The 72,089-nt window shown below is 39.4% G+C and overlaps 2 protein-coding genes across 2 annotated transcripts in view; both read left to right on the top strand.

Moving 5' to 3' along the window:
• The window catches only part of LOC140756841 (uncharacterized), a 501-nt gene extending 167 nt beyond the window's left edge, over nucleotides 1-334 (top strand). The window contains exon 1 of the mRNA XM_073092370.1: nucleotides 1-334. This exon is cut by the window's left edge and continues 167 nt beyond it. Within this exon, the coding sequence (XP_072948471.1) occupies nucleotides 1-334 (334 nt within the window).
• A 14,788-nt stretch (nucleotides 335-15,122) lies between these two features.
• Nucleotides 15,123-69,361, top strand: LOC140756878 (GTPase-activating protein CdGAPr). The gene is made up of 26 exons (XM_073092412.1): nucleotides 15,123-15,821; nucleotides 37,754-37,851; nucleotides 39,037-39,113; nucleotides 40,148-40,248; nucleotides 41,087-41,219; nucleotides 41,609-41,771; nucleotides 42,435-42,604; nucleotides 44,795-44,886; nucleotides 46,900-46,957; nucleotides 47,481-47,607; nucleotides 48,475-48,653; nucleotides 49,249-49,444; nucleotides 50,260-50,388; nucleotides 50,910-51,060; nucleotides 53,311-53,400; nucleotides 54,227-54,315; nucleotides 54,831-54,963; nucleotides 56,464-56,524; nucleotides 57,145-57,260; nucleotides 58,014-58,135; nucleotides 58,637-58,772; nucleotides 59,663-59,772; nucleotides 60,466-60,609; nucleotides 63,612-63,686; nucleotides 65,478-67,439; nucleotides 68,954-69,361. The coding sequence occupies exons 1-26, from the start codon at nucleotides 15,813-15,815 to the stop codon at nucleotides 69,039-69,041; spliced, it is 4,809 nt and encodes a 1,602-aa protein (XP_072948513.1). The 5' UTR covers nucleotides 15,123-15,812; the 3' UTR covers nucleotides 69,042-69,361.
• Nucleotides 69,362-72,089: the final 2,728 nt, after the last annotated feature.

Here is a 72,089-nt window from a genome sequence, read left to right as displayed (position 1 = left end):
CCGCATAGCCGGAAGGGAGCCAACCACCCAGTGCCACCATTGTAGCTGCGACGTGGACACGGCGCAGCATACACTGGAGGAGTGTCCTGCATGGGACAGCCAGCGCCGTGTACTCGTCGCTGCAGTGGGGCCAGACCTCTCGCTCCCTGCCGTGGTAAAAGCTATGGTCGGGAGCGACAGGTCTTGGAAAGGAGTAAAATCCTTCTGTGAGGAAGTCATCTCGCAGAAGGAGGCTGCGGAGAGGGAGAGAGAGAAATCCTCAGACCTCCCTATCCGCAGCCGGAAAACCGGGCGTAGGAGGAGGGCTCCCCACGCCCATCTCCTACCCCCATAACGGAGGCATTGGCGTAGGACACGGGGGTGTCCTACGTCAAATACATCATTAGCCTCGAGGTGGCGCGCGCGGTGTTCCCGCGCGCTCCTCAAAGACGAGGGGATGGAGTAGCTCCAGCTCCATCCCACACAGAGACGGGCCCTGTGGTGGGCAGACGCCGTCAGGACCGCGGACGAATGCATAGCGTACCCGCAGTCCCGACAAAGGGCGTACAGAGGAACACCGTGGGGTTTTAGCCGGTAGGAGTCCGGCATATCCTCTCCGCTGCCCCCGCGGCTGAGAGGAACCCATGAAGGGTTTCCCCACGAAAAAAAAAAAAAAAAAAAAAAAAAAGGTTAGGGTTGTCCCTGTAGTTCCGGGACTAGAATAGGGCTACGGTATCCCCTGCTTGTCGTAAGAGGCGACTAAAAGGGGGCTTGCGGGGTTGCCGGCGGCAAGAGTGGGAGCTCGAACCGTCCGGAGATCAACCCCGGGAAGGACGGCGGCATGTGTGGTCGCATGCCGTCGTAAACACCAGGTGTGCGGGAGGAGCGTAAAGTGCTCCCAGGGCAGAGCCCGACCGGGGCATCGCGCTCGGAGGACTCTGGTTGTGTTCCATTGGAGATCCCCGAGTTCTCCACCAAGCGCTGAGGACGGCCACCGGGGGGGTTTTAGTGCGGCAAAAATCCCACATAACCCGGCGTCGCTCCCACGTCGTCGGGTACCTTTTGAAGGTTTCCCCCTCAAAAACAAAAAAAAAGGTTAGGTTAGGTTAGCCCTTCTGTAAGAACTACTTCACAATAGAAATAGGATTTTGTTTGAATTTACGTATTTTTGAAGTCTTGATTATATATTTTTTTGTTTCAGGTAATTAACGCACGGTATATATGGGACGAAACAAATAAGTACGAATCTTATTTGAAAATGGGAGGACCCTCTGTGGTTATATCTGTTATAACAGCAGTTTTAAGTTCTGGTGTGTTCTGGTTTGAAGTGTGGTAAGGGAGACATCACAGACCTGCTAGTTTCAGGTCTCTGGGAGACATACATCTTCGAGGAATTCTAACTTGGTCTTCAGGGCAAGCATGACCGATATGACCGACCTCAAGTAGGGCACATATTTCTTTACATCTAATTTTTAGTATTTGTTGTTATAGCGGCATAGCAATACCCTCTGTAAAAAAATCAAGGGTCTGTCTATTCCGGTTCGGGGCATAGAGCCCTGTGAGAGACGTACAGCGTACAGACAGCAGAGTCGTAGTAATGTAGTAATAGGGTTCCGTTTTTACCCAAAAAGCAGTGATACAGTGGTTAAGATACGCGACATCTCGATCGAGGGTGCCGAGGTTCAAAGACCATGCACCGCGGATTTTTCAATTTGATGTGTGAATTAAAAAATAATTATCACTTGCTTAAACGGTGAAGGAAAACATCGTGAGGAACGTTGCACACCTGAAGGATTTAAAAAAAAATCTTAAAGTTATGTGAAGTCTACCAAAACGCACTTGGCCAGCGCGGTGGACTATGGCCTAACCCTTCTCATTCTGAGAGGAGACCCGTGCCCAGCAGTGTGACAGTAATGTGTTGATGATGATGTTTTTACCCTTTGGATGCGGAACCCTAAAACGAGTTTGGTTTTCGAAAACCACACCACGATAACTAATAGAAATGCTATATCTATTGGTACACTATTGGGGAAAGTGAACGAGACCGATTGAGATTGTATCGTGAGTGGAAGACGATAAAACTGACAAGGTCGGCCATAGAGTTAGGTGTGGTAGACCTTCCACATCGACGGTGCTTTTATTTTTAACCGACTTCCCAAAGAAGAAGAGGTTATCTACTCGTCGCGTATAAGGAGAGTCTTAAGGAGAATATTCGACTGGAATGCGAAGTGTTGTCAGCGGAAATCTTAAGGAAAGTCATGGAGACTGTGATAAAACGGGCACAAATGTGTGTCAACGCTAATGGAAGACACTTGACAGATATCATATTTTCTAATTAACAAAAAAAGTTACAGATCCTGGTAATGATTTTTTTTTATAATATAGGAGTAGCAGACGAGCATGCAGTCCACCTTATGGTAAGTGGCTACTGCCGCCCATGGACATCTGTAATCAACCCCGGATAAGATTAGATATTCCTACCTGAGGTCGGCCATAGATGCGCCGCTACCCCTGAGGACTAAGCTGGAACGCCTCAGAAAAGTCTGTCTCCCTTACCACACCCTTCAAACCGGAACACAGCAGCGCCTAACACTGCTGTTATTAGGTAGAAATAGGTGTGGCGGTGGTGCCGCCGGAGTCGAACCACAAAGGGTTCTACCACCTTCAAAAAAAATTAAAAATTAAGTAAAGATTTCTATTACTCAAAATCACTTTTTTTATTCTGTACAAAAGTTATTTAAAAACAAAATTGGATGATTAATTTGGCGCCAACCTGTACCAAGCGACGGTAATTCTATAGGCGTGTTGCTCTATGGTCGATCGGTAGCTAACTCTCTCCTTTTAGCAGTTAAATAATAAATTAACTAAGTTATGGTAAACGTGTCTATCAGTTGCATATGTATTCGAGTTTAATAACTTTTCTTTATGATTTTGGAATAGTAGAAGGTGTACTGCATGCATTGATGGTAAGTCACTGCCGTATGGACATCTGTAATCAATCCCAGATAGAAATGGAGTCTGAACTAAAGTCGGTCACAATGTAACTACCCCTGAAGACTAAATTGGAATGTGTTATGTAAATCATTCCTTAACCACACCCTTCAAAGTACCCTATAGTGATTTTATAATATTTTTACTAACTCTAAAGTAGAACCATCCGTGGTTCGACTCCGGCGGCACCATTGCCACACTTATATCTGTTATAACAGCAGTGTAGCGCTGCTGTGTTCTGGTTTGATATGAGTTATCTGAGGTTCTAACTAAGTACTCAGGGGTTGCAGTGAATCTGTAGCAGAACTCAAGTAGGAATATAATCTTATCTGAGGTTGATTATAAGCAGTGATAGCCTAGTGGTTAAGAAACTCGGCCTCTTGATCGAGGGGTCCGAGGTTCAAATCCCAGGCACGCACCTCTGATTTTTCAAAAGTTATGTGCGTATTAGAAATTAATTATCACTTGCTAAACGGTGAAGGAAAACATCGTGAGGGAACCTGCATACCTGAGAGATTTATAAAAAAAATCTCAAAGGTATGTAAAGTCTACCAATACGCACTTGTCCACTGTGGACTATGGCCTAATCCTTCTTCTCATTATGAGAGAAGACCCGTGCCCAGCAGTGGGACAGTAATGGGTTGTTGATGATGAGGTTGATTATAGAAGTCCATGGGCGCCCGCAGCCATATACCGTCAGATGGATGCTCGTTTGCTTCTATTAATGTTGCAGTTGTATTATAAATAGTGTGACAATGGTACCTAAGTAGTGCTACGAAGTAGTTTCCAAACACTTGAAGTTTTTACTGTTAGCCAATGACGATACTACTTAGTAGTTGAGTTAAACTACAGTTATTGCACTAACTACCGTAAGTGATGATAGTTACCGTTGGTTTTTTATTTTACTTTGAACTGTTGTTATGTTAACTACATTTAGGGTTGGTTACACCGTAAGCTCGTTTATAGTTAGCCTTAAAGTTAAGTATGTCGGAGAAGGACGGCTCTCATCGACATCATTGATAGAATCTATGGGTTTTGTGGGCGTTGTCATAAGGTAGATGCAGGCTCAAATACAGTAATCACAGTATTTATTGTTCTTAACATTATAACTTCGGATTTACAAAATAACTATACTATACTACTACTATTACTTTACAAACAAAGGATTTGAGCAGCAGGTTCAAGGTAGTGACTACACGCTCCAAAGCGCCACGAAATAATGATCCACCTCGAACACTTACATCAGTTCTTATCAAAGTTTCCCCACCGCGCCGCCACATACCTCGACTCCACTAGAGACCCCTTAAAGTCTCTGCTCTGATTCTAATACAAAAGCTATACAATGACTGTTGATTATAATTTAATGCAATTAACCCTTCGATTGATCAAGTACCAATAACATTACTAAAATACTAAAGTAACAGTATAGCTAAAGCTATATTAAATAGCTCTGACTCTTCCTCCAACAAGTATAATAATTATTTTGACGATGGCGATGGTTCTTTTTTTATAATATGGGAGTAGCAGACAAGCACGCTGTCCATCTCATGGTAAATGGCTACTGCCGCCCACGAACATCTGTAATCAACCCCAGATAGGATTAGATGTTCCTGCCTGAGGTCGGCCACAGATGTGTCGCTACCCCTGAGGACTAAGCTGGAACGCCTCAGAAAAGTATGTCTCTTACCACACTTCAAACCAGAACACAGCAGCGCTGAACACTGCTGTTATAACAGAAATAGGTGGGTGGTTAGTGCCGTCGGGAGTCGAACCACAAAGGGTTTTTCAAACCCGGTTGTATTTATTTACAATTTAAAATCCCTTTACCCTTTGTCTTAAGAACAACAGCTGATTTATTAAGACAATAATTGAAGTAACAATGGTTGACGTAATGTCTTCAGAGATTTACGTATACATGTAACAATGGGCACAATACGTAGTCTATATTGTTATTGTCTGGAGTCTAGACGTATCGTAGCTCTGTGGTGTAAGGAAATTGTGTTATAGAAAATATGGTTCGGACAGGGATGTTCATATTTAGTTCTCAAATTGATTTTTACGATATCTTTGCATGTTTTTCTGACTGTTAAAAGTTTGTTTTAAAATTTGCCAAAACTGAAAGAATTTTGATATTTAATACTTAGGTTTTTGGTTAGAAATAATCATAATCATAGTCTTTATTTGCTAAATAAGGTACAATAGGTGTTTAGACAAGAATACAATCCTCTTATTTTGCCTTTAAGGCGTGCAAATATAGTATATAGTCAGGTATGACAAAATTATTTTATAGGATCAAGTAACAAATTAGTATACACAGAATTAAACTATTACCTTTCTATTCACACATAAATGTCAAACATAATTTTATGTCAATATATGTTCCAAATTACATTTACAAGATTCTCAAGTCAGGTCAATTACATAATTTATACATGTCATTTAATAATTATTTTAATAAATTCATATTCAAAAACAAAATCATTACAATGTCAATCATTACAGTCTCAATTAAATAATTCACTTGATATTACTATCAACTTAAATCAAACCCTTATATCACCATTTTTGGAAAATTAAGGGGGTAAAATAGGGGCTTAAAGTTTGTTATGTAAGTTAAGACAGTTATTATGATTTATGCGTATAAAGTCGCTGGAAAAGCTGCTATTTTGTATAGTATACGCCTAGTACTGCTAAAAAAGTAAAAAATGAATATTCTACGAAATTTTTCGGTGTTTGGTATATCAGTAATATCGCGATAAAAAAAATCGATATCGATAAGTCCACATACATCCCTATATAGATCATAAGATACGTCACTAAGCGGTATCACACTAATTAATATGCCCAAATGAGTGATGACGCAAGATTGACTCATGTTGTATTAGACGAGGTTATTAACTGTTTGACTACTCATATTCTCACTTGAGTGATACTCAAAAAAACCGCTTAAAAAGCAACATACAAACCAAGACAAACAGTATCCACACGTTCGAATATGTGACGGTTTAGCAAGTTTGATGTTTGACAAGTGTGTGGGCGGGGCAGAAGATTCAAAGCTGTGCAATATGCATACGATTTTTATATATTTAAATATAAAAAATCTAAGGGTAAAACCGTATTACCTTTAGTAGAGTAGAGTATTTGGACTCCGGCGGCACCACCGTCACATCTATTTCTGCCTCATAACAGCATGTTAAACGCTGCTATGTTCTGGTTTGAAGGGTGAGGGAGATATAAATATTTCGAGGCACAACAACTTAGTCCTCAGGTGTAGCAATTCATTTGTGACCAACTTCAGGTAGGAATCTTATCCTATCTGCGGTTGATTACAGATGCCCATCGGTGGCAGTAGCCACTTACCATCAGATGGGTTGCAAGCAAATGTCTTTCTATGACGGCTTAAGAGACAGAGCCCTGTGACATACGGACAGAGAGCGGAGGCTTAGTACCATTTTTTTACGGTACGGAACCCTAAAAATGTATATTCAATTGTACATAATACATTTTATTATTAATCTAAAAACTTACGCAACTTTAAAAAAATATTATCATAAGTAAACACTTAGGCAAAGTAAAAAATAATAACGACTATTTTTTAGTTTTTCCACTAGTTTCTTTTTGTCTCTACCACCGATATTCAAAGGGCACTTAAAACTCCCCTCGTGTAGTGACTATGCGTCACTTCCTACCCTACGGTTAGGGCAACCACACATCCGGTACTTGTAGGATCGTCCGATTTTAAAACACTTCAAAAAATTTCGCTGACAAGTCATAATTTTATATCATCTTTCGATGCAGAACCAGACAGATATCTGAATGAATCTGGGTGTTTGTTATTGGGTCTGGGTTTGTGTATTTGTCTAAGTGTGTGTCCATAAAACCCACGACACAGGGAATCCTAGTGTGGGTCTGTGAGTGTAGAAAGCCTTTTTTCATTTTAAATTGTAATAACTTTTTGTAGGAGATCTATTTGAATAAAATAAAGATTAAATGTTAAGTTATTATACAGACTATGGATATATTATTAATATGTCCATAGTCTATGGATATATTATTAATATGTCATAGTGACTATGGATATATTATTAATATGTCATAGTGACTATGGATATATGGATATGGATTAAATATAGTTATTTTAGTTTGATCCAGCTTCAAAAAAAATACAAATGGAATAACAAAAATTCTAAAAATGGTTAAAAATTGCCATTATTTATTGTCAGTTCTTCTAATTACATTTTTTTGCAAATATATTAAATGTAAAGACATGTGAAGCTTACATTCTTATAATGCCGTAATAATAAAAAATAAAGTTAAATAATAATAAAAAATAAAACAGTAAAAAATAAAATAAAAGTAACTAAATTAAAAATTACGTCGATATATATTCGCCTACGTCTATAACTTATATAAATATAACTACGTCTAGCTTCTCTCTGTCGTCATCAAATAAACCATAAAGAAATAGAAAATATTAATAATCTCGCTATAAAATAAAAATAATGGTCACATTAGTAATTATATAGTTTTGGAGTGGGTTTTCAATGTTTTCCTATCGATCGTGGATTTCCCGAACCACGAACATAATTATGTGACTACCACGCTATGAAATTATTACGTATGTAAAGTTTGGTTAAATAAATTTTGTGTACTAAAGTCATAGATTAGTAAAGATTACTCACTCCTAACAAGAAAATGTACCCAGTTTTGAGAATTGAATAGTTGCGTAAAAAAGTTTTGCCACGTCTCCGTGCTAAAATATCCCTAAAATATTTTAAATTATTAGTTATTTATCCGTAAATTTTCTCTAAAAATGTTTTTATTTGTGAAGAATTCAAATAAAGAACCTACTAATAAGCCGTTTGTGGCTTTATTCAATTTCAAGGCAGCGAAGTTTATTTACTAATCTATGACTAAAGTTTAAAGAATAATTGGCCAAGTGCAAGTCGAACTCCCAAACTGAGGGTTCCGACCAACATTTTTGTATTTTTTTTAGTATTTGTTATTATAGCAGCCACTGAAGTAAAACATTGTGAAAATTGTATCTATCTACCTACTCGTATTACGGTTCAATAAATAAAGCGAAAAACTTCGAGGAAAGCGGTTTCTTGTATGGTCGCCATATTTATTTTCAACTTTTTTATTTTTAGTATTTGTTGTTATAGCGGCCAACTTTATACATACTCTGTAAAAAATTCGAATGTCTATTACGGTTCCGTTTTTACCCTTTGAAGACGGAACTCTAAAAAACGAACACGCTTTTATAGTTATAACTAAAAAATAAAACTAAAAAATAAAAAACTAAAAAATAAATTATATAACTAAAAAATAAAAATGATTCTTAATACAAAAATAAAATGTTGTTAATTAAAGAATTAATGTTGGTAACAATTGCTTAGATTAGCAAAATATCAATTGTTGTGATTTTTTATTAATGTTATTCCTAAATGCAGTTTAAACATAATGTTCAAAGCACTCCACGCATGTACAACTTATTTACTTCAATTTGAAATAAAATAACCACAATACGACGTAATTAGTAATTATAATAGTCAATAATAATAAACCTTGTATTGACTTGCAAGGTAAATAAATATACTTCCGGTATATTGACATTCGTCAGTGTTGCCAGCTTTTATTAATAGCTATATTCGATACCCTACTTTAATATATTACCTAATACCGGGAAAATATTATCCGTTACAGATTTAGTTATTTTTGTATTTGGCTCATGAAATCCGGTGTATTTGCGTTCTTAAAATATAAAGAAAATATTGATAATATAATGAATGAAATGTTTTAATGGAATGAACAAGATTGATAATTTCCTGCACATGTTTGGCATAAAAGAGATTTAATCGTATTTAAAACATGACATGTCAACATGTTATTTTTATCCGCATTAAAAGGAGAGTAATGTTTTTCGAAAGATTGCATATGTTTTTTTTCTTATAATATAGGAGTAGCAGACAAGCATGCAGTCCACCTGATGGTAAGTGGCTACTGCCGCCCATGGTCATCTGTAATCAACCCCAAATAGGATTAGATATTACTACCTGAGGTCGGCCACAGATGCACCGCTACCCCTGAGGACTAAGCCCTTCAAAACGGAACACAGCAGCGCCTAACACTGCTGTTATTAGGCAGAAATAGGTGTGGCTGTGGTGTCGCTGGAGTCGAACCACAAAGGGTTTTTCCACCTTCATAAATACTGTTTCATTTTATGGAACCCTTTACATGCGAAACGACTTACGGATCTTAACACATGAGGTGTCATTGGATTCGTCATAATTGTGGTAGTGACTTAGGCTATATGCTCGTAGTTAAGATTTATAAGCCGTAGTAAAAAATAAGTATCTTTCTACTACTGAATTCCTGGTTTAATATTAATTTCATTATATAAACAGTTTTTCATTTGTCTTTGTACGATTCGTGTATTGCATTGTATGAAGTAATATTACACTTATACTAATTTTAGGTAGTAAAACCTTAGTTCGGCTCTGGCGGTACCACCGTCACACCTATATATGCCTAATAACAGCAGTGATAAGCGATGCTGTGTTATGGTTTAAAGTGTAGTAAGAGTGACATACTTTTCCGAGGCATTCCAGTTCAGTCAACTGTTCAAGTCTAATCTTATCTGAGGTGGATTACAAATGTCCATGGGCGGCAGTGTCACTTACCATTAGTACTGCATGCTCGTCTTCTACTCCTATATTATAAACTTTTCATTAATGGACAGACAAATTCACAACACTACCATGTCTAATCGCCTTTTCCCGTAGATAATATAATAGTCTTTCCTGTATTGATAAAATAAATATTTACATCCAGCAATTTTCGCATGAATAATTCCCCACATTGCAGTGTTTCCCACGTTACTCGAGCGGTACACCTGGACGATGTAACCCAAGAACGTGCTCGAGAACTGGCCAAGCGTTGCGTTGTGCGAAACATATAGGTTTTTCTGTTAAGTTCATATGTAACTCGTCTTTTAAAGAGTATGAAGCAGGAGAATAATCATACGTTTAGCTTGGTGATTTCCGTAGAACCCTTAATTTGACTTTCGGACACTTCGGCAGTACAACCGCTAAATTTATTTCTACCCTACGACTGCATTGTAGTATAGTACTCGTATGTTGGTGATGTGAAGGTTAGTAACGAAAAAAACTCTTACACAAGCCATTACTCCTTAGGGATAGGATCTGTGTTTGACCTTGGGCTAGATTCTAATCCTGTATAGGATTGATTGCAGATGCCCATGGGCGACAGTAGCCATCAGAAATACTACATTCTCGTTCGCTTTTCTGTATTCTTAAAAATGCTAAGAAACAGTTAATCATTTATTCTCTCGCACATGTGGCCATGGCCGCCTACACTTGGTCTCTGTGCATCTTCAGCAAAATAAATATATTTATTGTTAGAGTTAGGTATTTAATGAAATAAATCTTTCTTTATTTTTATGTCTTCCTCTTTTTTTCTGACTCTGATATTTTTTTTTTAAGTGAAATGAAATATATTTTTTTTGTATAGGCCAACGACGGCACTTACAAATTCAGTCAGTTACAATATTTTTCTTAAACTACTACCGGATTTGTAATATGACATAAACCATATAGATAGACATGCAGTGTATTTAAACGTGTGGATTTCGGTTATCATGACTTAATCGTCTTTTATAAGAATACATCGACGTATAAAAACTGTCATATTGTAAAATTAATGAGAATTCCAGCCACAGTCAAACAATCCACAAATTGCTGCTAAATCACATAACCAGTTTGAACTAGTAATAACCAGTAATAAGCAGTTGTGTGTACATTAGCATCGTAATCTTGACCCCGTCAGTGTCGTATATATTTGCATGCCGACCTCTGGAACACGCCGCGTCCCACGTCCCGGCGTGACGTCACGCTGCGGGACGGGGCTTGGTGATTGGTTCTGTTGACTTATTGGCTTTGATTCTATTTTACTACATGTTTCGTGGGGTCTTACTATTGTCTCGGGCCAAGTAAGATATTTGTAACACAATTGTCATTAAAATAAAAACATGTTATCTACAACCAATTCTATCTCTATTTCTAACCCTTAACTAAACGGAAGATTTGCCTGAAGTCTTCCGAAGTTCCTGAATTTTCTGAAGTTTTCAGCGTGACGTCCCGGCGTGACGTCACGCTGCGGGACGGGGCTTGGTAATTGGTTCTGTTGACTTATCTGCTTTGTTTATTTTAAAATTTCCTTCCGCAGGAATTGCTTTTGGATTTTTAGTGGCATCTAATTATTTTTGGAGGAAATGTTTGTTATTTCTTATGGTATTTATTATGAATCTGTATTTAAATTTGCTCCCTTTACAAATTGTATAGAAATTATGACTATAAATTCTGCAGTTACTGATCCAATAAAATGGTTATTTTATTATATGGTGCATCATGAACTCATTTTTATCCTAGCACTGGGCAGGGATCTGTTCTTTCAATGACTAGATAACTTTTACATACGGCATAGGTTTCGTCATATCATATTTTTTTCAAGCATATGATAATTACTTTCTAATAAAACACACAATTTCAAAAAAGCTGCCTCGGATTTGAACCCCATACCCCAAAGTGAGGTTGAAATGCATACCGTTCATAAGTAATCATAAGTATTATTATTTCATCTTGTGCATATAATTTACATAATGAATGTTATTTTAAGCTTTTAGGTAGGAATTAGCTATTGAGAAAATAGTCGGCTGCTGAATTCGATTTATCTCTACAGATAAACTTCGCATTTTAAAACCCACAGCATTTCTGTGTTCAGTGGGTGCCATGAAAACACAAACAAAACGCTACCTACTTAATAAAACATTAAGATACTCGCGAATAATTTGTCGAGCAATGTAAACGCATCACACGAAAAAAGATGCATAATCTGTTGATTCATAAAAACCTACAACGGTGGTGAGTACCGAGTATGTTATTTACATAATTTACAGAAACATATTTGTGTATATTCGTCTGTACTCGGCGAATATTTCTACCTAATAACAGCAGGGTTAAGCGTTACTGTGTTCTGGTTTGAAGGATGTATATGACATACTTTGTAACATACTTTTCCGAGGCGTTCCAGCTTTGTCCTCAGGGATAGCGGCGGATCTGTAGCCGACCTAAAGTAGGAATATCTAATCCTATCTGGGGTTGACTACAGATGTTCATGGGCATCAGTAGCCACTTACCATCAGGTGGACCGCATGCTCGTCTGCTACTCCATATTATAAAAAAGGGCCTATTCGTGGATATTCGTCAGTACTCGACCATGTTACGTGATAGTAGATCTGTTGTACTTTAGAAGGAAGTGTTAGAGCGAACATATCGACGAGCATTCTGGCATAATGACCATTATACCGGTCTAATGGTTCCGGTTTCTCCGACGAAGCAGTTATATAAATAATGAATTTTAATATCTGTTTCGAGACTGTGTGTTTGTATACCTACTTGTTACTGTATCCATGGTATTTATAACTTGGAAAGTTAGTTTAGAGCTGTAAACATAGAATTATTTTCTATGAGTACAGACGAATATGACTGATAAACCACAGATTTTCTTGATGCATTGATTCAGTGATTTTCATTTCCATAAGTTTGAAGCAGCAAACGAGTAGGTATGCAGTCCACCTGATGTTCAGCCACTGCTGATTAGCGACATCTGCAACCAACTCTATGTAGAAAAAGGGTTCTTACCTAAAGCCGATCACAGATGCGTCACAATCGCCACTCTTGAGGACTAAAATCGTCGCCTCATATGTCATTGTAAGTCAATCAGTATCCTCACTCTTTGCCTGAAACGCAAGAACTGTCTGACGAAATAGGTGTGACGTTGGCACCTTCTCGGTCGAACTATACTGGTTCTACCCTTCAAATAACAATGGTAACAACATCTAAAAATAAAGTAATAATAATAATAATAAAAAATATATATAAAATTTAAAAATGGAACCACAGATTTAATTAATGCAATTGCATTCATTCAAACAATATAACAGCGGCCATTTTGAAAAATTACGGCCCATTTTAATCCCGCTTTGCGGAGGTTAAACGGAGCGTGACCTACTGCGCTTCTTTGCGAATTTTATCTATTATCGACAAAATGTTGAAATTTATCTTTTATCATCTAACTACAAAGCTTATAAGCTTTGAAGCGTGTGAAAAATGCAGTTTTTGTCAGCGTTTTGAAAATGATCAAGGAAAAAATTGATACAAATTATAAGTCTATCGTCGTTGCCGTCAACCCATTTCTCTCCCATTGCTGGGGACCACTCTTATCAGAGTGAGAGGGATTTTAAGTCATAGTTTACTGCGCTGCCCATGGTTTTGAAGGTGGTAGAACCCTTTGTGGTTCGACTCCGGCGGCGCCACCGCCGCACCTATTTTTCCTAATAACAGCCGTGATAAGCGCTGCTGTATACTGGTTTGAAGAGTGTGGTAAGCGAGACATACTTTTCCAAGGCGTTCCTGCTTAGTCGTGAGGGGTAGCGACTAGTAGCGTATCTGTGGCTGACTTCAGATAGGACTTCAGTTCTATCTGGGATTGATTACAGGTGTCCATGGGCGGCAGTGGCCACGTACCATCAGATGGACTGCGTGCTCGTCTTCTACCCTATATTATAAAAGTGCTGACTGTTAGACCGCACACACCGTTGAAATCTCTTTTTAAAGAACTCACAGAAGTGTAGGTTTTCTGACGCCGTTTTCCTTCATTGTTTTTTATTTTATTTTTTTAATAGGACAGTATGACAGGACAGTATGAAGTATAGATTTATTTACGAGCAAGACATAGAATTTAAACAAACTTTGCTCAAGAGGTTCATCAAGAAACTCTTATGCAAATTCCAATGCTTAAAGTCAGATAGAGTAAGCAGATAGTATATTGATGAATGCAAATAAAATACAGTCACAGAACCTTCAATGCAAAACCCTCAGTCGGACCCTTGACGTTTCGATCAAAGGAAACCAAACTGGTTTTATAATCGGCTCGCTTCCTGTCTGCTTCCCGTTCGTAACGAGACCAATAAGTTGTCGGCCATTTTGTTTTTGAAATGCCTACCTGTCGCTTTATTTGGATGACTTTTGTTTTTATTCTTGTCGCTGTGCAGTGAACTTTTTGTGTGCTCGGTAATTAAAGAGGGAATCTTTGTGATTAAAAATATTGTACCTTTTTTAAGGTTAGCAGCAAAAAACAGCTAACTGTAACCAACTCTTTTTACAGGAACAGGAGGTTTTAAGTGACGCCGATCACAGATGCATTGTCACTCCTGAAGACTAAGGTTGTCGCTTCATACAGAAGCCAGTCGTCAGATATATTATATTCGAAATATAAGAAAATAGATGGAACCTCGTGCTAAGCAGAGTTTTAGGTAGATACAAAGAATCGAAGAAATAGTGTAATGAATAATGACAGAAACTATGTTTTGAATTGGGAGTCAATGGTTAACGTTAATTTCAAACTGTCCGTGCACATTAATGTGCACCATTTTTTTCTTTTTTAAACAAAAACAATAAATAATTTACTGACATACTCTATTTTGCGTGCAAATATTCATTATTTATTATAGCTGACATTACAGGATGTCGTAATTCATAAATAGTGTATTTACAGTTATATTACTACTTACAATAATTAAAATGATAATAATGGCTCTGTTGTTCCCAAGATATCCGTACGGATAAACAAGGAAACAGAAAAATGAAACAGGTTTATACATTTATGTGTCTTTATGAATAAGAGCGTGAGAAAGAACGCGAAAATAAAATTTACGTATACAAATTATTATCAAAGCGTTTATTTTTATAGTTGGTTTATAAAATGTAGGTGTTATAAACTGTAGCTTAAAAATCATTTATACAAAAAAAACCTGTCATAATCTATTTCGTTTCGAACACTACATTAAAATAAGATCTAATATCAACATGTCGGTAAGCTGAAAATAATGAAACTTTATCGAAGAAGTCTAAAAATAAATGTTAACAATATATTACACTTTCTTTCAAACAAAGGTCATCTATTCCATAAAACTTTCAGCGGCAAATAAATTTCCCACACACCGTGGGTAAAATAGCGAAGCTAGCAACACTGAAATCGACCGATAGCGGGGCAGTGCGGGAGTCGGGAGGGGCGGGGTGCGCCTGTCAAATCGAATTACTCTCCTCGAGTTACGATTCGCATTAATTTCGATCCAAACGCTTTTTTCCTGTTGATTTACTCGTCGTCCACTAAAGCATTCCCTCAAATTGCACGAAAGCACGACACGAAACACGCGAAACACAAAATGGTCGGTCCCTACGCCAGTGACTGCCAGCTATTTTTGTTTAGCCCAGTTCCTCAGTAAATATTGTTTTGGATGTCGAAACTAAATACGAATGCGGTGTCTTTTTTCTTCGCTGGACGTTTTTGTTTTGTTTTTGTGAGCTTTCGACATCTGTGCGATTGTTAGTGATAGCAAAAAGTAATATTACCTCACACAGTGCCAATGTAGTCGTAAGATATCACGTATTTTTTAAATGAAAAAGTTCATAGTGAGCGTAAGTCTTAAGATTGGACGTTAAGTGCAGTGTTCCTTCGCCTTGAAACGACAACGAGAAGAAAAAAAATAAAATATTTAGAGCGCGAAAAATGCGTTCTATTTTCGAATCGTAACTTTCGCGTGTGTGTCGTGTTGGTGTTCGTTTTGCTAAATGGCATTTTCGATGGTGAAATTGTTGTATTTTAGTGTTTTTGGAAAATGAGGAGGGTTTTTGGTGTGTGCTCCGACGGCTGGGTTCTCTGCGGTCACAATGTGAGCGGCTCAGCATAGCTGTCACTATATGTTGTCTGTATGTTGTTTGTTTCTTTTATTTTGTTTTTGTTTTTTAATTTTCACTGTGAGTATTACTGACTTGCTGTGCCAGATGCCAGATTGTTACTCCTTTTATTGGTATATTACTTAAATTCCTACAGTGGTATGATTGGAGATGGTTTGTAAAAGCACTCATGTTAGAGATGATATAAATGGATAGTTATAATTTTATTAGCAGTATTCCTTACTAGTATCATTAATTATGTATTTCAATCTGTACTTTATGAGCATCGTAGGATATGTATCTGTTCATTAAAGATGGTGAAAATCTTCTGTGCACTCCCTGGGCACTACTGCTACACCTATATGCCCCTCACAACAGCAGTGTAACAGTGTCATATTTTACTTAAAAGAATGTCATAAGAGTAACTTATAAGACCTATCAGCTTAACTTAGTCGTCTGAGATAGCAACACTTCTGGCTAACCGCAGATAGGACTCTACTTCTATCCTTGGCCATTTGGATGCTTATATGTAACTACTATATTGTAAAGAAGGATAATGTCCAAAATAGGTTGAATTATTCAATAAACAATATCAGTTCGCAATAAATTCACAGTTACTAGTAATCCCTTAAGGAAAATCCTTAAAGTTAAATGTTGACCACAGAGATCATGTATTTACATTACCACAAATTTCTATTCATAGCACTGAAACTCATCAATTGTTACCAAACAAATGAGTGAAAATCAGTTGACATAAAAAACTAGAATTTATTATCTATACTTCTATACTAATATTATAAAGAGGAAAACTTTGTTTGTTTGTTTGGTTGTATTGAATAGGCTCAAAAACGACTGGACCGATTTTAAAAATTCTTTCACCATTCGAAAGCTACATTATCCACGAATAACATAGGCTATATTTTATATGAAATATATTTGATAAATAGATTTTGAGGCGGTACAAAGTTTGCCGGGTCAGCTAGTAAAATTTAAAAGTCAATGCTTAAAAATGGTATCTTATGTCACTCCCACAGTTTAGACGAATGAAACACCACCTCATATGTTAAAAATCTGTTGTTTGGGCTGTAGGCAGTCGTAGACTAAGGTCCTCGGAGCCCTGGAAAGTTGAATGAAGGCCTCAGTGATTGGTTGGATTGATTAGTGACCTTTTTTCCTGCTGACTGATACACATTTCATAGATTGCTTGGTTTTTACAACCCTTTTTTTTTAGCAACTGTGTTTGGAGACCCCCAGCATCGAGGTCCCGAGCGGGCCCCCCCGTCCGTCCTCCCCTTAAGCCGCTAGAGGCTGTAGGACATACCAGAATAGAATGAGACATACATACATACATTTAAAAACATTACCCACACAAAATTGAAACACATACTAAGTGTTCTGTACTTTACCTTTTTATAAGATACTAGCTGACCCGGCAAACTTTGTACTGCTTAAAAATCTATTTATCAAATATATTTCATATAAAATATAGCCTATGTTACTCGTGGATAATGTAGCTTTCGAATGGCGAAAGAATTTTTAAAATCGGTCCAGTAGTTTTTGAGCCTATTCATTACAACCAAACAAACAAAGTTTTCCTCTTTATAATATTAGTGTAGAAAAAAACTTTAATATCAGATAACAGTCCACATCGCATGTCAATGCTAATGCGTTGACGTACATGCATAATACATGCATGCATGTGGAGCACAACATACCGGTTGCATATGCAATGATCAGGGGTAACAATCTGGTATACGTGCGAAATGTACTCTTCATCATGTATTATTGTTTAGTTATTTATATATCAATATGTTGGTGTTAGAGTGATGGTTTTGGATTTTCATGCTTAAGGTCTGGGATTCAAATCCAGACACAGGCGCGATCGCAGCTTAAGATTTGGGGGGGGGGGGTCATATTTGGTTCAATTAGACCACATTTTTTAACTTTAGTATTTACTAGTTTTTGCCCGCGGCTTCGCCCGCGTTTAAAAGAAAATAACATAACACACTAACATACATAAAAATCAAAATTCGTACCTTCAACTTTGCTAAAGATCATGACTTGATCAAATGCATAGTTTACGATTCAATCCTTACTAATATCGATTACGTCTGTAAAGCTAGAAAGGTCAAGTCGGCAGAATCACTCGTTTTATATCTCAACATTTAGTGCTCATTTAGTGCTAATTTAGTGCTGATAACAGATATTTGGTGCTGTGATAGGGGGACTAAAAATGAGAACACTGCTAACTTTACATTAAGCTAGCAGTGTACCATTCGTGACCGCGCTATGATACGGCAGAATCACTCGTTTTATATCTCAACATTTAGTGCTCATTTAGTGCTAATTTAGTGCTGATAACAGATATTTGGTGCTGTGATAGGGGGACTAAAAATGAGAACACTGCTAACTTTACATTAAGCTAGCAGTGTACCATTCGTGACCGCGCTATGATACGGCAGAATCACTCGTTTTATATCTCAACATTTAGTGCTCATTTAGTGCTAATTTAGTGCTGATAACAGATATTTGGTGCTGTGATAGGGGGACTAAAAATGAGAACACTGCTAACTTTACATTAAGCTAGCAGTGTACCATTCGTGACCGCGCTATGATACGGCAGAATCACTCGTTTTATATCTCAACATTTAGTGCTCATTTAGTGCTAATTTAGTGCTGATAACAGATATTTGGTGCTGTGATAGGGGGACTAAAAATGAGAACACTGCTAACTTTACATTAAGCTAGCAGTGTACCATTCGTGACCGCGCTATGATACGGCAGAATCACTCGTTTTATATCTCAACATTTAGTGCTCATTTAGTGCTAATTTAGTGCTGATAACAGATATTTGGTGCTGTGATAGGGGGACTAAAAATGAGAACACTGCTAACTTTACATTAAGCTAGCAGTGTACCATTCGTGACCGCGCTATGATACGGCAGAATCACTCGTTTTATATCTCAACATTTAGTGCTCATTTAGTGCTAATTTAGTGCTGATAACAGATATTTGGTGCTGTGATAGGGGGACTAAAAATGAGAACACTGCTAACTTTACATTAAGCTAGCAGTGTACCATTCGTGACCGCGCTATGATACGGCAGAATCACTCGTTTTATATCTCAACATTTAGTGCTCATTTAGTGCTAATTTAGTGCTGATAACAGATATTTGGTGCTGTGATAGGGGGACTAAAAATGAGAACACTGCTAACTTTACATTAAGCTAGCAGTGTACCATTCGTGACCGCGCTATGATACACTTGGAGCGAGAGGCACATCAGCTAATAATTTAGTGCTCAATTAGTGCTGCCTGTACAAGCGAACAGATTTTTCAAAAAAAAAAAATTCAATTTTTAAGTATAGATAACTGCTGACATAACGATAAGAGCAATCATAGAGCTGAAAGATGACTTTAAAATCGGTATTGGTGAAATTGAAAAGAGTTACAAATTAGTGCTAAATTAATGCAACCGGTGAACCCAGAAAAATTTTTAGGAAAATCATTATTCAACTGCCCGCTAAAAAAATCGAAGATTTTCAATAATCGAAAAGTTATAGGTATTATTCTGTATTGCAAATATCGAGTTTTCATCAGATCTCAACGTTATAAGGTCACAGGAAACGACCCTGACTCCCCTAGCGATGGAGCCGCTGTGTGTGTGTGTGTGTGAAAAAAATTTTTTTTTCAAATCAACTACTGCTAATATAACGACGCCAGCAGTCTTGAGAGCTATAAAAAGACTCGAAAACGAAAACAAATGGAATCAAATGACGTCACTATTTAGTGCTCAATTAGTGCTGTCAGTACAGCAAATAATTTTTGAAATATTATTTTTTTTTATTTTTTTTCAAATCAACTACTGCTAGTATAACGACTCCAGCAGTCTCAAGAGCGAGAAAAGTACTCTAAAACGGAAACTACTGAAATTGAAAGGCGTCACCATTTAAGATTTGTAATTAGAAAATATTAAGATAATTTATATTTAACGATGAGTAATAATAATTAAAAACATGTTAAGAAAAATAAATTACGCATTTGTTGTTGTATTGTCAAACAATATAATAATAATAATAATAATAAAATCTTTATTTCATAAAATATCACAATTTAGTACACAATGTTATTAGGTGCAGGGTAACATTATAGTAAGATTGGACATTACATTTATCTTCAGTTGCCTAAACTGGGCGTAAACCTGTAATATAGGCAACCGATCTCTCCCGGTGTGAATCTAGCATACTATAATAGACTAAGGAACTCTATGTACAAAGTTAAGGTACAGAAACAGTGCAAGTAATCTTAAACATAATGGCAATATATAGTGTAACGTTCTTTTATTGTATAAAATATTATACAATAAAAGAACGTTTAGTGAGTTAGTGTTTTTATGTGTGAATGTATGTGTGCGTGTGTGTGTGTGTGCGCGTGTGTGTGTGTGTATGTGTGCGTGTGTGTGTTTATTGTGTGTGAGATGTGCTTACGCAGTGTGATGAAGTGAGGATGTAAGGTAAGTAAACAAATTATATCTACGTGTCATTTTAGAACTGATTTTATCAATCTTGGTGAATGAGGGTGGTCTATAGATGAAAACTATGGCGGTGTTATTATTTATAATATTAATAATACAGTTTGCATCAAGAAAATTTGGTTCATAAATTGTACACAGAAGATGAGATTTTGTATAAAGAACTAGACCATAATTTTGATTGAAACATTTAGAAGAAGCGGTGCAGTTAAAATTTTGTAATTGTGGTAAATAAGGGTTGCAAGATAGCCAACATTCCGTGAAGCATATTATATCGAGATCGACCATAGTTCTTTGTAGTAAGATAGAAAATTCATCAAAATTTGCCCCGATACTCCTTATGTTTTGTTGTAATAATGTTTAAGCAAGGTTGTTGTTTAGATATATATGAGGGACATTGTTCAGGCTCGCAGTTGTACGATTGAGACACTTGTAAGTCATCTAGTTCAATTTCTATAGTGGTTCTGATGTTATCCATAAAAAAGCAAAAACAATAATAATGATAATAATTTATCACGCATTAATTTAAACCGTAAATAAGTGTATATTATTTATTATTATTTATTAGAATTAAATTTTTTTAATTTTTTCTACAATTAATAGAAGGTTACAAATTTTTACACAATTATCCACAACATTTTCAGGAGATTTGGTTTTCTTTGAGCCCTATCGAGAAAACGGAGCAGCAGTCATAAAGCAGTTGCAGCAAATCCCGATCGAATTCAAGCGTCCGACAGATTCAAAAATTATGAAACTTGTTGGAATAATCAATTATCATCCTCCAACAGCATGGAAAACTAGAACGCAAAGCTTAAATGTAAGAAAAAAAGTGATGAGGAGGAAGAACGTTAGAAATGTTGAAAAGGATGATGATAAAGAAAACGAAGATCATAATAAAGACTGGAAACCAGTAGGGCATTACGTTGCAATTTGCAAAAGAAGAGATGGATCATGGGTTCTTTATGATGATCAAAAAAAAAAAGAAAAAATCGTAAGAAAAAGTTTCGAAGTGCAAATTGCGCTCATGTTATACGCTGTAGCATGATAGAAATATTATTCCGTTTATTTTTAGAATTAAATTTATTTTTGTTTTCTTGCAAAGTTTCTTAAGGGGACCCTTAAGCTAGACCCGCTGGTCTAGCGGCCTAAAATTTAAGCTATTTTAAAAAAATATATTTCTTTATGAAGTTAATGACTAATGCTTTCTAAATTTTTTACACTCGAAAACGGCCCTGAAGTTCCCGTCTCCTTAAAAAAAAATGGACCTGGCTGGTGCGAGTCGATGGATCTCTCAATCGGATCTGGAATAAAAAATAATGACCGGTTTTTAATTAGTATAAGCATAGTTATCGTCGGAATTAGAATGAAAAAAAAAAAATTTGACAAAATGGCTCGGAGTTGAAAGTATTTTTTGATAACGAGATTTAGATTCGTACTTTTAACTACGCGCTATTTTATCAAACATTTTGTTTCCTTTTTCATTCTAGTTCCGAAGATAACTATATTTATACTAATTAAAAATCGGTCATTTTTTATTTCAAATCTGAGGAAGATATCAATCGACATGCAGCAGTCAGGTCCATTTTTTGGAGAGGGAGACTTCAGCGTCATTTTTCTAATTTGAAAAATTTTTTTTTGGTCTTAATTTCCATTTTTGTGTAGATAACAAGTAACAGAATAAGTGTAAAAAAAAATTTGAAAGCGTTAGTCATACCTTCATATAGAAATATTTTTTTTTAGAAAAGCTTAAATTTTAGGCCGCTAGACCATCGGGTCCCCTTAAATAATATAATAGAAATGTTACGGATAACCTGCAAATTTTTGAGATTTAAGACTTTAAGAATTTAAGACTAATAATTTCAAGTTTACATTTTTATATAAGGAAAAAATTGTATTAACTGTTGAAGTATGTATAATGTCACTCTGTATACTTCTAGATACATAATATAGTTTTCTTTCTATGAAATTCATCTGTTGTATAAACCACTTCATCAACAATTCAATTAACAACAATCAAAGTTAAATACGCGTTCTGAACTATTCACCTTTACAATAATTAATTCCACGATTCATGAATTACGTGATTTAAGGGTTACATAGGTTTGGGAGCTTCAGAATAATCAAATCTTTTTAATTGAGCTTATGAAATTTTACAATATGTTTACAATATTCGTTCAAATTTTCAAGTCGATCGGCGTAACAGTGTAGGAGATAGAGCTTAGGAAATTTTGCTCTCAAGCTGAATTAAACGTAAACTAAAAATTCTAAACACGTTTTTTTGAAACGATGTTATCAAAATTGGTTGACAAAATTTTAGCGAAATTTATTACATGTGTTCGAGATACTATTGATAAGGACTCGAATAAACGGTTTTTTTTATTACAACTATTTTTACAATATCAAAGTTTAGAGCAAGTTTTAGAGAAATTTGAGGTTTTTTTTAAACTACCGAAAATTCAAATTATAATTTTTTTTCTTCGTCGAATTTCTAATTTGAGGATTCAACTGAAAGATAAGATTCAATTTGATTTTTTCTGTCATGAGTTATGCTGCCAACACGATAACATTTTTTTTAGTAGGGTCACTGGAAATGACTTCGCAATGACTAAATTATTAAAATTTGTCAAAAACTCAACGCATTGAAAATCTCTATCATAATACCCCAAGGTAACAGAAGGACAGAATATTCCTGACATATAATCCCAAAAAAGTAATTGGAACCATAAGATAATTCTTAGGATAGTGACTATTTCCAAATTCTAATCAGTTATTTATACGGTCAAATGGTACAATAATCTACATAATTAAAAGTAGTACTATTGCTATTATACCGATTTTAAAGTCATCTTTCAGCTCTATGATTGCTCGTATCGTTATGTCAGCAGTTATCTATACTTAAAAATTGAAAAAAATTTTTTTTGAAATATCTGTTTGCTTGTACAGGCAGCACTAACTGAGCACTAAATTATTAGGTGATGTGCCTCTCGCTCCAACTGTATCATAGCGCGGTCACGAATGGTACACTGCTAGCTTAATGTAAAGTTAGCAGTGTTCTCATTTTTAGTCCCCCTATCACAGCACCAAATATCTGTTATCAGCACTAAATTAGCACTAAATGAGCACTAAATTTTGAGATATAAAACGAGTGATTCTGCCGTATCATAGCGCGGTCACGAATGGTACACTGCTAGCTTAATGTAAAGTTAGCAGTGTTCTCATTTTTAGTCCCCCTATCACAGCACCAAATATCTGTTATCAGCACTAAATTAGCACTAAATGAGCACTAAATGTTGAGATATAAAACGAGTGATTCTGCCGTATCATAGCGCGGTCACGAATGGTACACTGCTAGCTTAATGTAAAGTTAGCAGTGTTCTCATTTTTAGTCCCCCTATCACAGCACCAAATATCTGTTATCAGCACTAAATTAGCACTAAATGAGCACTAAATGTTGAGATATAAAACGAGTGATTCTGCCGTATCATAGCGCGGTCACGAATGGTACACTGCTAGCTTAATGTAAAGTTAGCAGTGTTCTCATTTTTAGTCCCCCTATCACAGCACCAAATATCTGTTATCAGCACTAAATTAGCACTAAATGAGCACTAAATGTTGAGATATAAAACGAGTGATTCTGCCGACTTGACCTTTCTAGCTTTACAGACGTATATCGATTAAAATAATCGATGTTTTCGGTCTAAAAGATCGATTCTCCGATTAATCGATCTTAGATCGCCATCCCTAGTTCCCGTGGGATTTCCGGGATAAAAACTATCCTATGTCCTTTCTCGGGTGTCAGACTATTTTTGTACAAAATTTCATTAAAATCGGTTCAGTGGTTTAGGCGTGAAGAAAAGACAACCAGACAGACAGACAGACAGACAGACAGAGTTACTTTCGGATTTATAATATTAGTAAGGATTTAAAGTCTACCATAATCTCACCACTACCCCCATGGCATAGAGGAATCCATGCAGGGTTTACCCCACGAAAAAAATGACCAACGCGTGTCAGACTTGACGATTTTGGGGGGTCATGATCAATGTGAGCGACTGCATATATAGAAGCAGGGTCATCAGTGATAATAGTGGGACAATTGGATTAGAAGGTGAAGGTCTGGTTTCCCAACCATGCATCTAAACAATAATATATGAAATCTGTTGTAACTTATGAGGATTTATTGTAAGCATTATTGAAGGGTCACACCCTTTTTATTTTATTGTTTATTTATTAAAATGACATCTATATCTATATATACAGGGTAATCCTGACAAAAACAAACTTTTTAAATACTCAAACATTTTACTATTGTTTGGGCAGCTCTTATAACATAGTGTTGAGTTTGTATAGAATTCAGGTCAGGATAATAGACTTAAATGATGAGAAAAATAAGATGCCATAAGCCTGTGTCATCACACTTGCCAAATCTCAACAAACTGTCACAAATTCATAAATGTAGAATAGAGTATTTGACTTAGCAGTCACCTTAGCACTCTGACACACAATGGGTTCTGGGATTGATCCCCGGCCATACAGATATTTAAACAATCAATTTAGATTTCTCTTTTGGGCATGGTTTGTTTTACAAGCTGTATCAAACAAAATTAAGCAAAATTCTAACAAAATTAATTCAGTCAGTTTTAGTTACATACTTAGTTTATATTTATTATTACAAATTGTTATTTATAAATACATGATGAAGAGTATATATAAATGAATGATTAAGTTTTATAGTGAGTGTGCATGAATTAAAATTTATTTTAATTGTTTAATTGGTTTGTATTATATAATTTGTGTCATTAATTGGTTATTAATTGATTTATGTCTTGTCCTCAACTCACTGTATTGCTTGTATGTTTGTGTGTTTGTCTGTCATGTTCTTTAGCTGAATGATTTTTAGAGTTTTTGTATTAAAGTCTGTGTAGTGTACAAAAAAGATTAATATTTTAAAAGTATAGTTGAAGGTGGTAGAAGTCTTTGTGGTTCGATTCCGGCGGCACCACCGCTACACCTATTTCTGTTATAACCACAGTGTTAAGTGGTGCTGTGTTCTGGTTTGAAGGGTGTGGTAAGGGAGACATACTTTTCCGAGGCGTTCCAGCTTAGACCTCAGAAGTAGCACATCTGTGGCCTACCTCAAGTAGGAATCTAAGCCTACCTGGGGTTGATTACAGATGTCCATGGGCGGCAGTAGCCACTTATCAGGTGGACTGCATGGTTGTCTGCTACTTCTATATTATAAACTATAAGTATGATGAATTTTATCAGAATTTTAGCATTATTAGTAGATGGTAGAATCATTCCTCGTAAAATACCAAGCATTGCACATATTCTTCATTTTAGTTCTGATTTTTAGAAGTCATGTGTGTTAGATAATAATTATCACTTGCTTTAACGGCAAAGGAAAACATTGTAAGGAAAGCTACGCCTGAGAATTGTTAGAAAAACTTTGTCTAATCTATTTGCTAAGTGCCAGCATGGTGGACAATGGCCTAAAGTTATCTCACTCTGAGAAGAGACCTGTGCCCAATAGTGGAACAGTAATGGGTCGACGAAGGACCCAGCGTCACCAGATGCACAGAAAGGCGTCATCTATGTAACTCTGAATTGCGTTTGGTGTGACGTCCCTTTGTAGATACGTTTTTAAGAATTAGAAAATATTTTGAAAAAGAATACGGTATTATTTTGCGAAAAACGCTTTAGCGTGTTAGCGTTCTGCTAAACTTCTCAAAGATGTAGTAAGAATTTTACCAACTTGCATTTGGCCTTTGTATTGTAACTCACGGTATAAGACCCTTAAAATCGAAAGAAGATTATGCACAATCAAACAAAAACTGCTTGACTATATGACAGGAACATTAGCGAATAGTAATGAAATATAATCTAGGAAGTATAATGTCCGGACCATACGAATTTTATGTTTACAGCCAGCTCTAAACCTTCATCTGGGTTAACTGTCGTGTTTCTAACGTGTCTTTTATAGGTTTATAGTTTTGGAAAGAATTTAATGATGTTTCCTAAAATATGATTATTGCATTTCATTTAGGACGTAGTTTTAATTTGTAGATTTGGGACTCTGGAGGTCCTGGGGTAACAGTGGAACGGAGCCCTATTTTTTTAAATAAACGAAACATATTTTGCAGTAATAAAAAAAAATATTGCCAAATAGTACATTACAATACGAGGACGAAAATTTTTTTTCTGACAAGTGTGAGTTTCTGACAAGCAATCACACGAGTCAGAAAAACATTTTTCGTCCGCGTGTTGTATAAAATTTTATATTACGGAGTCGGAAATGGGGGTTTTGCGCACGCGAAGCGTGCGTAAAACGTCCATTTACGCACGCCGTGATATAAAATATTTTTTTTTCAACTAACAATGTTACAACTGGTTAAGTGCAAGAATTTTCGGTAAAATGCGAGAAAAGACTAATTGGAAAAATCTTAAAAAATGCTGATTCGTCCAAAGGAGAATGCCCATTCTTGGTACTGATTTTTCTCATGCGTCAAAATGAAAGTAATATTAAAATTATTTTTTGATTTTTTTAACATAATTTGTCGATCAGAATAGTTTCTTTGAACAGGGGATTCCATTTAAAATAAAATAAGACGAAATGTTGATTGTTGTTCTTAAAAATTAAAATGGCGGAATTTTATACTCGGAATTCAATAAGATCTATTGAGGATCTATTTAGTGTTTAGACTAATGATTTTTCTCATGCATCAAAATGAAAGTAATATTAAAATTATTTTTTGATTTTTTTACATAGTTTGTCGATCAGAATAGTTTCTTTGAACAAGGGGGTTCCATTTAAGATAAAATAAGACGAAATGTTGATCGTTGTTCTTAAAAATTAAAATGGCGATATTTTATACTCGGAAATCATTATTTTAGGTTTTTAGGATTATTTTAGGTTTTTTACCTACTACCTTTAAAAGTAAATGGATATATGTTTATCGAACTACATTATAGGTACCTACTGTACTGTTTGTAGGTTTCGGGTATTATCGACGTATCGGCTCACTACTGTATACCCCGCACGCGCGCGTCCGTCCTGTCTGGCAGCTCCGGGCAGAATGAATAAATGTGCGAGGGAGAGGGGGTATGCCCCGCTCCCTCTCTATGCCAGAGTGTGCGGCGTATACGCATGAGACGACAGACCCTTCACACTACTCACATACACTACATCTCTTCCTTATTTTAATGAAGAAAGAATAACATTTTAATTTAAATGAATATAAACTTTTATTGTGTAAACAATTCTACTGTAACGTCAACAATCAATCGCTTCAACATATCTTCCTAATTTCAAATATCATCAGGTAATTTCCCAATCAATAAATCGATCTATTACCAAACTCATAGCATTAACTAATTTTAATAACTTCATGAATCGTCGTAATCATCCAATAATCGATTTAACACAAAGAACCGAATTTACCAAATTCCTAATACATATATTTTAACTTCGCTTCCTTCACTTCCTAAATTACTAAATTTTACATGTCGTCAGCATCATCAAGCTTCCATTAATTATTTTAAGAATTACTTGTTTATACCGTTTACCTCTATTATTTTACAAGCTTCAGCTCGTCCTTTCTTTTAACTTCCTTCACTTATTTTAAAATTACTACTTTACTACTTCCACCTTTATTCCTTTACCTCTTTTCATTTAGTCTCATTTAGTCCTCTACTATTACGTCTTTTCTTCTTTTATTTTTACCTTGATTTCATATGATTTCCTCTACTCCTCTTCCTCTCTTGTCGTTACTTCCGCCTCTTCTTCATCTACAACCTTCCACTCTCCCTCTACCTTTTTCAAGTGTACAATATTTCGTCTCAATCGTTCTCCTGTTTCGTTTTCTACTTCCACATCACCACCTGTTCGTGATCTTACCACGTATTCAGTAGGTTCAAAATTGGTACTCAGTTTATTCTTCCTATTCAAATCTTTAATATAAACTTTTTGGCCTAAACCTAGGTCATTATCCTGTGCTTTTCTTTTAGTATCTGCGTATTTTCTTCCTTTTTCTTTCTGTTCCCTATCCTTATCTCTAATATCCATGTCATCGGTTCTGTCAGATACGTCCTCGATCATAGGTAATTTATCTCTAATTTTCCTATTAAAAAACAATTCTGCTGGTGTTTTACCTGTAACGGTATGAGGAGTGTTATTATACATTGTTAAATAGTCAATTAGAGCTTCCTTCCAATGCATTTTCTTTTCAGCTTGACAAATTCGAAGTCTTTTAAGTATACTTCGATTTTGACGTTCCACCTCTCCGTTCTGCTGAGGCCAGTAGGGAATAGAATGATAAAGTTTTATGTTACTTTCTTCGCAAAACGACTTAAAGTCTTGGCTAACAAATTGCTTTCCGTTATCTGTCATTAATGAAACAGGATAACCTAATCTGCTAAAAATTTCTCTTAATAATTTTATCATCTCTTTACTAGACACATCCCGACAAACTTTTATTTCTTGATATCTTGAATAATAATCTACTACTACTAACAGATAGTCGTTTGTTGGCAGGGGACCCAATAGATCGATTGCAATATCCACCCACGGATGTGACGGTAATTCTCTCCTTTTTAAGGGTTGGGGAGGGTTAGGCGCTGATACAAGTGTACATCCTTTACATGATTTTACAATCCTTTCTGCATCTCGATCATATTTGGGCCACCAAACCTTCGTCCTGAGTCGCGCCTTCATGGCCACAATACCGGGATGTCCCTCATGTGCCGCTGATAATATTCGATTCCGCAATGCTTTGGGTATGACAATTTTAGTACCCCTTAGCAGGATTCCTTCATGGAAGCAAAGTTCATTTTCAATCAATTTGAAACTTTTGATCGACTCATCCCACTTACGTTCCTTAATCCCTTCCTTGACTTTTTGTATATCCAGATCTTCGTTTGAATAGCGTTCTATATCCGTTAACGATACCGCTATTGGCCTCGAATACTCAATTACGTTTTGAACATAGTCAACCTTTGCAGTACTACTCTCTGGAGTAAGTATACATAATCGGGAAAGGGGGTCGGCAATATTATTCTTTCCAGGGCGGTAAATAACTTTATATTGGTAAGACTGTAAGCGAAGCATCCACCTTTCTACCCTCGCACACGGCTTCGATTTAGGGCTAAATATTACCTCTAAGGGCTTATGATCCGTTACTAAATCGAATTGTTTCCCATACAAGAACATATGAAAGTGCTCTACTGCCCATACAAGAGCTAACGCCTCTTTTTCAGTCTGGCAGTAGCGGCGTTCACAATTTGTGAGAGTTTTGTTACCAAAAGCTATCACTCGTGGTCCCGACGCATTTTCCTGCACTAAAACAGCACCCAACGCTACAGGGCTTGCATCGGCAAATACTATTGTTCTGTCATTTACGTTATAATAACCCAAATTAGATATCTCACCAAGATCAACTTTTAAAGAGTTAAAAGCAGCTTGCTGACTCTTCCCCCACAACTCGCATATATCTGCGTTTCTGCCCAACTTACGACGAAGCAATTCTTTGAGCGGTTCTGTTTTGGTAGCTAAGTTAGGGATCCATTTCCCCACGTAATTAATCAGTCCCATAAAGCTTTGCAATTCAGAAACCGTTGTGGGAGCCCTAAAATTTCGAATGGTGCTCAGATATTTCTCTAAAGGTCTTATTCCTAGTTTAGAAAGCTTGTGGCCTAAGAATTCTACTTCATTCGTATTAAAAATACATTTTTCTTCTTTTAGTGCGACATTATTTACTTTCAAGACTTCTAGGACCTTTTTTAGTCGAGCATCATGTTCTGTTTGGTCTTTTCCGAACACCAGGATATCGTCTATGAAATTAATCACCCCATCACAGTGTAATAGAATTCGTTCGAGTGTTTTTTGAAAGACTTCCGGAGCGCAGGTAATACCAAACATCATTCTTTTATATCGATACAGCCCCTTGGCTGATATGAAAGTAGTTATAGATCTCGAATTCGGGTGCAGTTCTAGTTGATGGAAAGCGTCCCGAATATCCAACTTACTGAAAACTACTGCATTTCTAATCCTGGGTAACAATTGATCCATCGTAGGTAGAGGATGGTTTTCTCGTTTTATTGCTGAATTGGCCCGCCGCATGTCTATGCAAAGCCGAATATCTCCGTTCTCTTTCAAGATAGGGACTATAGGCGAGATCCAATCCGAAGGTCCGTCTACCTTCTCAATAATATCTTTTTGTAAAAGTTCCTTTATTTTAGCATTAACTTTCTCTTCTAAAGGGATTGGTATACGTCTGTACGGCTGTGCAATAGGTTTAATTTTATCATCTATCGGAATCTGTATTAAAATATTTTTAAATTTCGGGAAGACTTCAGTTTCCATTTGATTTACTTGTACACCAATTTTTAAAACTCCTAGATCCATAGCCGTTGTTTTTCCCAATAAGTTACGAGTTCCATTTTCAACCACATAGAAAACTGCATTTTGTGTTTTCCCTGCAAGTTTTATTGTCGATGTGAAAGCACCTAACAATTTTAAGGGAGAATCACTTCCATAAGCGTAAAATGTTTTATTAGGTTTCCGTATCTGTTGTGTAACCTTTATCTTATTACTTTTCATAGCAATCCATGATTTGCTGGTAATTAAATTATATTTACAACCCGAGTCAATCAGCATATTAATCTCCACCCCACCTATTTGGCATTTTACAGTATCATCATCATTCAAATTAAAGACGTAATCAATTTCCCCATCTAAATTTGTGCTCTTTTGTTCTATATTGCATGCATCTTTCCTCGGTTTTTTAAACCTCGGTGTATCTTTATTATACTTCTGCAATGTATCCTCTTCTAACTTCTTCTTCATAGGATTCGTCCTACATTGTAATTTAAAATGCCCTATTCTTCCACACTTGACACACGTCTTTCCCCTTGCTGGACATTTCTCATCGAATGCTAAGTGATTCCAACTGCCGCATCTAAAGCATTCTTTTTTCCCTCTCGAAATTCTGGTTTTCATTTTATCTTCTATTTTGTTTATGTCTTGATTATGTTTTTGTTTCTGACTAAAATCTTCTAATTGTCTGCTTATTACTTCCAATGCATTTGCTTCAACTATTACGTCTTCAAGCGTCATTTTATCTCCCGTTCTAAGGATTTTTTTCCGTAACTCATCTGAGCTGCACCTTTCAGTGACTTGGTCGAGAAGCTGGTCATCTACATCTGGGAATTGGCATTTAGCCGCTTGTTGTCGTAACCGTACAATAAATTTTTCAAATTTCTCATTTTCTTCCTGTTTCATTTGTCTAAATACATGCCTTTCAAATCTTTTACTTTGTTTTGGTGCAAAATATTCATCTAATTTCTTGATTGCCGTTTTAAATACATCTGCCTCCGCTTCTGAAGTGTTTGTTATGTCCAGATCAGGAATATTATAAAATATCTCTTGAAGTTCTGAGCCTCCCCAATGTAAAAGATTCGCTCGCTTCTGCGATGGTGTAGTAACATCTGCGGCTTCTAAATAAATATCTAAGCTTCTCTTCCACCGTTCCCATCTCACGCATACTGATGCTACATCTCCTTCACCTTCAAATTTTTCAAGGGTGAGGTTTGCCATGTTTACCTGTAAATATACAAAATGCGTCTAGTCAAGAAACGGGCATCATCCGTTCTATGACTTACTTCCATCATCAATCATCCATAATATATTTATCACGAAATGGTCATCATCCATTCCATGGTTTACTTCCATTATCCATCATCATAAATACACTTAATCACGGAACGGTCATCATCCGTTCCTTGACATTCTTCCATCGTCCATTATTTTATTACAGCTTTTGTATGCCCAATAGGTGTACCTACTATTATAAACTATCATATATAAACTTATTTACGACGATCTTTGTTAAATTTCACTTTTGACATAATGTGACGATTAATTATTATTCTTCTTCTTAATTTATTTTAAATTATAAATTGGACACTTTATTGCAACAAAGTTTTATACAAACTTATTCATTTATCTGTTTATTATTACATACGTAATTCCAAAATACTACTAATGTCCACTTCGTGTTTGTATTCTATTTGCATACATTACTGTTATATAATGAATTTAATTGTATAAGTAAACATAATTGTAGTTAATATCACATATTCGATCATGTTACTCAATTTAAATAACATTGCTATTATACGTTTACGTTAAGAATATTATGTCTAATATATTTAAGAATGTTATGTCTATTATTCAATACATTCCATTGAATTATAGGAAATAAACTTCGAATTTATGTTTATCAGTGGTCGGCGGCCAACTAAAGTGTCAGATTAAGAATTATTAATATCTTAATATCATAAATTTATTGTTCAAGTATAAAGGTAAGTTAAACTTAAATCGGTCTTTAACTATTTTCAAAAGTATGAGTTGAAAATAAGTCTATATTGATTAAACGAATGAAAGGTTTAAGTTTAAGAATAAGATTAAACGTTCAGTATGTAATCCAATGCGTACGTACCTATACATATTTATCACCCAATGATACGAAATATAATGTGGGTACATGCTGACATTAATAGTTAAACTACTTAGGACTACGACTGTGAATATTATATTCTTGATGGAAAGTATCTGACGTGATAACAATTACAACATTCCCCTACACTACCCACATTAACATAACATGCATACTGGATACTGGCCTACATTACGTAAAAGTATTCTTAATTTCATATGATATTTCTAGAAACTATGCAATATATTCACTTATTATTTGTTTATCTATTCTTTCCCTTTTTTTATTATTTTTTTTTTTAATATTATATATTATTGATTTTCCATTAATAAATTGTAAACAGTACTTACAGACTCGTCGCCAAATGTACTGTTTGTAGGTTTCGGGTATTATCGACGTATCGGCTCACTACTGTATACCCCGCACGCGCGCGTCCGTCCTGTCTGGCAGCTCCGGGCAGAATGAATAAATGTGCGAGGGAGAGGGGGTATGCCCCGCTCCCTCTCTATGCCAGAGTGTGCGGCGTATACGCATGAGACGACAGACCCTTCACACTACTCACATACACTACACCTACTATCAGTTAAAACCGACCATCAATCTATCGTCGGATATTTTCGATTTTGAGGTTATGTAACATTTCGGTAAATAACTTCAGAACCCGGGTGCTGATCTGAAATATAAGTATTGGTAGTACTATTTGGTTAATTATACATCGTCCACAACAAGTTTCAATTTGATGCAACTCTGGACGGCGGTCCATACTTTCATGGGCATTGTCCTTTGGATATTTTTTTAATTTATATTATTGGGGCCACTCTCTTGTGGAGGCACTCTGACGTATGTGCATCATCTTGAATGTAGTTCGAAGGTGGTAGAACCCTCTGTGGTTCGACCCCGGTGGCCCCACCGCCACTCCTATTTCTGCCTAATAACAACAATGTTAAGCGCTGCTGTGTTCTGGTTTGATGGGTGTGGTAAAGGAGATATATTTTTCCGAGGCGTTCCAACTTAGTCCTCAGGGGTAACGATGCATCTTTGGCCGACCTCAGGAAGGAATGTCTAATCCTATCTGGTGTTGAGTACAGATGTCCATGGGCGGCAGTAGCCACTGTTTTTTTTATAATATAGGAGTAGCAGACGAGCATGCAGTCCACCTGATGGTAAGTGGCTACTGCCGCCCATGGACATCTGTAATCAACCCCAGATAGGATTAGATGTTCCTACCTGAGGTCAGCTACAGATACGTCGCTACCCCTGAAGACTAAGCTGGAACGCCTCGGAAAAGTCTGTCTCCCTTACCACACCCTTCAAAACGGAACACAGCAGCGCCTAACACTGCTGTTATTAGGTACAAATAGGTGTGGCGGTGGTGCCGCCGTAGTCGAACCACAAAGGGTTCTACCACCTTCAATTACCATCAGATGGTAATTGAACCACTTACCATCAGATGGACTGCGTACTCGTTTCGCGTCTACAATCCTATAAAAAAGAGCTATTCCTTATTTAAATATGTATAAAAAATTCGCAATTTTAAATTGTATTTTAGTAGGTAGTTTGATTAAAAGCAGATGCACCTACAACCCACGTGGTCGTATCTCGTACTAAAACAAGTTATAACGCAGTTACTCACATAACATGTAATGCGTATTAAGTTGGTGTGTAGAATATTCATGCGCCAGGTGTCCACGTTGTGTGTGTAACGGGCCATGAAAAGGTGGTAGAACCTTTTGCGGTTCGACTCCGGCGGCACCACCGCCACACCTATTTCTACCTAATAACAGCAGTGTTAGGCGCTGCTGTGTTCCGGTTTGAAGGGTGTGGTAAGGGAGACAGACTTTTCCGAGGCGTTCCAGCTTAGTCCTCAGGGGTAGCGGCGCATCTGTGGCCGACCTCAGGTAGGAATATCTAATCCTATCTGGGGTTGATTACAAATGTCCATGGGCGGCAGTAGCCACTTACCATCAGGTGGACTGCATGCTCGTCTGCTACTCCTATATTATAAAAAAAAATAAAAAAAATTATGGTGCAGCAGCTTTCCGATGCTTAGTGGGTGAAGAAGGTATAGTCCGCGTAAAACTGCTACAGTTACTACAGGCGACAATCTGCCGCAATCGTAAGCGACATCTCGCACAAACTGTGACCGCCGGCAGTGAGAATTAAAATGATAGAACCTTGTGTACTTTGACTCCGGCGGCACCACCGCAACATCTATTTCTGTTATAACAGCAGTGTAGCGCTGCTGTGTTTAGGTTTGAAGCGTGTGGCAAGAGTGACATAGTTAACCGAGGCGTTCCAACTTAGTCCTTAGGAGTAACAACGCAAGTGGTCAACCTCAGGTAGAAATCTTATCTTATCTCTGGTTGATTATTGATGTCCATGGGTGGCAGTTACTACTTACCATCAATTGGACAGCATGCTCGTCTGCTACTCCTATATAATAAAAAAGCTTCAATCAGACGACCCGCGTGGCGGAGCGGTCACCATACAGGTCTGACGCGCAAAGGGTTCCGGGTTCGATCCTCGGCCAGACAGATATCTGAATGATTAATTTAGATATCTGTTCTGGATCTAGGTGTTCATGTATACGTCTTTGTGTGTTCATGTGTGTGTGGCACCCACGATACTGAGAATCCTAGTGAGGCTGAGAGTGTAGAAAGCGTTTTTTTCTTACTAGCTGACCCGGCAAACTTTGTACCGCCTCAAAATCTATTTATCAAATATATTTCGTATAAAATATAGCATAATATGTTACTCGTGGATAATGTAGCTTTCGTATCGTGAAAGAATTTTTAAAATCGGTGCAGTAGTTTTTGAGCCTATTCATTACAATCAAACAAACAAACAAAGTTTTCCTCTTTATAATATTAGTATAGATATATTTATTAATTAAAAAAATCTTACGTTAGTAGTCTATTCGCTTACTACATCAACGTTCCTATCTAGACATACGAATATAAAACGTCGCCTGATTAATATGACGGACGGGTCGCTCTCAAGGTGAATCGTATTCAATCAAACGCATTCTTGCTGGTCTCATTATAAAGTAATTGACACACCTGTTGGACGGTTATAATATGTGGATTGATGAGTAATGGGAGACCTTCCGGTCTTCCTGAGGATTTTGGTAAGGGATGGAGGGAGATGGGAAACGTCTATTAATTTCTAAATTGTACAGAATTAACTTGTATGTGGTGATAGTAAGAACTAATATCACCTAATTGGACCAACATAAAATAATGCTTAAATTTTCGCCCGTATTTATTTAAAAGATGAAAATCAAAATTAAAATAATTGGACAAATGAGAGTCGAACTCGCACACTGAGGGTTCCGTACCACCAATTTTTTTTTGTTCGTATTTTTAGTATTTGTTATAGTAGCAGCCATAGAAGTGAATGCAATTTGAAAATTTGACCTATCTATTACGGTTCAATAGATAAAGCGAAAATTATATAGCGGCCACCATTATACAGATTCTGTAAAAAATTCAAGTGTCTATCTACTACATTTCAGGAGATAGAACCCTGTGTCGGACAGAAAGCGGAGGCTTCATAATAGGGTTACGCATATAATATTTTTTTTACCCTTTGGGTGCGGTACCCTAAACATTACATCTACATACCTATGTAGGGTACCACCACTTACTATGTACTTCCCTTACTAAAATAAGTGACATATCATCTTAAACAAGGAATACATATACAAAAAGCGCTCACAACAAATCGACATAAAAACTCTCCCGAGAGCCACTCGAGATATGTCAGAACAGATCGTTAAGTCATCGTCAACACTTGAATTATCTGCCGATAATTTGTATTGTGAGTGGCTGTTATGTTTTTGTCTATTTAAGATGGAGTGTGAGGTGTCACGAATAGTTTTTTTTTCATATTAGAGTAGCGGACGAGCTTTTTTATAATATAGGAGTAGCAGACGTGCATGCAGTCCACCTGATGGTAAGCTACTGCCGCCCGTAGACATCTGCAATCAACCCCAGATATGATTTGTTATGTTTTTGTCTGTTTAAGATGGAGTGTGAAGTGTCATGTATTCGCAATAGTTTTTTTTATAATATAAGAGTAGCAGACGAGCTCTTTTATAATATAGGAGTAGCAGACGAGCTTGCAGTCCATCTGACGGTCATACTGCCGCTCGTAGACATCTGTAATCAATCCCAGATAGGATTAGATATTCTTACCTGAGGTCGGCCATAGATGCGCCGGTACCCCTGAGGACTAAGCTGGAATGCCTTGGAAAAGTATGTCTCCCTTACCACGCCAAACCATAACACAGAAGCGCTTAACGCTGCCGTTATAACAGAAATAGGTGTGACGTGGTGCCGCCGGAGTCGAACCGTCGTAATAATAAACTATCAAATCTTTATTTTCCCTGGTCAAGTGCGGATTGATAGATTCAACACACCTTTGAAAACTTTTCTACAGAATTCGATATTAATAAGAAGGGAATCCACGCGTTTCAGGTCAATTTTTCACGGCTACACAATAACTTAAAATTATTGATGATCCCTGGTTCAAATCCCACGCACGCACCTCTGATTTTCAAAGTTATGTGCGTATTAGAAGTTAATTATCACTTGCTTAAACGGTGAAGGAAAACATCGTGAGGAACTGCATACCTGAGGAATCTTAAAAAAAAATCAAAGGTATAGTCCTCGTAAAACTGCTAGTCTGCTCTGAATATAGAAATGAATCTTGTCGCCATAGCAAATTGTATGACTACACCTGCTCGCAATAAGTTCAGGGCGGACTAGCAGTTTGGCGCGGACTATATGTGAAGTCTACCAATTCGCACTTGGCCAGCGCGGAGGACTATGTCCTAATCTTTCTCTTTGTGAGAGACCCGTGCCCAGCAGTGGGACAGTAATGGGTTGATGATGAAGATGACATGAAGCAATGTTGACATTGTTCAATTCTTCCTTGCAGGGCTCCCCCCACGGCTCGGTGATGTCCTGCCAGTCGCTGGCGGCGCGCGCCTTCGCCGAACCGGACAAGGACTCACATTGCCCTGTCACTTTTCACAGGTAACGTACCTATATCAAAATTAAAATGTCTTGTTCCAAGGTTGTAGACGACGTGCAGAGACGTGGCTGAGAGAAAGAGCGGCCACCGTACCAGTACCAGGGGGCCGTTCATCTTCATGTTTACACGAATGGCAACCCTCACATTGTCTTTGCTTGAAAACGAAACTCATTTTCGGGGATTCCCGCAAATAATGCATACGTATAGACATTTTTTTAAATTATAACCATATAATTATAATATTTAAAAAAAACAATAGATTAATTAAAAAATGTTTACGTAAGCATGGGGGGGGGGGGACAGCTTTGCTTACTTTTGCAAACAAGGATCCCCCTTGTGAGGGGAGAGTAAATAAATTTAATAAATCTGCTTACGTAATACTCGAACGGCCCCCAGTACCCACGCGTAAACAATTCCGGGTTCGATCCCCGGCCAGACAGAAGTCTGAGTAATGAAGTATTCCCCGCCACCTATTATTTAAATATTAAGTCGATGGACTTTGAAGGTGGTAGAACCCATTGAGGTTCGACTCCGGCGGTTCCACGCCAATTTCTGCGTAATAACAGCAGTGTTAAGCGCTGCTTTGATCTGGTGTGGCAGTGGTGCCGCCAGAGTCGAACCACAAAGGGTTCTACCTTCCTAACCTACCTTCAAAACCGTATCCTCGTTAGCTACTCCTATCTAAAAAAAAACAAATATTTAAATATTTTATTTCATTTTATTATTTTCAGTTCCTTTTTATTTCTTTTATTTTATTTTATTTTATTTCTTAAGAAAATTTAGTTAATAATTTAATTAAGTTTGTGTCTCCATATGTGTATTTTTGAATATCATTGTTTATTATGTGTTATAATTTGTTGTTGTTGCTTAAGTTCTTGAAATAAATAATCTATCTATCTATCTATCTATCTATCTATCTAAATATGTTAAATAATTTTACTATCGATATAGTTACATGAGTAGAGCCTTCTAAACATAATATGGCTTCATAGAATCATAACATTCGTTTCCAAGATTTGACAAAATGTTCGAAGATCCTCACGAGAAATGTTAAATATCTTTGCTATCGACCAAGCAATATGACTAGAAACATCATAAGCTAATATGGTTTCATATCATCATAACATTCGTTTACAAACTTTGACAAAATGTTTCAAGATCCTCACGAGAATACTGATCGGTTTCAGATCCGTACGGTTCAGTTCGGAGTCGCGGAGCTCCACGCGAAACGGAAATGACACGGACGTCAAGAGGGAGACGCCGGGTAAGTGTATTAGTATTAAATGTGCCGTATCGAATAAGGTAACAAGTCGAAATTGACAATTTTTCATTGCAGCTTCTTGCACTATTTGGTGTGAGACTTATTTAATAAAAGTTGCTTGTGTGCAGTAATAAAGAGTAAAGACCCGTTGACGTACCTATTCGTCTCATCATCATCATCATCAACCCTTTACTGTCTCACTGCTGGGCACGGGTCTCCTCTCAGAATGAGAAGGATAGGCCATAGTCCACCGCGCTGGCCAAGTGCGTATTGGTTATCACATATCTTTGGCTACTTTTTTTTATTTTTAATGGCCTAATTCTTCTCATTCTGAGAGGAGACCCGTGCCCAGCAGTGCTACAGTATCGTCCGCGTAAAACTACTAGTCCGCTCTGAATATAGAAATCGCGTCGCCATAGCAAACTGTATGACTACACCTGCTCGCAACAACTTCAGAGCGGACTAGCAGTTTGGCGCGGACTTTAAAAACACTAATTTTATAAAACTCAAATTCTTTATTGCTTATGCTTATTTTCATAGTCGGGTCTTATAAATTAATTTTAGTACAAGCCTGCACCCTGTTAGGGTATTGCAATATAATATTTACATATTGTTTTAAAACCGAAATATCTTTGTCATTATTAAACGATAATTTTAAATTATTAGTAATAATAGATATTCCTTCCATGATTCTAGGGTCGGTCTCAAACTCTTAAACAATAGTTTATAATTAATTTTAAATAAATAGTAATCTTATACATAAAATTCTCGTGTCACAATGTTAGTTACCGTACTCCTCCGAAATTGCTTTACCGATTTTCACCAAATTTTATTTGCATATTCAGGGTCTGAGAATCGGCTACTATCTATTTTTCATACCGCTAAGTGATAAGGGTTGTTCACCTTTAACATTTTTTTATTTATATGACAACACAACGTTTGCCGGGTCAGCTAGTATTTACATATTTTTTTACAACCGAATTATCTTTGTCATTATTAAACGATAATTTTAAATTAATAGTAATCCTTGGTTCCAGGGTCGGTCTCCCTGACAACGTTGTCGGTGACGCCGGTGGGTCACAACGCTATGAGCCAGTCAGCCCCACCGACGTCAATCGCCTTCGATCTGGACGATACCGTGAGTATTGCATAGTATGATTTATGATGTGTTGGGTCAGATTGTGTGGGGGTTAGCCTTGGTCTTCTATGGTCTACTGGTCTTTTGGCCTCATCATGGGTGTATGGTCTTCTGGTCACATCATGGGTGTATGGTCTTCTGGTCACATCGTAGGTGTATGGTCTTTGGTCTCAGTGGAATACTTTTGGTCTTATGTGGTCTTTTGGTTTCATCATAGATGTATAGACTTAATTTTATGTCATCGTAAGTGTATAGTCTTTTGGTTTATATTTTCGATGATATAGCAGACGAGCATGATGAGGCTTTTGATGGTAAGTTGCTACTGCCGCCCATGTATATCTGTAATCAAAGGATTTAATTCCTACCTGAGCTCGGCCCCAGGTGCGCCGGTACCTCGAGGACGGCACCACCGCCACACCTATTTCTGCCTAATAATAGCAGTGTTAAGCGCTGCCGTGTTCTGGTTTGAAGGGTGTGGTAAGGGAGACATAGTTTTACGAGGCGTTTCACCTTAGTCCTTTGGGGTAGCGGCGTATCAGTGGCCGACCTCAGGTAGGTATATCTAATCTTACCTGGGGTTGATTACAGATGTCCATACGGCAGTAGTCACTTACCATCAGGTGGACTGCATGCTCGTCTGCTACTCCTATGATATATATAAAAAAAGAAATAGGAGTGCCCGAGGTGCCGCCGTTCTTGACAGCTCGAGACAGCTCTTGGTGTTCTATAGTCTTCTGGTCCTTTGATTTCATTATAGGTGTTTTGGTCCCACCATAATAACATAATAATTTGATAATTTACTGAACATTTAACGTTCTTTTTCTCTTACGATCCCCAGCCCGCACCGCCACCGGCATGCAGGTTCCCGAAGCTGGAGGACTGCGCGCACTTCCACTACGAGCGCGTGTCGCTCGGCGGCCTGGCCGTCGAGATAGTGCCGTGCGACGCTAACGACGACTCGCCGGAGGACGGTGAGAGACATGTAGACACTGTACACGCACACACACACACACACACACACACACAGACACACATACACACAGACGCTCATACACACACACACACACACGCACGCACGCGCACACACGCACACAAACACACACACACAAAAGGAGTTACGAGGCCGATTTGATAAAACTAAAACTGCATCATTCGTTTTTTTAATATATTTTTCCCTAGCCAGGAATCGAACGAGTTAATTAAATGATCACAAACTCTGTATCGGATAGTGTCACTTATATGGATCAAATTCTCCATCTCCTCCATTGATTAGTCCGCTATTGCCGTTAATAATCCTCTCTAATTCTGCGACGAATTTATTAATTAGGTGTAAATTAATTATGTTTCTTCCTCTTTCCAGATTGGATCTGCCTGAAAGTTAGGTCCCACGTAAATTCTGGCAGCGACGAGTCCGTCGAGAGTCGTACCCTCAGCGGCAGCTGGACGGAGGCTAGCGATGTGCGAGAGTGGACCCTCACCAGGAACAGGGAGAACTTCCTGCAGCTGGACGACATGCTGCACAGGTGAGTGCTGTGTCCGGCTCGGAGGACCAGAACACTCGAGAGTGGCACCCTTAGCGGCAGCTGGACGGAGGCGAGTGGACCCTCACGAGGAACAGGGAGAACTTCCTGCAGCTGGACGACATGCTGCACAGGTGAGCGGTATCCGGCTCGGAGGACCAGAACCCTCGAGAGTGGCACCCTTAGCGGCAGCTGGACGGAGGCGAGTGGACCCTTACCAGGAACAGGGAGAACTTCCTGCAGCTGGACGACATGCTGCACAGGTGAGCGGTATCCGGCTCGGAGGACCAGAACACTCGAGAATCCTAAGTAGTCCCGCTGATATCTACAACTTGCTATTGCGACGCGACTCGTTTCTATATTCGGAGCGGACAAGCAGTTTGGCGCGGAATCTACCTGAGGTAGCCCTCTGATGCGTTGCTACCACTAAAGAGCAAGCTAGAACGCTTCGGGTAAGTATGTCTTTCCTACTATCTTCCAAGCGGAAGCCAACAGAGTTACACTGCTGTTACAAGGCATAAAAAGGTGTGGTATTAGTGCTTCAGGAGTCGAACCACAACGGTTTCTGCAACCTTTTTGAAGCCGGTCGAGCAGTCCAATTTTTTTTTTGTGTTCCTGTAATTTCTTTTGCTTTAAAAAAATTAAGCAAATTTTCTCCGTTTCCAGATGCATCTACGACCGCAAGGTGTCCGGCCTGCCGAACCTCACCACGGCCGCGTGTACCGGAGCGCCGTACCGCCGCCTGGTGGCCGACTACGTCCACCACCTGTCCATCATCGCAGACGACTCCATCAACTGCGGGCCGGTGCTCAACTGGCTGCAGATGGACAACAAGGGTGAGCCGCGCGCTAGGGGCCGGTGACGTCACGCGCCCGGTGACGTCACTGGCTGGTGGCCCACTATGTCCACCACCTGTCCATCATCGCGGACGACTCCATCAACTGCGGGCCGGTGCTCAACTGGCTGCAGATGGACAACAAGGGTGAGCCGCGCGCTAGGGGCCGGTGACGTCACGCGCCCGGTGACGTCACTGGCTGGTGGCCCACTATGTCCACCACCTGTCCATCATCGCGGACGACTCCATCAACTGCGGGCCGGTGCTCAACTGGCTGCAGATGGACAACAAGGGTGAGCCGCGCGCTAGGGGCCGGTGACGTCACGCGCCCGGTGACGTCACTGGCTGGTGGCCCACTATGTCCACCACCTGTCCATCATCGCGGACGACTCCATCAACTGCGGGCCGGTGCTCAACTGGCTGCAGATGGACAACAAGGGTGAGCCGCGCGCTAGGGGCCGGTGACGTCACGCGCCCGGTGACGTCACTGGCTGGTGGCCCACTATGTCCACCACCTGTCCATCATCGCGGACGACTCCATCAACTGCGGGCCGGTGCTCAACTGGCTGCAGATGGACAACAAGGGTGAGCCGCGCGCTAGGGGCCGGTGACGTCACGCGCCCGGTGACGTCACTGGCTGGTGGCCCACTATGTCCACCACCTGTCCATCATCGCGGACGACTCCATCAACTGCGGGCCGGTGCTCAACTGGCTGCAGATGGACAACAAGGGTGAGCCGCGCGCTAGGGGCCGGTGACGTCACGCGCCCGGTGACGTCACTGGCTGGTGGCCCACTATGTCCACCACCTGTCCATCATCGCGGACGACTCCATCAACTGCGGGCCGGTGCTCAACTGGCTGCAGATGGACAACAAGGGTGAGCCGCGCGCTAGGGGCCGGTGACGTCACGCGCCCGGTGACGTCACTGGCTGGTGGCCCACTATGTCCACCACCTGTCCATCATCGCGGACGACTCCATCAACTGCGGGCCGGTGCTCAACTGGCTGCAGATGGACAACAAGGGTGAGCCGCGCGCTAGGGGCCGGTGACGTCACGCGCCCGGTGACGTCACTGGCTGGTGGCCGACTACGTCCACCACCTGTCCATCATCGCGGACGACGACACGACGGTGACAGTGACGTCACGCGCGGCTGGTGACGTCGCGCGGGACTGGCGGAGCTGGTGACGTCACACGGCAGCGGTGACGTCACGCAGAGCTGTAGATGGCGCGGTCCGCGTGTATTGGGCACGGTGTTGTGATGTGGTGTCATTGTCAGATGATAGGATAGAGTTACTAGGTTGGAACGTGAGGCGTTCCGGATTAGTTACGACTGTATTGTAGTTCTAAATGCTTAATAAATGTGAGTAGTGTGATACGTGAAGCGTTTGGATAATTAATAAAGGTAACTAGTCTGGAACATGAGGCGTTCTGTGACATTTAGAGCTGAGTTGGGCCTGAATTTTTATTAAGTTTTTTGTGAGCCGCTCCAGAATAGATGCGACTACGCTACAAATACAAATGGAATGCAATGTATGATAAAGTGACTGTTGTCGCCCATGGAGCGTTCCATGCTAGTAATTTATTATTTTAACTAATACTGCGACTATACAGATTCTTGATTTTTCCTTGAGTTTTAAACTAATTTAAGGTGACTAGTATAAAAATCGTACAAATATATAAAAGAAACACAGTTAGTACACACTCATTTAATAACCTATTGCCATTTTAACTATTCCAGTTTAGTATATAATCAAATATTGCAATATAAAAATACAAAGCATATTATATAAAAATACAAAGCATATTTATTTATACGAAACATATTCACCTAACTAAGCTTATCACACAAGTATAATATCGATTATACCATACATATACATTTTACCTTATTTCTACTTGATTACTTTTACACAATACTATTAGTATTTTTTCTATACAATAATCACAATATTTACCTTTACTAAACCAATTATTTATCTAACAGAGTTTCCTCTTACTTAAGAGCTGTCTGCGATACGACTACGAGCATACTAAAAGAGCCGACGTTATCACAGCCTTTTTATAGGGATCTTAGATGCATACTACCCGCAATATAAGTGTGTTTTATTATCAAACTACCTATTTTAATATTTATTTTTCAGTCATTGCTGTTAAGACAACAGATATAATAACATTTTTTTTCACTCACAGGTCACAAGCTGTTAGTGGCAAATGAAGACTCGAGTTCAATCAACACGCCTGCGGTCGCAGCTGCGTATTCCGTGCGGAAATATGTGTCGCAGGTGCGTTTTATTTTAATATATGTATGTGATATGGTGCCCATACTTATAATGTTGGTGCTAAAAATCGGTAATTAACAAATAAAAACCGCGTATCGTGAGTATTAAAATATCTTGTTTTCGCTATAATATAAGCTATATTCGGTAAAAAAAGGTACCTTAAATAAAATAAAAAAATATTTTTTTGGAAAAATAAATCCTCTAAACAACTGACTATAGCCAAACACAACCCGAAAGTTTACGAAGGTATCGTTTCGGTCGGGCCGAAAGGCTAGGCTTATTTGTGACCTAAACTATAACTTCGGCCGAACCTGGCCGAAACTTGGCCGTAACCATAACATCTCTTGATCAACATAAAAATAATAATGTACGAGAATCAAAATAAATAAACAAACAAACATTTTAAAAATCCTTCCTATTTTAGTATCGCACATATAAATATGATCTACTTATTTCTATATGACAGACGGACATTGCTCTCACATTATATATAGCACAAATAGTTACGTATTTTCCGTACTTCCCGTAAATAGTTTTCCTGTTTTTGCTCGAACTTAAAGGAAGTGTAGTTATTTTTTATCAGTTACTCTGTGAAGTACTTGTTAGTGAATGTGTTTTAAAATATCATTTTAAATATTACGTATTTGAAATAATAAAATAATTGTAATAAATAAACTGTATCAGGCGCCTCTGTTTTTCAAAGTTATGTGAGTATTACAAATTAATTATCACTTGCTTAAACGGTGAAGGAAAACATCGTGAGGAAACCTGCACAATACAGAGTTATTAAAGAAAAAAAAGTTCTCAAAGGTATGTGAAGTCTACCAATACGCACCTGTCCAGCGCGGTGGACTATGACCTAATCCTTCTCATTCTGAGAGGAGACCCGCGCTCTGTGCCGTTACCTGAAATATCATCACATAGTTAATCGATTATAAAATAGGGGTTTCTATATTCAACCACTATGTACTCGTATGTATGTATGCATGTATGTATGTATGTATGTAAAATTCTATATCTGTCATTTTCTCAAAACTACTTATTAAATTTGTATGAGGTTTTTGTTGTTTTCAGACAATTTATTCTATGAAAATATTTGATATTTTAAAAATATAAATCTATATTATAATTGTTAAAACAAAAAGGATGTCGTTCATGAAGATATCCCGTTATTAATATTAAATCTATCTTTCTAATGTTTTGTCTACCAAAGATCTACAATGTGACAATTCATTCATACTAGACATGTTCTAATTTCAATCTTTAGTAGGCAATAATCTGATAGATTATTTTTTGAATAATGGACGTATATCTTCATAAAAACACATACTTTCAATTAGGAAAATTTAAAAATAAAGAATTATATTTTAATAAGTTTCATAGAATAAATTGCTTAAAATTATTAGATACTATAGGTACGATATAAACAAAGGAGAATGCCCATTCTTGGTACTGATTTTTCTCATGCGTCAAAATGAAAGTAATATTAAAATTATTTTTTGATTTTTTTACATAGTTTGTCGATCAGAATAGTTTCTTTGAACAAGGGGGTTCCATTTAAGAAAAAATAAGACGAAATGTTGATTGTTGTTCTTAAAAATTAAAATGGCGGTATTTTATACTCGGAATTCATTATTTTAGGTTTTTTTCCTACTACCTTTAAAAATAAATGGAATATGTTATTGAACCCCATTATAGGTACCTACTATCAGTTAAAATCGACCATCAATCTATCGTCGGATATTTTCGATTTTAAGGTTATGTAAGATTTCGGTAAATAACTTCAGAACCCGGGTGCTGATCTAAAAAATAATTATTGGTGGTAGTATTTGGTTAATTATACATCGTCCACAACAAGTTTCAATTTGATGCAACTCTGGATGGCGGTCCATACTTTCATGGGCATTGTCCTTTACCCTTTTTCTGAATTATTCTATACTATATTTATAATTCTTAAAACTCCTTGTGTAGAAAACAATCCTATATGTATTAAAATTATATTTTCTTTTGTTTCAGGCCCGAGATGAAATCAGCTTTGAAGTGGGTGATATGATCTCAATCATTGACATGCCCGGTGAGTTTGTGGGTACATATTTACATAACTATTAATAAAGAGATTTAATACTATAAGCCTATAGAGCGGATGTGGTATTTCAAAAACCGTAGTTTTACTTCAAACCAGAACACAGCAGTAAATACTGTGGTTATAAGGCAGGAAAAGATCATTTTATGGTTCGACTCCGGTGTCACCACCGCCACATCTGCTGTGCTCTGGTTTGAAGGATGTGGTAAGGGAGACACTTATCCAAAGCATTTCAACTTAGTCTTCAGGAGTAGAAACACTGGCTGACCACAGGTAGGAATCTAACGTTATTTGAGGTTGATAACAGATGTCTATTCCCGGCTTTAGCCACTTACCATCAGGTGGACTGCATGCTCGTCTGCTACTCCTATATTAAGCTTCTAGTATTTGTAGGGGGTAATAGTCCGCCTTTGGTATCAAATTCTATGTTACAATAAAGTTTTAAATAAATAATAGTGTTCAACTTAGGGGTATTAATATGTATATATTTACATTTTAGTAACATTATTTCCAGGTCCACAAGAATCAGTATGGTGGCGTGGTAAACGTGGCTTCCGAGTGGGGTTCTTCCCCCACCACTGCGTTGCGGTCATCGGGGATAAAGTGCCGAGACATATGACGCAACCGCCCCCTATTGTAGGGTGAGTTTGGTGTAGCTATATAAGGGTAGTTTTTTTAGATAAATAGATATCCACTAATTCGCATTTGGCCAGCGTGGTCGACAAAGGTTTAAACCTTGAGCTTTAACTCTGAGAGGAGACCCGTGCCCAGTAATGGGACAGTAAAGGTTTGACGCCGAAAAGACTAGTTGTATCCCTTATAAAATAGCCATTTAAATCTAGTAAGTGGTAGTCATTGTCGTCCATTTTGAAGGTGGTAGAACCCATTGTGGTTCGACTCCGGCGGCACCACCGCCACACCTATTTCTACCTAATAACAGCAGTGTTAGGCGCTGCTGTGTTCCGGTTTGAAGGGTGTGGTAAGGGAGACAGAATTTTCCGAGGCGTTCCAGCTTAGTCCTCAGCGGTAGCGGCGCATCTGTGGTCGACCTCAGACAGGAATATCTAATCCTATCTGGGGTTGATTACAGACGTCCATGGCCGGCAGTAGCCACTTACCATCAGGTGGACTGCATGCTCGTCTGCTACTCCTATATTATAAAAAAAAAAATCTTTTACCATCCCATTGCTGGGCATGGATCTACTCTTAGTAATCCCTTAACCTTTTCTGAACCCCTGACAACGTGTGTACAAAATTTCATGACAATCGGTTATGTAGTTAGGATGTGAAAGGGTAACAAATAAGGAAACAAACACACATTCACATTTACACAGTTTGGCAGACTAATAATATATGTTTGAATGTACCTTATGAGAGAAAAAAAAAAAAATAATAATATTAGTGAGAATTTATCCTGCGTTCTTTCAACCTACAGTGATTTTATGTTGGCTCATGTTTATATCCGACCTGTACAGCTCCATTCTAACTCATTCCCACATGGTCCCCAGGTCAGTAGCAGTGGCACCAATGAAGCCTGTCCTCCGGAAGCACGGCAAGCTGATCTCGCTGTTCCGCAGCTTCATCCTGTCGCGGCCGTCGCGCCGCAGCCTCAAGCAGCAGGGCATCCTGCGGGAGAGGGTGTTCGGCTGCGACCTGGGCGAGCACCTGCTCAACTGTGGACACGATGGTGAGTGCTGGCTGCTGGGGTCTGGGTGCTGGGGATCTCTGTAAGAAAGATTGATGGAGGAAAGAAGCTTGCAGTCGGTATTTTTAGGGTGGTACAGCCTTTTATGGTTGTACTCTGGCGGCACCACCGCCACGCTTAATTCTGTCTAATAACAGCAATATTAAATGCTGCTTTGTTCGGGTTTGAAGGTTGTGGTAAGGGAAATATATTTTTCTTAGGCGTTCCAGCTTCTACCTTAGGGATGTCGGCGTAGGCCGATTTCAGGTAGGAATTAAATTTTATCTGGGGTTGGTTATAGATGTCCACGGGCGGCAGTTACTATCAGGTTGACTGCATGTTCATCTGTTTTTTCTATATTATATTTACAAAAAGTCACTAAAAAATTAATACACTACAAACGTAACAGGCTCTATCTGAAATCTATTACACATGAGTTTGCTGAAACCTAAAATTTCTTTAAGCTACAGAGTGTGGTGTTGGTCAAATCCTATAAAATTTATTTTGTTGTTTATATAATTGAGTAATATGTATACATAATATCGTAAATCCCTTATCATAACATCCATTATTATAACATCGTACGTATTGCCAACAGTCCCCCTGGTGCTAGTGGAGTGTTCCCGCGCGATCGAACGCCGCGGCGCCGTCGACGGCATCTACCGGCTGTCCGGCGGCGCGGCGTTGACGCAGCGGTTGCGCGCGCGGTTCGACGCCGGCCAGCGCGCGGAGCTCGCGCAGCCGCTGCAGCGAGACCCGCACGCACTGGCGAGCCTGCTGAAGATGTACTTCAGGTATAGTGGACAGACAGACATACAGAGAGATGCGCGCGCGTGCTCACACACACACAGGCACACACACACACACACACACACACACACACACACACACACACACACACAGGCACAGAGAGGAACGCGTGCGACCCACACGCGCTGGCCAGCCTGCTCAAGATGTACTTCAGGTAATGTAGGGGCAGACAGACACACAGAGAGACGCGCACGCGTGCTCACACACACACACATGCACACCCACACACATTAGCACACAGAGGGACGCACGCTCACACACGCGCACAGAGAGAGACACACACATACACACATACACACGCACACAAAAAAGACAGACACACACACACACACAGGCATGCAAACAGGGACATACACACAGGCACACAGACAGACAGAGATACGTGCAGGCACAGGTAGACATACCAACAAACACACACAGACAGACAGACATGAAGACAAACATAAATGGACATACAGGCAAAAATACAGATAGAGACAAAAACTGATATTTAGATTGAAATACAGACAGACACACAAGTAGATACAAAGACAGGCACAAGAAAAAACAGACAAATATATAGGCAGGCAGACAGACAGACACATAGCCAGACATATAGATAGACAATAAGACGGACACAGAGAATCATAAAGGTGATACACATAGACACTCAGACAGACACATAACCGCGGCAAACAAAATGGCAGACATAGACAAACATGAGTCACTTACTTCTCTAACTCATTTATTTTCTTCATGAAGAACTTCAGACACTCGTTCATTTTTATTTAATTTATAAACCCAACCCTATTAATTGCAGGGAACTCCCGAACCCGCTCTGCACTTACCAACTGTACGAGAGCTTCGTAGCGGCCGTACAGGTGGAGGAGCCCGCGCGGCTCCGCGCGATGAGAGACACCGTCGTCAAGCTGCCCCCGCCGCACTACAGGTGTGTTAGCCACTCCCATTGCTGGGCATAGCCCGCGCCAAACTTCTAGTCCGCTTTAAAGTTAATGCGTGGAGGTTTCAGTCACAGAGCCAGTGCGGTCGAACACAACCACAAGCATAACTATAGCACTACAGGTGTGTAAGCTCTTATAATATAGGAGTAGCAGACAAGCATGCCGTCCACCTGATGGTAAGCTACTGACGTTCATGAACATCTGTAATCAATTCCAGATAGGATTAGATATTCTTACCTGAGGTCGGTCGGCTACAGATGCACCACTACTCCTGGGGAGTAAGTTGAATTAAGAGGAACGTCTTGGAAAAATATGCCTCCCTTATCACACCTTTCAAACCAGAATATGGCAGCGGTGCACTGTTGTTATGAAGCAGAAATAGGTGTGACGGTGGTGCCGCCGGAGTCGAACTACAGAGAGTGTTACCACTTTTAAAAGATCTCCCATTGCCATATTTGTTACCTTTCGAAGTTGGGAAAATCACTATTTTGTATGTTTTTTTTTTCAGAACTTTGGCGTACCTAATGCGTCACCTCCGTCGGGTGTCGCTCCTCCACGAGTCCACCGGCATGACAGCGCGAAACATGGCGATCGTGTGGGCGCCCAACCTGCTGCGCTCGCCCAAGCCGCAGCACGCGCTGCAGGGCGTCGCCGTGCAGGTGAGTGGGGCACGCTGGCCCAGTGCCCCCCACTGTCCCCAACATGGCATCGTGTGGGCGCCCAACCTGCTGCGCTCGCCCAAGCCGCAGCACGCGCTGCAGGGCGTCGCCGTGCAGGTGAGTGGGGCACGCTGGCCCAGTGCCCCCCACTGTCCCCAACATGGCATCGTGTGGGCGCCCAACCTGCTGCGCTCGCCCAAGCCGCAGCACGCGCTGCAGGGCGTCGCCGTGCAGGTGAGTGGGGCACGCTGGCCCAGTGCCCCCCACTGTCCCCAACATGGCATCGTGTGGGCGCCCAACCTGCTGCGCTCGCCCAAGCCGCAGCACGCGCTGCAGGGCGTCGCCGTGCAGGTGAGTGGGGCACGCTGGCCCAGTGCCCCCCACTGTCCCCAACATGGCATCGTGTGGGCGCCCAACCTGCTGCGCTCGCCCAAGCCGCAGCACGCGCTGCAGGGCGTCGCCGTGCAGGTGAGTGGGGCACGCTGGCCCAGTGCCCCCCACTGTCCCCAACATGGCATCGTGTGGGCGCCCAACCTGCTGCGCTCGCCCAAGCCGCAGCACGCGCTGCAGGGCGTCGCCGTGCAGGTGAGTGGGGCACGCTGGCCCAGTGCCCCCCACTGTCCCCAACATGGCATCGTGTGGGCGCCCAACCTGCTGCGCTCGCCCAAGCCGCAGCACGCGCTGCAGGGCGTCGCCGTGCAGGTGAGTGGGGCACGCTGGCCCAGTGCCCCCCACTGTCCCCAACATGGCATCGTGTGGGCGCCCAACCTGCTGCGCTCGCCCAAGCCGCAGCACGCGCTGCAGGGCGTCGCCGTGCAGGTGAGTGGGGCACGCTGGCCCAGTGCCCCCCACTGTCCCCAACATGGCATCGTGTGGGCGCCCAACCTGCTGCGCTCGCCCAAGCCGCAGCACGCGCTGCAGGGCGTCGCCGTGCAGGTGAGTGGGGCACGCTGGCCCAGTGCCCCCCACTGTCCCCAACATGGCATCGTGTGGGCGCCCAACCTGCTGCGCTCGCCCAAGCCGCAGCACGCGCTGCAGGGCGTCGCCGTGCAGGTGAGTGGGGCACGCTGGCCCAGTGCCCCCCACTGTCCCCAACATGGCATCGTGTGGGCGCCCAACCTGCTGCGCTCGCCCAAGCCGCAGCACGCGCTGCAGGGCGTCGCCGTGCAGGTGAGTGGGGCACGCTGGCCCAGTGCCCCCCACTGTCCCCAACATGGCATCGTGTGGGCGCCCAACCTGCTGCGCTCGCCCAAGCCGCAGCACGCGCTGCAGGGCGTCGCCGTGCAGGTGAGTGGGGCACGCTGGCCCAGTGCCCCCCACTGTCCCCAACATGGCATCGTGTGGGCGCCCAACCTGCTGCGCTCGCCCAAGCCTTATGGTCGTAGTCTTAACGGAATGAGACATGCTGGGCCATATTGGTCCAGTGTTGGTTAAGACTAATGCAGCAAATAGCATTGGTGATGAAAGTCTTACCTGAGGTCGCGTCAGATGCGTTAGTATCACTGAGTACTAAGCTGGAACGTCTCAGATAAGTATGTCTCTCTTACCACACCCTTCAACCCATAACACACCACAAGCAATGATTATGACAACAACTGCTGCTATAACAGGAATAGGTGTGACGGTGGTGCCGCCGGAGTCGAACAAGCTTCTACAATCTTCTAACAGCTCGCCTATACACGTGTAAATACGTGCATGTTTGCGTACATGTATGCACGTAATGTGTAAAATGTAAACAAAGAAATGTCATTGTCAAAATACGATTACAGGTATTGTGAACCTTAACAAATTAACAAGAAACGAAAACTTTCACAAAGTCAACAAAAAAAAAAAACTGCACACGATTTAAAAAAACGCCTTATGAAAACTAGAAAACAATCGAGTTCGACCACGATCACGAAAACGAATAATATCAGCTACGAAACTTAAAAATGGCGGCACAAAAAATGTTTTGGATCCCGATTGTGTTACCATTATCACAATTTAATTTTCTACCATAAATCTTGTTTTTTATTATTATTACGGTATGAAATGAAATTGTGTTAATATAAATATTGGAAAATGTTAATTGATTTTAATTTATTTAGATTACTATTTTAAAACGTTGTATTAATTTAATATCGTCAAAAATAAGAAACTACCATTTGACACATATTTTCTTGATAGGTCAACACCTTTGTTTACATTATGGACACCTAATTATGAATCGGACTATATTTCATGTTCATAATGATGATTTTTTTCTCTCAGGCGGTGGTGACGGAGTTTCTGATCTGCTACGCGGAGGAGCTGTTCGCGCAAGAGCAGGGCGCTGATTCTGGACCGGATTCCTTGGAACAGGTATATAAAATTAGATATAATTAGATTATACAAAACTACGAGCTTTTGCCCGCGGCTTCGCTCGCGTTACGAAGTAATATTTTCATCCCCTATTTTATCCCCTTGGGAGTAGAATTGATCTAAATCCTTTCTTAGCGGATTCCTACGTCATAACATCTACCGGCATGCCAAATTTCAGGCCGATCCGTCCGGTGGTTTGGGCTGTGCGTTGATAGATCACTATGTCAGTCAGTCACCTTTGAGTTATATATATTTAGATATTAAATATAAATAAATAATAATATTAGAACAATCGTTTTAAAAAGACGGAAAAATGTTTGATCTGTCATGAAAAAAAACTGATGTATTATTAAAATGGATAAACATGAAAAATACTAATACTTTATAAAAAAAAAGTGTCTCCAAATTTACAAAATTTGCAATTCGGTTTATTTTCTATGATTTTTTTTTAAAGTTACTATATATATTTTTACGGAACTTGTCAAGAAATTATTTAAAAATAACTTTTATAAACCGAGAACATTTACTTCACTTCTCTCTTTTAAAAAATTAATAAAATAACAAGTAAACACAAATTATAAATTCGATGACACAGGCAGCAGAGTAACATTCTTTACAACAATCAGAACTAGAATCTCCAGTAAACTATCTTCAGTGCCTTTTTATATGCCCATCTTTAGTTAATACCCTCAATTGACAAATAAATGTTGTGTCTTTTTCGTCGTTCTTAACAATATGTAATCCAAAAATTGAATAATTCAATTTATCTCTAACTAAGGTCTTTAGCGGTTAATATTTTCAAAATCTGTTATCAATTTTATTTCAGGACCGGTACGAACAAGTGGAGCTGCGCGGAATCGAATCCGGGAGGCGGCCAAAGAGCTTACCACTCAACCCACCTACTAAACTACTGAGGTAAGTTTAATACATATACAGGGTGATTCTTTTCAAATGGGCCTTCGTGGCCAAATCCGTATCTATAAGTGGTAAAATATGTTATTTTATCTGTAATTTTCGTCTTCTATAGTATGTTTGGTTTATGGTTCCCCGTACCCCGTGAACACCGTCATGCATAATGTACTGTTAAATTATTATAAAATAAATAGGAACCCAATATTTCATTGTCTAATTTTATCAATAAGGATTAGCGACAAAAGCTGAAAGGAGTTTTGTGATAGGATTTTGATAAAAACAACTGCATCAAAAAAAAACTCAGATTTAACAAAAGATGCTGATATAATAAGATCAAAACGTTTATGCTTTTTCCCTATGTTTTTACATGACAATTATCTAAACATTAACTGTTTGACTTATTTCTTTTTTTTTTTTCAAAAAGACTAAACTATATAAACTCTATATAATTATATTTCCAGTTTTCTGTTTTCCAAATTTAAATAATGAAATTATAAAGCCAATGTTGTACATTCCAGTCTAGAAGAGGCCCGTCGTCGTGGTAAATGCTCTATGCCGTCGGACACACCGCTACCGGCTTCGGGCGCCATCGCAGCCGCCGCCACAACACACCTCCGCCCCGCCGGACACCTCAAGCCTAAGTACATCGAGGTATGGGGCAACTATCTTTATAATGAAGGTGGTAGAACCCTTTGTGGTTCGACTCCGGCAGCACCACCGCCACACCTATTTCTACCTAATAACAGCAGTGTTAGGCGCTGCTGTGTTCCGGTTTGAAAGGTGTGGTAAGGGAGACTAGACTTTTCCGAGGCGTTCCAGCTTAGTCCACAGGGGTAGCGGCGTATCTGTGGCCGACCTCAGGTAGGAATATCTAATCCTATCTGGGGTTGATTACAGATGTCCATGGGCGGCAGTGGCCACTTACCATCAGGTGGACTGTATGCTCGTCTGCTACTCCTATATTATAAAAAAAAAAGTAGGAGTAGCAGACCTGATAATATGTGGCTACTGCCGCCCATGGACGTCTGTAATCAATCCCAGATAAGATTAGAATTATATTTAAGAGGTTGCGCTGGGAACAAAGCTGGTGGTTCTCGGATAAGTATGTCTTCCTTACCACACCCTTCAAATCAAAACACAGCAGCACTTCACGAGTGTTATTAGGCGGAAATAGGAGTGACGATGGTGCCATCGCGGTGCCATCGCCGCTACGACACACCTCCGCCCCGCCGGACACCTCAAGCCTAAGTACATCGAGGTATGGGGCGACTATCTTTATAATGTAGGAGTAGCAGACCTGAGGGTAAGTGGCTACTGCCGCCCATGGATGTTTATAATCAACCCCAGATAAGATGAGAATTCTATTTAAGAGGTTGCGCTGGGAACAAAGCTGGAAGTCCTCGGATAAGTATGACTTCCTTCAAATCGAGACAAAGTAGCACTTCCCGAGTGTTATTAGGCGGAAATAGGAGTGACGATGGTGCCATCGCGGTGCCATATCCGCTACCACACACCTCCGCCCCGCCGGACACCTCAAGCCTAAGTACATCGAGGTATGGGGATAAATATTATTAAGTGCTTTAACGGCGAAGGAAAACGTCGTATGTACGTCATAGGGACGTGCAAAAGTTTTTCTCGAATATGTGTAGTTATAGTCCGCGCCAAACTGCTAGTCCGCTCTGAAGTTGTTGCGAGCAGGTGTAGTCATACAATTTGCTATGGCGACGCGATTCATATCTATATTCATGGCGGACTAGCAGTTTTACACAGACTATACGTACAAAAGTCTTTCACGAAGTCTACCTAGTCACACGTAACCAGCATGGGTCATTACGACCTTTTTTTAATTTCCATCACACATTTTTGCCCCGCTGGACACTTCAAATCTATAAGTACATCGAGGTATGAGGATTTTTTTTTATAATGTACGTGCCACTCAAAAGGTGGCAACCCAAATGGGACACAAATGTGTCTGACTTCAGGTAGGACTGTAATCCTATCTAGGATTGATTACAGATTTCCTTACGGCAGTTACTCACCATCAGATAAACTGCGTGCTTTTATACTAAATAAACACAAAATAATTGAAGTTTTTAACTTGTTTTTTTTTTTTTGGAAAATTGTTATATAAAAATGTATGTATTGTTGCAGGTCGGCTCAGGACCAAACAATCTACCTCAATACCACACAGTATTAGACCTACCAGTACCAGGTTTGTTAACCAACACAATATATTTTTTATAAGATACATTTGACTTCCATGAATAGTGGAGAAAAATACATTTGTAACTATAACTGTAGCCGTTATGCCACATAGTATGTGTCGGCGATATCCCACTACCGCACTTTATTAATGAACTGAACGAAACGACGTTAATATGAGAATCACTTTTATTCACTTTTATTTACAATTCGGGCAGAGTAACGGCTTACACGACTGATTAAATGCGAATGAACCACGCTCTACCAGCGCGTGGACTTAAATACTACTCGAGTGACAAACAGCGTAAGAACTACCCTCTCACATCACTTGTTTTGTTATAACAAGTCTAAATTGTGACATAGACTATATTTATTGGTATAGTCACATATTCGCTCGCATCATATACACTCTTTGATTTATGCAAAGTTTTATGCAATTAAATAAAAAACTAAAAAGCAAATAATCGAAATATATCGAGAAAAAATAAGCAAGGAAATTTAAATTCCTACATATTCCCTGCTGTGGGCGTGACATGGGTTATATTTTGAAGCACATTTAATATAATATAATTATAATAAACTATTATCTAATTTATAACAACAACTACTAAGTTTAGTGTATGTTTACAGGAGCAAAGCGCGCTTTGAAGCGGTCTCCGTCGGGTTGGCGGGGGCTCTTCAGCCGCACCAAGCTGCAGAGAGCCAGGGCGCAGCCCCCGGCGGAGCCCGCTACGCCGCCCCCACAGGTAACACTTAGACAGATATACAGATAGAGATAGACACAAAAAATAACAGAAGACAGAAACGCCTATACAAATCTATTTATATAAAGCCTTACTTTATATTAATGGATTTCTATATGGACCCTATGGGGGTACAAATTATTATTGTATAAGCTGAATAGCTGAATAGCCATAGATAAGTAAAGATTACTCACTCCTAACAAAAAATGTACCCAGTTTTGAGAATTGAAATTGTTGCGTAAAAAAGTTTTGCCACGTCTCCGTGCTAAAATGTCCCTAAAATATTTGAAATAATTATTTATTTACTATGTAAATTACGCAGTATTAGTTATTTATTCGTAAATTTTCTCTAAAAATGTTTTTATTTGTCAATAATTCAAAAAAAGAACTTACAAATAAGCCGTTTGTGGCTTCATTCAATTTCAAGGCGGCGAAGTATCTTTACTAATCTATGTGAATAGCTGAAAAACTGTAGATTCAATTTAGTAAGTCTAACTAAATGTAATTTTTAGTTGACTTCAAAAAGTTAGATTCTATGGACGAACCATATTTGTGAATAAATACATTATAAAATATTTTTCTGGAAAGCTACATTTAAATTTAGACGATGTATTATACAGTAATCGGACTGTACAATATAACATTAAATTAAATATAATAATTTGTAAGCCTTTTAAAAATACATTTAACACGATTCATAATCTCTCCTGTTGTAAATAAAATAATATCAATTAATAAATAGATGTTAACTTTCAGGAAGTGTCAGCTTGTACCACCACACTCCGACCGGCAAAGTCCTGCGAGTCTCTGGCGTCAGACGGTGACACTCTACCACCGCTTGCCATCCGAGCGGCCGCGCCACTCAAACACCACACCAGGTACCACCGTCACCATTACCCCCATCATCTACCCATTACTGTCCCACTGCTGGGCACGGGTCTCCTCTCATAACGAGAAGGATTAGGTCATAGGCCACAGTGGACAAGTGCGTATTGGTAGACTTCACATACCTTTCAGTTTTATTTATATAAATCCCCTAGATGGCAAGTGGCTACTGATCCCCTGAATCCCCTAGATAAATGGCTACTGTCGCCCACGGTAACCTATAATCAATCCCAGATAAGATTAGAGTCGTACCTAAGATTGTCTTCAGGTAAGTATATCCATGAGAATACAATCCCCTAGATAAGTGGCTACTGCCGCCCACGGTAACATATAATCAATCCCAGATAAGATTAGACTCGTACCTAAGGTTACCTTCGTATATGTATATCTCCCTTACCACGTCAGATCTGTAACCCATATGTAACATATCTCCTCAGATAAGTATATCTCCATTACAACATCAGATCCGTAACCCATATGCTATCTATCCCCAGGTCATCATCATGCGACTCGTACTTCGAGCCGTGGCAAGCGGAGCTGGCCGGCATGAGGCTCAGACTCTCACCTCAGGAGCGAGACCATCATATGTTCAGCGAGGAGGACGATACTAACCTACAGCAGAACCTACAGGTATGTAGTGGTGTGTAGTAGTGATGTTGTGCTATTGACAGTTTTATGTAACTACGTGCGTGTGTGTGTGTGTGTGCGTGTGTGTGTGTGTGTGTGTGTGTGTGTGTGTGCGTGTGTGTGTGTGTGTGCGTGTGTGTGTGTGTGTGTGTGTGCGCGCGCGTGTGTGTGTGTGTGTGTGTGTGTGTGTGTAGGGGAAAGTTATACTTCTTTGGTGTGTTTCGTAAAATGATAATAATAAAAAGAGTGTGCATATCGATGTGTATATGCCCTAGAAGTGAAAATAGTATAAAACTACTAGCTGACCCGGCAAACGTTGTGTTGCCATATAAATAAAAAAAGTTAAGGATGAACAACCCTTATCACTTAGGGGTATGAAAAATAGATAGCGAGCATGCAGTCCACCTGATGGTGAGTGGTTACTGGTGGACATCTGTAGTCAATTCCAGCTAAGATTCTATCTGAGGGCGGCCACAGATGCACCGCTACCTTTGAGAAGTGAACTGTAACCAGATCGTAGCAGTGTTTATTACTGCTGTTATAAAATAAATAGGTGTGGTGATGCTGCCGGAGTCGAATCACAGAGGGTTCTATCTACCACATTCAAACTTAGTTTAGTTTTATGAGGCATTTAAATTTTGTCGTCAGGGGTGAGTAGTAACACTGTGTGGCTTATCTCAGATAGGATTCTGGGGTTGACTACAGATTACAATGGGCGGCAGAAGCCACTTACCAACAGGTGGATTGCACATTCATTTGTTGTTAATATTTTATTATAAAACTTGTATGCTTAACTGTACATAGAATTATAATGGAATAAAGGCGATATCCAGGTGGCGCTGTTATTCAGCTGTTTTCTGTTGCCGGGAATTTATTTTTATTTGTGTTTTCAGGATTCGTCTTTATGTTCGTCTCCGCCGGAGTCGTGTGCGGCGAGCGCGGAGCCCAGTCCGCGACGTACTCTACGCGTTGATGTACACGCACCGCCAGATGTCGCTGAGAGGTACGTAGTGCGCTACGGGGCTACGAACACGCTACGGGTGACGTCACTGCTACTGCGTTACCTAGGCATAATAGGTAGCTACAACGCTGTAAGCATGCTACGAGTGACGTCACTGACAGGTGCGCATCGATCCTGGAGCTACGAGACAACAGGAATACGTGTAGCTAGGAGGGATTCGTAGACGATAGATAGGTATAATACTGCGAGTACGCTACGCGTGACGTCACTGGGAGAACGTAGCCGATAAGTAACCACAGTGCTGTGAGCACGCTACGCGTGATGTTCTGTGTCTTACGTAGGGTGTACCCTTCCAAGTTCTGATATAATCCGCTAGGGGTGCAGATTCGAAATAGTATGGGCAAATACGCAAACAAATACCAAAACAGTCATATTTGTCAAAACGTTAAAACTCATTGTAAGGATACGGAAGTACGGCGTAGCTGGGTAGGATTCGTAGCTGATAAATAGCTGCAGGCTGCGTGTACGGTACGCGTCACTAGGAACTTATTTAAACTCTGAATTTAACAATTTCCGAAATGTACATAATTAAATATGATTCCATATTAAATTAGTTATAGATATCCATACGACAGTAAACACCAGTAAATGCTAAATCATGTAAATGTACGAGCTCGTTTGCTACTTCAATCTTAAAAAACTAATAATAAAACTGATATTTTTTTGCCCCAACAGAAAACGTCTAGCCCTCGAGCAGCTGGAGCGCCAAGTGGCTCAGCTGGGCTACATCGACTGCGACGGTGAGCTGCCGCCCGCCGCGGAGAAGCGCCCCGCCACCGCCCGCGGCACCAGCCCGCCCCGACCCGACGTCGCTAAACGGTAACCACCGCCCACTGGCCCACTGCTGGGCAACACACCGCGACGGTGAGCTACCACCCGCCCCGACCCGACGTCGCTAAACGGTAACCACCGCCCACTGGCCCACTGCTGGGCAACACACCGCGACGGTGAGCTACCACCCGCCCCGACCCGACGTCGCTAAACGGTAACCACCGCCCACTGGCCCACTGCTGGGCAACACACCGCGACGGTGAGCTACCACCCGCCCCGACCCGACGTCGCTAAACGGTAACCACCGCCCACTGGCCCACTGCTGGGCAACACACCGCGACGGTGAGCTACCACCCGCCCCGACCCGACGTCGCTAAACGGTAACCACCGCCCACTGGCCCACTGCTGGGCAACACACCGCGACGGTGAGCTACCACCCGCCCCGACCCGACGTCGCTAAACGGTAACCACCGCCCACTGGCCCACTGCTGGGCAACACACCGCGACGGTGAGCTACCACCCGCCCCGACCCGACGTCGCTAAACGGTAACCACCGCCCACTGGCCCACTGCTGGGCAACACACCGCGACGGTGAGCTACCACCCGCCCCGACCCGACGTCGCTAAACGGTAACCACCGCCCACTGGCCCACTGCTGGGCAACACACCGCGACGGTGAGCTACCACCCGCCCCGACCCGACGTCGCTAAACGGTAACCACCGCCCACTGGCCCACTGCTGGGCAACACACCGCGACGGTGAGCTACCACCCGCCCCGACCCGACGTCGCTAAACGGTAACCACCGCCCACTGGCCCACTGCTGGGCAACACACCGCGACGGTGAGCTACCACCCGCCCCGACCCGACGTCGCTAAACGGTAACCACCGCCCACTGGCCCACTGCTGGGCAACACACCGCGACGGTGAGCTACCACCCGCCCCGACCCGACGTCGCTAAACGGTAACCACCGCCCACTGGCCCACTGCTGGGCAACACACCGCGACGGTGAGCTACCACCCGCCCCGACCCGACGTCGCTAAACGGTAACCACCGCCCACTGGCCCACTGCTGGGCAACACACCGCGACGGTGAGCTACCACCCGCCCCGACCCGACGTCGCTAAACGGTAACCACCGCCCACTGGCCCACTGCTGGGCAACACACCGCGACGGTGAGCTACCACCCGCCCCGACCCGACGTCGCTAAACGGTAACCACCGCCCACTGGCCCACTGCTGGGCAACACACCGCGACGGTGAGCTACCACCCGCCCCGACCCGACGTCGCTAAACGGTAACCACCGCCCACTGGCCCACTGCTGGGCAACACACCGCGACGGTGAGCTACCACCCGCCCCGACCCGACGTCGCTAAACGGTAACCACCGCCCACTGGCCCACTGCTGGGCAACACACCGCGACGGTGAGCTACCACCCGCCCCGACCCGACGTCGCTAAACGGTAACCACCGCCCACTGGCCCACTGCTGGGCAACACACCGCGACGGTGAGCTACCACCCGCCCCGACCCGACGTCGCTAAACGGTAACCACCGCCCACTGGCCCACTGCTGGGCAACACACCGCGACGGTGAGCTACCACCCGCCCCGACCCGACGTCGCTAAACGGTAACCACCGCCCACTGGCCCACTGCTGAGCAACACACCGCGACGGTGAGCTACCACCCGCCCCGACCCGACGTCGCTAAACGGTAACCACCGCCCACTGGCCCACTGCTGGGTAACAGCACCGGAGTAGATGGAGCGACAGGTGGCCACCCGCCCAGGGCCGATGTTGGTAAACGGTAACCAGAACAAACAGCTGGAGAAGCAGGTGACCACCTGCCCAGGACTGATGTTGGTAAACGGTAACCACTGGCCCACTGACCACTGCTGGGCAACAGCACCGGAGTAGATGGAGCGACAGGTGGCCACCCGCCCTGCCCTGACGTCGTTAAACGGTAACCACCGCCCCACTGGTCACTGCCCACTGCTGGGCAACATCACAAACCGCTGGAGGAGCAGGTGACCACCTGCCCAGGACCCATGTTGGTAAACGGTAACCACTGTCCCACTGTCCACTGTCCACTGCTGGGCAACAGCACCGGAGTAGCTGGAGCGACAGGTGGCCACCCGCCCAGGGCCGATGTTGGTAAACGGTAACCACCGCCCCACTGGCCCACTGGCCCACTGCTGGGTAACAGCACCGGAGTAGCTGGAGCGACAGGTGGCCACCCGCCCAGGGCCGATGTCGCTAAACGGTAACCACTGTCCCACTGTCCACTGCTGGGCAACAGCACCGAAGTAGCTGGAGCGACAGGTGGCCACCCGCCCAGGACCGATGTTGGTAAACGGTAACCACTGTCCCACTGTCCACTGCTGGGCAATAGCACCGGAACAGCTATTAGTAGTCCCACTTCCTATGAGGAGGACATGCAGTCCTCATATGCAATTTCTATATTATACAGAAAAAATCGAAATTTCGTACTTATTAATTATTAATTAAATTACCAACGATTATTACATTTATACATATGTGCCACCTTAACTTAAGAACTAGAAATTTAATCTATAATTATAAAGAGGAAAACTTTGTTTGTTTGCTTGTAATGAATAGGCTCTAAAACTACTGAACCGATTTTAAAAATTCTTTCACCATTCGAAAGCTACATTATCCACGAGTAACATAGGCTATATTTTATATGAAATATATTTGATAAATAGATTTTGAGGCGGTACAAAGTTTGCCGGGTCAGCTAGTTTGAAATAAATGCATAATCACTTATAGTTGAGTATCAAAGACTCTTTATAAGCATACTTCACAAAAAGTAAAACGTAATAATAATAATAATAAACCAAAAATTACAGTTTGAATTTATACTCTTGTTAATCTATGAAATGACAAATATAGAATTTAATCTATGAAAGACTAATATACTAACTAATACTAAACTAATTAATATTTATTTAGATTTTACAATGTCTATAATGAACATATACTTTTATATATTTTTTAAGATTATGCATAATACAATATTCTTTTCCTATCCACAGATTATGCAAAGACCGCGACAGTCCCCTGTCCTCCATGTCGGATTTTCAATCCCCCGTCAACACCGTCAAATTGAGGTAAGAATTACTTTATCTATCACTCCTACTGGTAAACCTGACAACTGACCACCGTGTCAGTGGCCACCCATAGTTATTATAATAAATCGAGCCCACCACCTACCACTCGCCGCCTATGAACATCTGTAAATAAAACCAGATACAATTTGAAAATTTTCGGGGAACGACACGACACGACGTCGTATCTTATAATGTCGTGAGAATCCCGGGTAGAATATAAATAATTATGCATGTAAATAATGATAATGACACTGTTTTTTTAATATTTCTAATTGGATTTATTAATTATGTCATTTGTATACCCAAAAGGGTCAAATATAGCGCACTTTGTATAACCATATGAACACCTGTAAGACCTATATTTACAAATAAAGATTTGATTTGATTTGATTCGATTTGAATATCATATCGTCCAATTTTCACGGCACGACATCATAATGCACGTCGCTGATTATTACGACAAGACATCGTTTAGATATATGATGTCGCAATTTGCGAACAATACGACGTCATGTCGTAATGTTCGCAAATTGCACGTCGTAGATTATCACGGCACGACATGGAAAAACGTCACGATATTTTACGATAGCTTAGTCCTCAGGGGTAACAATGCATTTGTGGTCGTAGGTAGGAAACTAATTCTATCTGGGGTTGATTACGGATGACCATGGGCGACAGTGACTTACCATCAGGTGGATTTGTGTATTCTATAAAATTATTTTTAATTGTAGATATTATTTCATTTCATCAAGTTTAATAATATAAATAATGCATTATATTATTATGGTACATTATTTATATATACGTATGAGCTTCAAAATTGTTTCATTTTGTTTAATAGTTGCAAATAACATTAGTGTTGTATGTTTTATACTTGTTATCATAAATGTATTATACAGGGTGTAAAAAAAGAATAACTGGCTTTATGTTTTTCATTTTTTTTAAATCTCAAAGTATATATATTTTTTTATATTTATATAGCTTGTTTGTTAAATGGCTATGGCCCGAATTATTGAATAATATTTAATAATAATATATTGCTATTATAAATGTAACAGTTTAATAAATAATCGTTTTATACTTTATGGGTGTCATGTATACAGCTAAATACATAAACACCCAGACACAATATAAAAATCTTATTTATATTTTTGCCTAATTGGCATTAAAACCGAAAAATACTGTGACTTTTTTTTATCATATTCTCTAGTATTTAAACTTTTGGAACACCCTGTATAATGCCAGTAGTGTCGTGATAATGAGTTGTTTGTTTCTGATTCTGTGTTCAATATTTTGTTCTATTTAATTTTTAATGTTGTTCTAGAATGTTTTTTGATTGATCTCCAATACCAATCATATTTAGACGGCCATGGACCATAGCTACCGTAATGTCAGTTGGCCTACTTGACGCCTGTCCTTCGCATAATATCATGAAAATAGTGAATAAATATTGTCAAAGTTCTTTTGAAAATCATAAATCAGTATTTTAAAATGAAGAAAAAATAAATATTTTCTTTCAAAGGGATTATTTTTGATTTCAATAACGACTAAATATCTAGTGTAACTAGTGTTGCGTTTACATTTCATTTGTAATAAAATATAGAAATATTTTTAGAAATTTCTCTATTAATACAATAATCTGAAAATACTTATTTTTCAATTTACTTATGAGAGATTTTACAAAATATATTCAACAAAGCATAACTTATTTGAAACTTATCTCAGTCAAAAAACATTCTATAACACAACTAACGTATAAATAATCTTCACGCTTCAACTAACGCGTTACAGAGACAGGAATTCACCGCGTAAGACAAAAACAACATCGCGTTACAGCGGATTGCACCACCCAATCAGTTTAGACGATAAGTTGTCTAGGCTGACGTGGCACGGTAAAGACGGACATTCGACACTTATAAAAATAGACTGGCCCATAGAAAACTCGTCTGTGAGCAACCTAACCACTAGTACGATTAACTCGAGCCCCCTAACACCGGCGACGCCGATATACGATCCGTTGGAAAGCGATTCGGAAATAAGTGATAATAAACACACGATAACGATTAAAAATGAGGATTGTGATAATTGTGATGAGGAGAAGTGTTTGAAGTGTGAACTGAAAGCGACTGACTATGAAAATATGAAGGATTTGACGAGAGATTACTCTGAAAATAATCTACATGACAGTTTAGAGAGTCCATTACATTCGACTGATATTAGCTATCAAAACCTTAATCGATTATCGGCGATATCGAATTCGTCGAACTCAGACCAATCCCATAGAAAAGATAATGTGGATTTAATGAAAGTTATGACGTCATCACACGAAAGCTCGTCCACATACTCCAACGTGAGCTTGACGAAACAGAGCGACGAACTGTACGAATGCTACAACTTTACTCGGCCGAATTATATAAATCTACAATCGTCTAGTACGTCGAAAAGTTCGCCGGGTAGCCCTTTGAAGAGTCCCTTGAAGTCGACTATAAGTATTACCTTCAGGTCACCCGTTAAGGTTAAAACACCGGATTACGAACCAATTAGTACAGAAACGCCGACAAATGAAAGAGACTCTGTGTATGAAGACATAGATTTGGATAAGAATCTTACAATAGTTGAAGAGGCGCCAGTACCGGGAACAGATGCGAGTTTGCCAACGCAACAGGCTTGCCAACCTGATGATTTCAATCAAGATCTAATAATACTAGAGACGCCAGTAGAACAGACTAACATAGAAGACAATATAGATGTGTACAGTCAAGTGAAGTTTTTCAAGAAGAGCATAGAGGAAGTGAACGCGATGATACTAGAGTCGCCAGAGAAAGAGACGCACTATGAAAATGTAGCGTTCGAAGCGAGACACAACGAGTATGAGAATATTAATGTGGATACGCTGAAAATCTGTGATAAGGTCGACGATGACGTCACTGGCGATAATGACGTCATAACCGAAAATGATACGATTGAACGCGACAACGGTAATGTTATAAAACCGGTTGGTAATCTCAATGTTAGAGAACTCGCTATTAGATTCGAAAGTCCAACAGAACAGAAGGGGCCGTTTACCTTTGAGAAATATAAAAATGATGTAAAGTATGGTACGTTAGAGCGTAAAGATGAAAAACATGATGTTAAGAAGAAGGAAACTAAACTCCCACCGCCGGTTTCACCAAAAACATATAAACTATCGAAGAATTCATGCAACGCACGATCATTAGATGAAAACGCGTTCGTCAAGGAGTTCGGTAGCGATATAGACAGACGGAAAAGTCTTGAAGTCAAGGAGATAACGCAGAAATGCTTACCCGATCTAAATCTAAACACACATGCGGATACCAAAGGCAATATCACGCCAACGACAGAAAATAAAATATCCCTAGTGCAAAGATTCGAGAAACGACCAACGGATTTGAAGAATTTAATCGGCGTTGATACGGAGAAGAAGTTGAGTCGAGAGCGGATAGAGAAGTATAAAGAAGAACGTAGAAACTTCCTTCGAGAGAAGTACAGCTCGCAGTCGTTTAGGAGCAGTCCGGAGCAGTTGACGAGGATCAAAATAAAGAAGGAACAAGAAGATAAAATAGAGGATAGATTGAAGGAGGAGTTACCGAAGTTTGAGAGACGGAATACGGTGGATTTAGGGCAGAGAATGAGGTTTTCTCTAGCGAGGAGTAGCAATAACCTGGACACCATACCGTCTCCAACTAGCCCTGATGAGGGTGATGCTGAAAGCCAAGAACGGAAAGATGAAAGGTATGTATAATTTCGTAAAATGTGATGGTTGGGAAAGTTTTTAATTATGTATCTCTAAAAATGAAACGTAGGTTTCAATGATAAGAGCGTTGAATACGATAATATTTAGGAATTTTTTAAATACTTTATTACAAAAAAAAATAATGTATTTTTCTTTTTAATTTTTTTTCTGGACGTTTTGAACATGTGAAAATTCTTTATTATAGAAGAAAAAAAATAATTGCAACTTTTTTTTTTCTAAAAAATGGTGGAAATAACAAACTTAAATTCATTACAAAGGTTGAGGTGTTTTTTCAGATTTACATTTGATTTTCAGAAAGCATGGAAATAACGTAGTTGTTAGTTCTAATATTAAAATCATTTATTTTGAAAATAAATTTCGAAAATATTTTCATTTGTTGTTAAAGATTTACTCGTTTTTATAACCCACTGCTGGGCAACTCTCTCCAAGTTTGGGTGAATCAATTCATCATTAATAATATTATAATAATAATATGTATGTTTTCCCAATCATTGCATTTTTATTTATTTTTTGTTTTACGTGTTAATTGGCTCTAAAATCTTCTCTCATCAGAAATAACCAATAATTCATTTTCGAAATTTCACAAAATTTTAACAATTTTTTTCAAATTGGCTTCAATCTGTTACATGTTATTTGTTTTTTGAATAAATTCACTTTGTGATGAAAAATGTTGTGATTTTTAACTTTTTTGTTATTTCCAAATTTAATTTATATTTACTTATATAAATTGAGCATAGTATAATTGTTGTCTGTTCGTCAAGATATATGTATGTATACGTATGTATGTATGTTTGTCTATGTATAACATCTTACTTAACGATAAACAACATTTAACTTTGTTATAAATTAGATTTAGCAAATGAGCATGCAGTCCACCTGTTGGTAAGTCACTGCCGTATCTGTAATCAACCCCAGATAGGATTACAATCCTACCTGAGATCGGCCTCGACGTTGCTACTTATGAGGATTAAGATGAAACGCCTTATAGAGTTTCCCTTACCACACTTCGAACACAGCAGCACTACACTGTACTTATAAAGTAGAAAGATGTGTCAATGGTGCCTCCGGAGTTAAATTACAAATTCGGTCTTATTTTTGACCTGAACTCCAGAGGCACTACCGTCATACTTATATCTGCTTATAACAGCAGTGTAGCCCTGCTGCGTTCTGATTTCATATGTGATAAGGAAGAGACTTAATCAAGGCCTTCTAACTTAATCCTCAAATCTTACCTGAGTTGATTACAGATGTCCATACACCAGTGACTTACCATCAGGTGGACTGCATACTCGTTTACTATTTCTATATTATAATTAAAGTGATATTTTGGGTACAATAAGTTATATCTTAAACAAGATTTGTTACACAATACGTACTTTTTATTATTATTTATATAATAAGTAAACACAAGATTTCATACATAAATACGTTTTATACAATACTATTTAAATAATACGCCATGTACTATATAATTGAACAATATTATCCACAGGAAGGACAAGATGTCCCCATCGTACAATATACGCGACATGGCCGCGATGTTCGAGCAAAAGTCGCAGAGCAACACGAACGCCGGTTGACGGCGGTTAACATCTAACGCTCTCATTAAGCGTTGATTTGTGCGCGATTGGGCGTAACTTTGTGTAATTTGACGCGACTTTGTGTAATCTGACGCGTCGTTTTGTAATTTGACGCGATTTTGTGTAACTTCGCGCGACGTTGTGTGATTTGACGCGACTTTGTGTAAATTTACGTAACTTTGTGTAAAATTGCGTAAGGTTGCGCGAATTTGTGTAAGTTCGCGCGACGTTGATTCACCCCGCGCGAATTTGCGCCACTTCGAGTAACTTTATATAACATAACGTAATTTAACGCAAATTTATATAAGTCTGTGCAATGTTGTGTATTCGCGCGACGTTGTGTAAATTTACGTAACTTTGCGTAACTTCACGCGATTTTATGTAAATTTGTGTAACTTCGCGCACAATTGCGCGACTTTGTGTGTAACTTTACGTAACTTTGAGCGACGATAAAACCGTGATATACAGCTGTGCTTACAAGATGTTTATAGGACGCCGACACGTACCCGCGTACTCGTGTAATTTTTGTATATATATAATATTATATTACTGTAAGGCGATAATTTTTTTTAGGTATACAGTTATGTTTGAAAATATTTAAGTGTGTATAAGCAAGCACCTTTGAGATCGAAGTGACACGATTCGAAATTTTTGAAAAATATTTTTTTGTTTTTTTATTTTATTATTTAAAGTATGTTACTCCTGCATTTGAAAAGAGGCCATTATGTATCTTATATTGATAATTGTTTGCTGTTTTTTTTTTTATAAAAACAAAAATATTTTGAAATTTTCAGTTATGTCACTTTTATTGTAAGATGCGAAATATATTGAACAGTACTATATTTTAATATTTTATATATGACTAGCTGACCCAGCAAACTTATACCGCCTCAAAATCTATTCATCAAATACATTTCATATAAAATATAGCCTATGTGTATAATGTGTATACTCGTGGATAATGTAGCTTTCGAATGGTGAAAGAATTTTTAAAATCGGTCCAGTAGTTTTTGAGCCTATTCATTACAATCAAACAAACAAACAAAGTTTTCCTCTTTATATTATTAGTGTAGATTTGTCAAACAAAAGAATGAATATTTTCAAATTGTTTTTGTGTTAAGTTACATAAAAGGAAATGTTAGTTTTATTCTATTTTTCAAATAGACCTTCAGGGCCAAATCCGAAACTATAAGGATTAGCGAAAAATGCTGAAAGGAGTTACGAGGCCGATTTTGGTAAAAACTAAAACTGCATCATTAGTTTTTTAAAATATCTTCTTCCCTAGCCGAGAATCGAACGAGTTCATTTTGAAAAAAAAATACATCCTGTATTATTCCATCATCGGATAGTGTCGCTTATAAGGATCAAATTCTGGGAAGCAATGTTATATTAAAAACTAAAGAAAAAACCCATATTTAATTCTCGTGTCACAATGTTAGTTACCGTACTCCTCCGAAACGGCTTTACCGATTTTCACCAAATTTTATATGCAGGTCTGAGAATCGGCTACTATCTATTTTTCATACCCCTAAGTGATGAGGGTTGTTCACCCTTAACATTTTTTTATTTATATGGCAACACAACGTTTGCCGGGTCAGCTAGTATAAAAATAATAAAATATTATAACTGTTCAATATATTTATATAAATTGTTTTCATTATTCGATTATGGGTAATATTTATTTGGTAAAAAATCAAAATACTGTTTTTTTTTGACTCACAAAAATATTTGTAAGTAAAAAAATAATATTCGAGTGAGGTTTTTTGTCTTACGATACGTAATCTCATTATAAAATGATTTTGAAAACGTTAGTAGTAAGTATGGTATTAAACTTTAACGAATTTTGTGTTTAAGTAAATTATTTTGTTTTCTTTTTATCTTTCTTTCTTTGCAAGCAAATCTTGAAAGATTGTCTGAACATTTAAACCTACGTATTGCATTTATATTTTTAAAAGGGTAACGATTTTTGTAACGGAAATGGTTACGGTGCGTTACGTTACAATAATAATATTTAATTTTGATATTTTTTTACAAATTTTGTAATATTTTTTGCGGGCTCTTTTTGTATAAACTAGTCTAGAAATAAAAACTGAAATTATCATAAATTTTCAGTGATGAGAAGGTGATATAATAGTCATTGTGAATGAAGGTATGAAAAAAATATGCAAAATATACACTGAAGTTATCAAAAAGTGGTTCGTAAAGTAAAAGTTAACAATTTAATATTGTCTTAAATTACAGTAAACGTAATAAAACGATTTTATACAATGATTGTAGCGTTGAAAGACAAAGACTTATCGAACTGTATCGAGGTTTATTTTTATTTAAAGGTTTTTAAGAGAAACAGCGCTCTTTTTTATTATATTATTTAAATTATTAAAAAAAAACAATTTTCATAATAAAACAGTATGAGATTCCAGGGAGTGATACCCATGTGACTCTGATTTTGCATACTATTTGATAAAGATACTGCGTAATAAAGTACGATTATACTTTCAGTTTCATGTTTAATAAAAAATAATAACGTAATTGGTCTTTAAACATAAAATAACCAATTTTAAATCTGGTTAAAATTAATTTCTATTTTTCTTGAATATAATCGATCTTTACTCAGTGACAAATATTTCCTTTAAAATACAAAGAGTACCAAAAAGGTTTTTACCTATTGGTAGCCTGCATCGCAATGACAACGTACAAGTTGTCTCAAAGGTTGCGTTGCTAAATAACTATATTTAGACAACGTAATGTTTTTTGCAGACATTTTTTTTGACTGATTTTTGCCGTGGTTGGCGGGGAGGATAATAAAAAAAAAATAGTAAATTAAAATCGATAATCATCATCATCATCAACCCATTACTGTCCCACTGCCGGGCACGGGTCTCCTCTCAGAATGAGAAGGATTAGGCCATAGTCCACAGTGGACAAGTGCGTATTGGTAGACTTCACATACCTTTAAGATTTTTTATAAATCTCTCAGGTATGCAGGTTTCCTCACGATGTTTTCCTTCACCGTTTAAGCAAGTGATAATTAATTTCTAATACGCACAT

Source organism: Epargyreus clarus, unplaced genomic scaffold (genome assembly GCF_041222505.1).
Source record: "Epargyreus clarus isolate Ecla_fem2 unplaced genomic scaffold, WU_Ecla_fem_2.2 ptg000036l, whole genome shotgun sequence".
Classification (NCBI taxonomy): domain Eukaryota; kingdom Metazoa; phylum Arthropoda; class Insecta; order Lepidoptera; family Hesperiidae; genus Epargyreus; species Epargyreus clarus.
The sequence above is the reverse complement of the archived record's forward strand: the minus strand, read 5'-3'. Positions and strand labels throughout refer to the sequence as shown.

Bases quoted from the DNA above. Each gene is read 5' to 3' on its own strand.
- LOC140756878 (XM_073092412.1), top strand. The intron at 46,958-47,480 runs GTGAGTTTGTGG...CATTATTTCCAG, and splicing joins CTCAATCATTGACATGCCCG to GTCCACAAGAATCAGTATGG. The intron at 53,401-54,226 runs GTATATAAAATT...ATTTTATTTCAG, and splicing joins GACCGGATTCCTTGGAACAG to GACCGGTACGAACAAGTGGA.